This window comes from Aegilops tauschii, chromosome 4, assembly GCF_002575655.3.
Source record: "Aegilops tauschii subsp. strangulata cultivar AL8/78 chromosome 4, Aet v6.0, whole genome shotgun sequence".
Taxonomy (NCBI): domain Eukaryota; kingdom Viridiplantae; phylum Streptophyta; class Magnoliopsida; order Poales; family Poaceae; genus Aegilops; species Aegilops tauschii.
This window is the reverse complement of record NC_053038.3, coordinates 246262210-246334298: the sequence shown is the minus strand read 5'-3', so window position 1 is coordinate 246334298 and position 72089 is coordinate 246262210.

Sequence of the window (72089 nt, the reverse complement as noted above, 5' to 3'; positions counted from 1 at the left end):
AGAGTTGGTCGGCGCAGATCAGCGCGTCCTTCTTGTCGGAGGGAACGGAGATGATGGTCAACGGCCCGGGCATCTTTAGCATGTTGTAGGCGTGGTGTGATGCCGCCATGAACTTCGCTAGTGTCGAGCGGCCGAGGATCCCGTTGTAGGGCAAGGGGATCTCGGCCACGTTGAAGATCATCCTCTCCGTTCTGTAGTTCAACTCTCCTCCAAACGTCACGGGCAGCGTGACCTTCCCCTTCGGCTGGCTCTTCCCCGGATTGACCCCTTGAAACGTGCCCATTTCCTCGAGGTCTCCATCAGGAATTTGCAGCCTTTTGATCAAGATAGGCGAGATCAAGTTCAGGCCAGCCCCGCCGTCAACCAACATCTTGTTCACCTTGAGGTTGTGTATGGTTGGCGAGACCAACAATGGCAAACACCCAACCGCTATTGTGCGGTCAGGGTGGTCCTCGGCGTCAAAGATGAGGGGCGTGCTGGACCACTTCAGCGGCTTCTGAGCGTGGAACGACGGCTCCGCTGCTGTAATCTCACGCACCCACTGTTTAAGCTGGCGGTGAGAAGTATGCAACGAGGCGCCACCATCGACACACATGGCCTCTGTAGCCTTCTGGAACTCTTGCTCACCGGACTCATCGTCCTCGTCATTATCATCATCTTCTTTTTTCTTGTCACGGCCCCGGGCGGGCCTCTCTTGCTGGTTGTCCTTGCCGCGGCGGCCTCCTTGGCCTCCACGCTTCTTTCCGGATCCCTCGGCACCATCCTGGTCCTTCTCCTTGTCCCGCCTCTCGTACTCAGCTTTTTGCTTCTCAGCAAGCAGCTTGACATGTCGGCAGTTCTGGAGGTCGTGGCCCTTGGTGCGGTGGATCCTGCAATATTGCTTGCCGGAGCTTCCTGGATTGTCGGCAGCTGCTAAGGCCCGGCAAGCGGCGCACCTGGCAATCTCCTTGCCGGGGCCGCCTGCCCTGACCTTCTTGGCAGCGCCGGTGTCGTCAGACCCCTCGACGGCAAGTACAGCCTTGCCCTTGTGTTTCCTGTTGTGACGCTGGCCCTTCTTCGTCGGGGTGGCGGCCTCTTCGTCAGTAGTGTCGGTTTCCGCGCCGGCGCGCGATGGTGGTCTGAGCATCTTCGTGAGCTCGTTCTCGAACAACTTGGCGCTGGTCGCGGTGGGTCCGCGGGTCAGACGACGCTATAGAGATGTTATCACAAGCTTCGTCACGACGGGCAGACGCCCGCAGCTCCCCCGGTCCTCCCAGCTCCATCACGTGGTGGCTCGGTGGAGCGCCGACCCAAGGGCCCCGCCAGTCGCAGATCGTCTTTTTTGGTGATGGCGACGAGGCTCCGGATGGTGGCTCTCCACTCGTCGAGCTTCTCCGCAGCAGGAGGGAAGTCGAGGAGCAGCTGCGCACGCACCAAAGCTTCCGCTAGCGTGGGCGGCGGCGACATCTGCGAGGATCGCGGCGCGCTTCGACTTCTAACTATGTTAGAAGGAGCTCCGTTACGACCCAGCGGCTGTGTGCCATTTTCGCCAGCACTTCGGCGGGCATGCTGAACCCCTTCATCTCGTGGATGACGCACAGGGCTCTTCCCACGGCGGTGCCCGGGGTCACCAGCGTGGTGACGCTGCTCGGCGCGCACACCATGGGAAGAGCACGTAGTGGTCGCCGGTGTGGGCGTCTTGGAGGTTGCTGTGCCGCCCTGAGGTGGCACAACAACACCCCTGGAGGGCCCCGCGCTGCCTGCGGGGGGCCCAACTCCGTCTCTGGATCTGGCGATGTGCGGCCGGTCGTCTGGCGCGCGAATGACGCCGCTCGCCAGGCTCTGACTACCAGTGCGATGCTGGTGCTCGCGGACCGCGGCCCGGGTCCTGTCCGCGACCGGTCCACTGCTCGTCCGCACTGGCACGAGCAATTCGGCTCCCAACGAGCCGATCGCCGTGGCTGTCTTCTTCTTAGGAGCCATGGCGACGAAGAACTCCTAGGCTAACTACTAGAACAGATTCCCACAATTGCGCCCCCTACCTGGCGCGCTAAAGATGTCGGGCAAAACGACACCTATGGGATCACAAGAATCCCTACTACGGTTGCCGGGGCGCAGGGTTGCGAGAAGAGCAGGATTAGTAACCGGCACAAGGATCGTTTACCCAGGTTCGGGCCGCGAGGATGCGTAAAACCGTAGTCCTGCTTTGGTGGTGTATTTCAGAGAGTTCTTGAGCTCTCGAACTAGCTGTGGTGAGTGTGTGGTTCCAAAGAGCCGAATCCTTCTCCAGTATGCCATGGGCCTCCTTTTATAGTCGAAAGGGGTTGCCACAGTGGCACACAGGAGGTGGAAACGCGCAGAGTGCTATGAGCTTATCGCTCGTATTACAGGACAAGACGCATTTAATGCATAGCTTAGGTGTCCCCTTGCTTTATTGGGGACGGGGGCGAGGCATGTCCCGTCCGTCGCCGCTCCTCCTTGTTTCGATAGGCGCCCTGGCCAATGACGCATGCGGCGCCACGTAGGCAGGCAGGCAGCTGAGGTGGCACGGTGGTGGAGCCTCCACGAAGATCTGCATGCCGCCACGCAAGCGCTTGTTGAGTTGGCCTGGGAGCTGCATGTTGCCACGCAGGTGCCCCCCCAAGCTGGTTGGGCTGGCAGCTGCATGTGAACGGCGGTGGAAACTCGGTTGGCGCGGGCCTGGCAGTGGCCCTGCTGTCGTCTTTGGCGAGGGCCTTGCCGGGTGGCCCGGCAAGGGTCTTGCCGTGGCGCGCTGTCGTCCCCGGCAAGGATCTTGCCGGGGGTCTCATGGCCTTCCTCGGCAAGGTCTTGCCGAGGATCGTCGTCTTCTAATCCTGACCTGATCTTGGGTGTTCCTTGTCTTCACAAAGATCTGCATGACACCATGGAGGTGCCACCCGCGCCTTGGGCCAACATAATGTTGGAGACCGTGGGCTCAAGGGTGGCTCGCTCTGTTGGTGTGGGGCGAGCTGCCCCGGCAAGGGTCTTGCCGGGGGAACCTGCTTCGTCCCTCTGCTCTTTGTGGTCTTGGCCTTGGCATTGCTCTGGTTATCTTGGGCTTCAGTCTTTCCTTGGCTCACCTCCCCTGTTCGGCTTGGTGTGACCGTGGGCGCGGCTCCGACTTCCCGTGCACAGGTAAAGGGGTACAAAAGTGCGCCCCTCCTTTTGTACACCGACAATGAACCCGGAAAATTGCAAAATTTGAACACGGTGATTTGCAGGGTGTACGTTCATCATAGAAAAACTCATGAACAAAGGACAAGGGAAATTTGGATCCCCCTTCAATCTTGGTGCTTTCCCCCTCGAAACCATGAAACTTCCTTGTTGATGGTTCGATTTATGAAAGGCGTGCATGACGACATAAGGAAAATATTCTCAAATTTGGCACGGTGAGGCCATACCATGGCACCATGCCAGGCATCATGTTTCCCAAGCATGTATTTCAGATTTGTATAGTTGTTAACCTAGTAAATGACGCTTTTATGGTTGACTATTGCCACACATTTCCTTGAAATATCTGGCCATTCCTTGTAAAATGCATGAGAATGTACTAAATAGCACGAGCATGGTTTTCCAGACCGTTCTTGTGCACCTTTTCATGCACCGATTGTTCGAATTTGAATTATGTGCATTAATGCCTAGAAAATGTAAATAATCCCCTAAATATGGTAAATGAGCTCGGAAAAATGTCATATTTGAACACGTTGCATTTGAGGCGGTATGTTGATCGTTGGAAAAAAAACTGAATGACAAACTAGGACGAAAATTTGGATTCCCCTTCAATCTTGGTGATTTCCCTCTCGAAAGCATGGAACTTCCTCGGTGATGGTTCGATCTATGAAGGGTGTGCATGAGGACATAAATGAAACCTTCTCAGCTTTTAACCAGAGCATGGTGAGGCCATACCATGGCACCATGCGAGGCGTCATGTTTTTCAAGAACGTATTTCATTTTTGTATAGTACCCAGTAAACACGTTTTGGTGATTTACTATCGCACATGATTCATCTCCGTCACCTCTGCGAACCGTGTGTGTTCACTCACACATGCCAAAGGAAAAAAGAAAACCGTCGTCCACTTCGTCCCCACCCACTCGCCGTAGAATCCTCCGCAACTCTGCACCTCATCAACCTCTATCGCGGTGGCCACCCTAAGCTCGACGGCTGTTGTCGCCGGGCGGAGGTCGCGCTCCCAATGGCACAGGATTTCGCCCCTACCGCTTTCTGCCGCCTATCTGCACTGACATTTTAGACTCTGGTCGACTGCGGTTTTCTGCGGGATTGGGCCGGGGATTTTTCTCATGGAGAAGGTAATGGACTTAGAGAAATATTCATCCATCTCTTATCGCAGTCCATCTGTAGCTGTTAATCAACCGGCGGAAATTGCGGTGGAATCATTTTTGTTCTAGCTGATTTGTGGGTGTTCACTCATGTGTCCATAGTGTGAGCACAAATCAGGCAACCGTGGTTGCGGCCAGTCGGAAACAAAGTTCTATCTCACCATTCCGGATGACTTCAGGGAGCGCTCGGTATGTTCAATCTCAACCTACCATGGTCGTCATGGCCTAAATTTGTGAACATATACCGTCTATTGCTACATTATCTATATATATGCATCAAATCTTTGTTACATTATCAATTTTTAATTATATATTTTTGTACTTTGCTTTCATCTATATATTGATCTGTTCTATCAGTTACTCCTATATTTGCATCTTGCTCTGTTATTTCAATACATCTAACTTACGATCTTAATTTTCATTTCAAGCAGTACATCAGGAGTAGAAGGAAATCTTGGGCTTTACTTTGTTGATGACTCCCAGGATGACGTATTCACAATGCAGCATGGATTTATGACGACGGTTAGCGTAAAACTTGATAAAGATGGTCACTCCTATTTTAATGCGGACCTTTGGAGAAAAATGTCTAAGTGTTATGAACTGAAGGCTGGCAATAAAATGCTAGTGCGTGCACCACAACCTAGTCTAATTAACATGGATGTTTACTTCCCCAACGTCATCAGCCGATAAAAGTCTAATTGAGGTTAGTGTCCTTTCAAATTTCTCCATGTTGTCATATTACTTAGCAAAATCGGGGTATTTGTTCTGACTAATTGATCACTATTTAAGCAACCAATTGTGATTTCATTTTCTGACTCTGTTCCTAGGGAGTAACAAATTATATTTACCAATTTACACGCACTATATATTCTTCTGCCTTGTTCTGAATAAAAAATACCTTTCCACCTTTTAAGCAGGATATGTTGGATGCATAGTGAACGATCTGTATGTTACTAAGCATACCAAATTTCACTCAAAGGATTGAAGCATGTCATAAACTTTGTTGATAATCTAACAGAGATAGCATAGCCTATGAACGCTAGATTTTGGATGGGATTAATTATACGTATGGTGCACACATTGAACAAGACCAATTGTGTGCACAAAACGCTAGTAAAAAGTCTTATTTTAATGTTGATGCTCGTAAACTATATATATCTTCAACGATATGTTACAATTGGTTTTTATTCTACATTCAACAGAAATTGCCCACTGTAGCAGTTCCTAGATCGATTTCCCGGCGTGGTCGATTTACACTTGTGCCTGCTAATAACGCCAGAGTGACTGCAAGATATTGCATTTCCCGCAGAAATGGAACCATTCAAATTAACAAGTTCTCGCTTGTTGTGGCAATGCATCCGTATTGGAAAATTGGAGACACTGTTCTACTCATGCTCCACCAAGGCACAGGAGGGCTCTTCCTTTCCATTGACGAGATGTCGAGTCGCCGTGATCAAGCTGCTTCCAGCAGATAGTTGTGGTTGTTGGCCCTCGGGCTCTTAAAATGTGCTAGCTGTTACAATGTTAAGTATGTAGATATGGACCGTATGGTTGTTGGCCCATAGCCTCTTAAAATGTGATAGTTGTTACTATGTTAAGTATGTAGATATGGACCATATGGTTGTCAAAACCGTGTTACGAAGATCCTCCTTTTGTAAAAAAGTGTAACCACTATATATATTTTACTCAAATGTTGTTACCCAAGTTCTTAAATTTTCATGGAAAGTATTAGTATCATACACAGTTCATTGAGTTTAAGCATGTGCCCGATGTCCAGAAGGCATTTGCATATTAACTGTCCATATTGCAACTTCACACACATGTTGACATAAGGAAACATATGTGTAACTTACTAATCATCGCACACGAGTACTCGCAGACGCATCATGTGCGATACTCCTAGCCACCGCAAGCAACTAGTTTGCATTTTTCAAAGTTTTTTGTACACACAGAATCGCACACGAACTAACTGTATTAACCGTCTGTGTTGTAATTTCTCATCGCAAACAGTTCATCCGAGTCGGCTGTTTGCCAAGTATCACACACATCTTGTTTACACGAATCATTTGTGTTCTTTTTGCTCATCGCAAACAGTTCATCCATGTGAACTGTATGCCGCATATCACACACATGTTGTTAAGTTGAACCGTTTCTGTTGTGTACCCTAATAAAAAATAGTTCGTCCGAGTGAACCGTATGCCGTATATCACACACACCTTGATCTGGCTAAATGTTTCTGTTGCACTCCCAAATAGTAAACAGTTCATCGGAGTGAACTGTATGTCGTATATCGCACATGCATTGATATGGCTGCCCGTTTCTGTTGTTATGCCTCATCGCAAACAGTTCGAATGGATTAACCGTGTGCCCTGCATCGCACACGCAACTAAACTATTAACCATGTTTGATGGCTCCGCCATTGCAAACATTTTGCACCTTTTTTGATGGGTTTTTTACACCACCGTTTGTGATTAATGCATCGCACACAGTTTCTTCAAAGGGTCTCTGGTCGTAGTGTCGCGTTAGCAGCATTCTGCAGTAGTGCATTGAGCTATTCCTATAAGTGTCACAAACAGCCCTAGAGTTCGTAGTAAAATAACACCATATGACACACATCAATCAACCCTAATGTCACCTAGATACTCCAATGTCACCACAAGTATCCGTGGGTCAATTATATGATATGCATCAAACAACTTCAGATTCATAATAATCAATCCAACACAAAGAACCTCAAAGAGTGCCCCAAGATTCCTACTGGAGAAACAAGGACGAAAACGTGCATCAACTCCTATACATAGATTACCCCAATGTTACCTCGGGAATCCGTGGGTTGAGTGACAAAACATACATCAAGTGAATCAATAAAACACCCCATTGTCACCACGGGTATCCCATGCAAGACATACATCAAGTGTTCTCAAATCCATAATAGTATTCAATCTGATAGTAGTGAAACCTCAAAGGTAAAACTCAATTCATCACAAGAAGGTAGAGGGGGAGAAACACCATATGGTTCAACTATAGTAACAAAGCTCACGGTACCTCAAGATTGTGCCAAATCAAGAACACGAGAGAGAGAGAGATCAAACACATAGCTACTGGTACATACCCTCAGCCCCGAGGGTGAACTACTCCCTCCTCGTCATGGAGACCACCGGGATGATGAAGATGGCCTCCGGTGATGGTTCCCCCCTCTGGCAGGGTGCCAGAATGGGCTCTCGATTGGTTTTTCAGGGCTACCGAGGCTTACAGCGGCGGAACTTCCGATCTAGGTTTCTTTTCGGGGGTTTCTATATTTATAGGAATTTTTGGCATCGGAAACAAATCAGGGGTGTTCCCAAGGAGCCCACAAGCTAGGGGGCGTGCGCTAAGGGGGGCGCCCCATAGGCTTGTGGTGGCCTCGGGACTGTTTTGGCCCAACTCTGATGCTCCGTGGGTCTCTTCTGGTCCATAAAAAATCACCGTAAATTTTTAGCTCGTTTGGGCTCCGTTTGATATTCCTTTTCTGTAAAACTCAAAAACAAGGAAAAAACAAAAACTGGCACCGGGCTCTAGGATAATAGGTTAGTCCTAAAAATAATATAAAATAATATATTAATGCATATAAAACATTCAAAATAGATAATATAATAGCATGGAACAATCAAAAAATTAGATACGTTGGAGACGTATCAAGCATCTCCAAGCTTAATTCATGCTCGTCCTCGAGTAGGTAAATGACAAAAATATAATTTTTTATGTGGAATGCTACCTAACATATTTATCCATGTAATCTTCTTTATTGTGGCAAGAATATTCATATCCATAAGATTCAAAACAAAAGTTTAATATTGACATAAAAATAATACTTCACACATACTAATAAAGTAATCATGTCTTCTCAAAATATCATGGCCAAAGAAAGTTATCCCTACATAATCATATAGTCTGGCTATGCTCCATCTTCATCACACAAAGTATTTCATCATGCACAACCCGGAAAACAAGCCAAGCAATTGTTTCATACTTTTGATGTTCTCAAACCTTTTCAAGTTTCACGCAATACATGAGCGTGAGCCATGGATATAGCACTATAGGTGGAATAGAATATGATGTTGTGAAGAATACAAAAAGAAGAAGAAAGTATCACATCAACTAGGCATACTAACGGGCTATGGAGATGCCCATCAATAGATATCAATGTGAGTGAGTAGGGATTGCCATGCAACGGATGCACTAGAGCTATAAGTGTATGAATGCTCAAAAGAAAACTAAGTGGGTGTGCATCCAACTTGCTTGCTCATGAAGACCTAGGGCAATTTGAGGAAGCCCATCATTGGAATATACAAGCCAAGTTCTATAATGAAAAATTCCCACTAGTATATGAAATTGATAAAATAGGAGACTCTCTATCTTGAGGAACATGGTGCTACTTTGAAGCACAAGTGTGGAAACGCATAGTAGCATTCTCTCATTTTTTTATTTTCTTTTTTCTCCTTTTTTTGTTTGGGCTCTTCGGCCTTTTTTTATTTTGGGCTCTTTGGCCTATTTTTTTTAATTCTGGAGTCTCATCCCAACTTCTGAGGGAATCATAGCTTCCATCATCCTTTCCTCACATGCGACAATGCTCTAATAATGATGATCATCACACTTTTATTTACTTACAACTCAAGATTTACAACTCGATACTAGAACAAAATATGACTCTATATGAGTGCCTCCGGTGGTGTACCGGGATGTGCACTAATTAAGAGTGACATGTATAAAAAATATAATTAGTGGCCTTGCCTACTATGCCAACTACATGATCATGCAAAGCAATATGACAATGTTGGTGTGTGTCATAATAAAACGGTATGGTGGAAGTTGCATGGCAATATATCTCAGAATGGCTATGGAAATGCCATAATAGATAGGTATGGTGGCTGTTTTGAGGAAGGTAATGGTGGGTTTAATGCACCGGCGAAAATTGTGCGGTACTAGAGAGGCTAACAATGGTGGAAGGGTGAGAGTGCGTATAATCCATGGACTCAACATTAGTCATAAAGAACTCACATACTTATTGCAAAAATCTATTAGCCATCGAAACAAAGTACTACATGCATGCTCCTAGGGGGGTAGATTGGTAGGAAAAGACCATCGCTCATCCCGGACCGCCACTCATAAGGAAGACAATCAAAAAATAAATCATGCTCCGACTTCACCACATAACGGTTCACCATACATGCATGCTACAGGAATCACAAAATAAAACACAAGTATTTCTACCAATCCACAATTACTCACTAGCATGACTCTAATATTACAATATTTATATCTCAAAACAATAATAAGGAATCAAACTTCTCATAGTATTCAATGCTCTTTATATGAAAGTTTTTATTATATCCATCTTGGATGCCTATCATATTAGGACTAAATTCATAACCTAAGCAAATTACCATGATGTTTCAATACTCTCAAAATAATATTGTTGGGGAATGTAGTATTTGAAAAAATTCCTATGATCACGCAAGATCTATCTAGGAGAAGCATAGCAACAAGCGAGGAGAGTGTGTCCACGTACCCTCATAGACCGACAGCGGAAGTGTTTACTAACACGGTTGATGCAGTCGAACATCTTCGCGATCCAACCGATCAAGTACCGAACGCAGGGCACCTCCTCGATCTGCACATGTTCAGCTCGGTGATGTCCCTCGAACTCTAGATCTAGCTCAGGCCGAGGGAGAGTTTCGTCAGCATGACGGCGTGGTGACGGTGATGATGAAGTTACCGACGCAGGGCTTCGCCTAAGCACTACAACAATGTGACCGAGGTGCGAAACTATGGAGGGGGGGCACCGCACACGGCTAAGAGATCAACTTGTGTGTCTATGGGGTGCCCCCCTCCCCCGTATATAAAGGAGGGAGGAGGGGAGGGCTGGCCGGCCCCTAGGGTGCGCCCCAAGAGGGGAATTCTACTAGGACTCCAAGTCCTAGTAGGAATCCACCAAGAGGGAGAGAGGGGGAAGGAAGGAAGAGGGGGAAGCGAAGGAAAGGGGGGCGCCGCCCCCTTCCCCTAGTCTAATTCAGACAGAAGGGGGGCGCGGCCAGCCCCTCGTGGCCCTTCCTCTCTTCGCACTAATGCCCATAGAGGCCCATTAGTCCGCCCGGGGGTTCCGGTAACCCCTTCCAGCACTCCTGTTTTATCCGAAACTCTCCGGAACACTTCTGGTCTTCGAACAACATGGTCCAATATATTAATCTTTATGTCTCCACCATTTCGAGACTCCTCGTCATGTCCGCAATCTCATCCGGGACTCCTAACAACCTTCGGTAGATAAAATCACATAAACTCGTATTACCAATCGTCTTCGAACGTGTAACATCCTAATTTTCAATTTGGATGTTAATCATTAGGTCATCATATGCATTCATGCTCTTTGCATTTTTAATTGAATTTTATTTGGACATTTTGATCATAGAAACCATAAGCAACTCAAGGACCCAAGGAGAGAGTTGGAGGTTTCACTAAATTTTCCTATTTTAATTTATTTCAAATATGAAAAGAGGATCAATTTGATTTTAATAATTTCTCTCCAATTATTTCCAACAATAAAAATAAATGAGAGAAGATAAAATGTCTTCTTCAACAAAGGAGAAATATTGGGTAATAAATTTTAAAATCAAATTATTTTTATTGGTATTTTATTTGCTATTTTATTTGAAATAGAGAAAAACATGCATTTTTGAAAATTGTATTTTAGTCCAGAAAAATGTTCATCTTGTCCTAAATGTTAAGTTTGGATGGTGAAAATTGTTTCTGGAAATTTTTTAGAATTTTTTTATAGTTTCTTAGGATTTTTGTTCGTAGTAAATTTATTTTAAAAAATTTCCTAGGCCGGCCCAGTCGAGCGCCGCCGCCTACCTCCAGCTCTGGACCGGAGTCCCGAGTTCACACTTGCCGCCGCCGTGTCCGACAAGGACACGGGAAACCCCGCCCCCTCCCGCAAGCCGCTCCGCCGCCTCTCCCCTCCTTAAATACCCCGCCCCGCTGCCCCTCTCCTCCTCATCATGCCACCGCCGCCTTAGCCACCTCCGCCGCGCCGCCAAGCCGCTACTCGCCGATGGCACCGCCGCCGCGTGTTGCCGCTTCCACCGCCGCATGCCAACAGAGCCGCCGCCGCCTCACCCGACGCCACCGTTGATCCGATCCGCCGCCGGTTTTCGTCGAAAACCGTCGAACTGGTAAAACCCGAACCGTCGCCCTGGTTTTTTTTCGGTTTTCTGTTTCAGATAGGTTTTTCTTTTAGGGTTCGCTAATTAGCGAACGTTCACCCGATCTTCTCCGTGAATGAACGTATTCGTTCGTTATTCTCTGTTCGCAGATGTTCGTCCGATAGATTTTTTCTTTTTCTATTTTATTTTCAACCAGGGACCTATCCGTGAATATTTTTCTTATAGAATTAGTCCCTGAACTTCAAACCCTAGTTACTTTTTGCTCATTTGTCCAAATCCAGGGAAACCAACGCCAAAATCTTCGTATCGATCCCCTCTGTCCAGATAATTGACTTGAACATGGTTTTGACAAGTTAAAATTTTGTTTCAAGCAGATTTGAATTTGAACTTCTTTTGATCGTAGTTTGAATTTCGTAACTCCGATTCGGTTGATTCTTTTTGCAAATCGAAGCTCTTCTCTTGAACTTTCTGTTCAGATCTTTTCTCTTGGTTTTACCTTGCATCTTATGCTTGAGTGCTTATGTATGCTATTGTTTGTTCACAATAGAGTTTTCAGAGTGCGAGGCTACTACGAATCTCTAGGGTTTTCCGACCGTCAGCAAGGCAAGTAACACTTTGATCATATCCCTTTATTACCCAATTTTTATGCATTAGTTTCAACCCTCAAACACTGCATGAGTAGGATTTCATTAACATGTGGGTATTGGGAAGTAGTTGATGAGGTAGCACCTATTGTCTTATATCAAACCATGGGTATGTTACTACGTTATGCTTATACTACTATGCTATGCTCGTAGACGTGGTTTGGTTTGAGAGAATTCATTAAAGATGTGAGAGTTATTGTTAACTAAGGTTTAACTTAAGGTGGGTACTTTAATACACATCTGGGTGGATTGGTTTGTGGACACCTGGGGAATCCAGTGTTGTCCAAGGAGATCCCGGGGTATCCGCGTGATCATCCTATGGTTCGCCACCCACGCTCAAAGGGATCATAATGTTATTCACGCTAGAAACTTCCGTGTGGGTCCACAAGCCATTATGGGCTCTGGCATAGTTGAGTATGTTGTGTGACCTCTTTCAGTTGTAGACTAGCAGATGCAGGAGATGTAGGTGGTACTGTCTACCCGTCGTAAAGAGCTAACGCTTCTGAAAGACTGTCTCTCGGTCATCCGTTTCTCAAACATCATGTAGTGGGAGAAATTTAATGGAGGAGATCGAGTCTTGTGGGGAAAAGTGCGCAAACCTTTGCAGAGTGTACAAACTAATCATGATTAGCCGTGTCCCCGGTTATGGACATCTTGAGTATCTGGTGCTTGAATTATTATGTTGATCTCATCACTCTACTTAAATAGATTTGTCGGGTTATTAAACTTTTAATCAGGATTGAGTTGGGGTTACTTCTCAATGTTTTTTCAACCAACTTTGTAGTTAAATAAAATATATTCCTTTGTTGTTGGGAAAAACTAGCTTTATGCAAATGATAACCATAGAGCCTCCACCAGCCATATATGCATGTAGTGATAGCTGTTATTTGTTCATTTCTCTATAGTGTTATCTTGCCAGCATATTCCATGTGCTGACCTACACAGGCTGCAACGTATTATGTTGCAGAGTTTTTAGACGAAGAGTAAGGTGCGCTAGGTCGTTGTCATGCACTCAGTTTTGCCATGGAGTTGGATGGACTCTTCTACCTTTGAAGCTTCCGATGTTATCTTATTTAGATGGCCTTCAGCCATATTATTGTAATAAGTTCTCTTTTGAGACATTCGATGTAATAAGTGTGTGGTTGAACTATGTTATAAATCCTCGAGTACTGTGTGTGTTCGCAATACCGGTCCAGGGATGACACTTAAGCACAGAGACTTGACTGTCTGAGGTCGGGTCGCTACAAGATGGTATCAGAGCACACGCTGACTATAGGACGTGACCACTAGGATAAGCCACAGGATACTCCTCTCTACTCATGTCTGACTCTTCCCCACTTTGTACTCTACAGATGGCCGACCCAAGGAACAAGTTCACTCAACCGGATGATGAAACTCCTTTTGGACGACACTTGAAGGAAGTCACTAGGTACCTGAGCATCGGAATACCAAGCTTCACCGGGACCTACACCGCCACTTTACCAGAAGAGGAATGCTGGATGATTCGAATTCATGTTCCAGGAAGGACATTCACACCAGTTACTGAGCCCATAGAGTTTTCCTTTGATGCACCAACCTGGAGTCTAGGAAAGAGCATGGCCGCCAACATCGCCATTGGACGCATCGGCGAGGTATACAACAAGGATCTTAAGGACACCATCTACGAGATATGTGGACGCCGAGACAAGCAATGGGAGATGATTTGCACCAAGAGGGATAAATTCATTGCAACCTACATCCAGGAGTTAAACCAGCACATTTGTCGTCAGGAGAACCAGATGTGCGCTAGCATGATAGACATGAAGAAGGTGATGACCCGGAACATGGAGCTAGAAGAGGAACTCAAGTCTACACGCGATGGATATGAAGAAGAAATTGCAGTACTACTGGAGAAGAATGAAGACCTGAGGAAGAAGCTAGGAATATTCATGGGAGATCCCAAACCTGAAGAGGACAATCATCCTGGAGACTACATCATAATCGACTACACCGACTCCGACCCCGATAGTGATGATGATTATGAAGACGAAGCTAGAGCAAATATCATGGAGTCTTCCACCGATCAAAATTTCTAGTCGACCACCATATTATCATTAGTATTCCCCCATGTATATACTTATAGTCCGAGCTTTTTGTAATGATAGTCTAGATTGATTGTATGATCTTGTTTGAATTGAGTGGTGTGAAATAAATGTGATTGTCTCATGTGCATATGGGTAGTGATTTCTCTTTAGACCTCACTCTATTCTGTTCTCACCCCTCTAAAACCTATCAGATTCCTCTGAGACATGACCCCGGATTTGTCTTCCCACCGGAGCTCACTCAGTTTCCACCAACAGAATGCCTTGATGAAGTTGCTAGTCCAGAACCAAGGCAACAACAACAACAACAACCCACCGCCACCACCTAAAGTGGACAACTTAGCCCGTTTTCTGAGGTTGAATCCGCCGGTGTTTTCTAGTAGCACCGAGCCGATTGTTGCTGATGACTGGCTCCGCAAGATTGGAAGGGAGCTGACCACCGCAGGTTGCACAGATGCTGAGAAGGTGTGTTTTGCCGCACACCAACTGGATGGACACGCAGCCTCATGGTGGGAGAACTACACTGCCACTTTCCCCGTGGCCAATGTCACTTGGGATCAATTTCAGCAAGCATTCCGCACTGCACATGTCTCGACTAGAACTATGAGTATGAAGAAGCGTGAGTTTCGTAACTTACACCAGGGAATTGTACTGTGGCGTGATACGTGGATGAGTTTAGTAACTTAGCTCGCTACGCCCCAGATGATGTAGCCCCAGATGCCGCGAAGCAGGAGAAGTTTATGGAAGAGCTGAATGACGAGCTGAGTATGCAGTTGATGGTGGAAACATTCACTAACTATCAGGAGTTGGTAGACAGGGCTCTTATGATAGAAGGAAAGCAGCAACAGATAGAGAGCCGCAAAAGGAAGTATGGACAGGGGAAGTACAATTCTAGAGCTCAGGAGAAGCCTCGCTTTACCCCAAACTCGGGAGGACATACCCATCATAACCATGGAGGCCAGACTCACAATGGAGGAAGTTCACATAACCATAGTGGCCCTAAAAATGGAAGTGGGAATGGAGGAAACGACAACCAGAACCGTTCCAACCCAGCAACACCTGCCAAGAAGGATCTGTGTCACCTTACCTGTTACAAGTGCGGGAAGACTGGACACTACGCCAATGATTGTTCTGAATTAAAGAATGGCAATGGAAATGGAAGCTCTGGAAAGAAGCTCAATCCATTCACCAGAGGACACGTGAACCACATCAACATGGAGGAAGTTGAAGAGCAGCCTGACACAGTGATGGGTAAGTTTTTGATTAAGTCATTTACCGCTCTCGTTCTTTTTGACACTGGTGCATCGCATTCATACATATCAAGGGGATTTGTGGACAAGTTTAAGTTGCCAACCTTAGCCCTTAGGTCACGCATGTTAGTAAGCTCGCCAGGAGCAGAGTATATGGCCAGCCGATGGTGTGATCAGTTACCTTTAACCATTGGTAGCCACGTTTTCCCCTCAGACCTAATAATTTTGGAGTCACAAGGATTGGATATAATACTAGGTATGGATTGGTTATCGAGGTATGGAGGAAACATCGACTGTGCTAGTAAGTCGATACTACTCACCACCCTTGAGGGAAAAAGGATGAAGTATGTATCTAGGCATGCGTCAAGGAGGACCCAAGTAAATTCCCTCTCAGGAGTTGTTCAGGAAGAAGTGCCAGTAGTGAAGGATTACCCTGATGTTTGTCTAGAGGAATTACCAGGCATGCCACCAGATCGAGATATAGAATTTTTTATCGAGCTATTGCTCGGCACCGGACCAATATCCAAGAGACCATATCGGATGCCCGCAAATGATCTGGAGGAAATTAAGAAGCAAATTAAGGAGTTATCGGAGAAAGGTTATATTCGACCAAGTTCATCACTGTGGGGAGCCCCAGTGCTCTTACTTGAGAAGAAGGATGGATCCTTGAGAATGGTTGTTGATTATCGTGCACTAAATGAGGTGACGATCAAGAACAAGTACCCACTACCGATGATCAATGATTTGTTTGACCAGCTGCAAGGAGCTAAAGTATTCTCCAAGATCGATCTTCGATCAGGATACCACCAGCTGAAGATCCGAGAACATGATATACCCAAGACAACTTTTACCACAAGGTATGGGCTATATGAGTATACAGTCATGTCTTTTGGATTGACTAACGCCCTGCCTATTTTATGAGTATGATGAATAAGGTGTTCATGGAGTTCTTGGATAAGTTTGTTGTGGTGTTCATTGATGATATATTGGTGTACTCGAAGAATGAAGAGGAACATAAGGAACATTTGCGCCTAGTTCTCGCGAAGCTCAGAGAACATCAGCTATATGCCAAATTCAGCAAATGCGAGTTTTGGTTGAAAGAAGTTGGATTTCTTGGACATGTTATATCAGGAGAAGGTATAGCAGTAGACCCTACCAAGGTTCAGTCTGTCACTGAGTGGTTGCCACCCACCTCAGTTGGAGAGTTTCGTTGTTTTCTTGGACTCGCAGGATACTATAGGAGATTCATTGAGAATTTTTCTAAGATTGTGAAGCCCATGACAGAGTTATTAAAGAAGGACACCAAGTTTAAATGGACCGAGGAATGTGAGGCCAGTTTTCAGGAGTTGAAGAAATGTTTAGTTACAGCCCCAGTGCTAATTCTGCCGGATATACGCAAGGATTTCCAAGTGTATTGCGACGCTTCTCGCCAGGGACATGGAGGTGTACTTATGCAAGACGGAAGTGTTGTTTCATATGCCTCACGTCAGCTTCGACCCCATGAGTTGAATTATGCCACGCATGATTTGGAGTTAGCAGCCGTAGTGCACGCGCTCAAGCCCTGGAGACATTTTCTTATTGGAAACCATTGTGATGTATACATGGATCACAAGAGTTTGAAGTATATCTTCATGCAGGAGTTGAATATCAGGAAAAGGAGATGGTTGGAGATCATAAAGGATTATGATATGAAGTTGCATTATCATCCGGTAAAGGCAAATGTTGTAGCAGACGCTTTGAGCCACAAGAGTTATGTCAATACTCTCGTAGCCGGAGGGTTACCACAAGAGTTGGTCGACGATCTCGAGGAACTTCATTTGGAGATAGTTCTGAGAAGTTTTGTTGCAGCTTTGGAAGTTCAGTCCACGTTATTGGGAAAGATTCGAGAAGCCCAGAAGATTGATAAGGAGATTGTGGAAATAAAGGAAAGGATGAGTAAAGGAAAATCCAAGGGTTTTTGTGAGGATGAACACGAAACTTTATGGTTTGATGATCGTATTTATGTGCCTAATGATGCGGAGATCAGGAAGTTAATACTTCAGGAGGCTCACGACTCGCCATACTCGATTCACCCCAGAAACACCAAGATGTATTTGGATTTGAAGGAACATTTCTGGTGGACCGGTATGAAGAAGGATATTGCTGAGTATGTGGCAGTATGTGATGTATGTCAGAGAGTTAAGGCAGAACACCAGAAGCCAGCAGGATTATTACAGCCTATGCCGATACCCGAATGGAAGTGGGATAAACTTGGCATGGATTTCATCACCGGATTACCCAGGACCCGATCAGGTTATGATTCCATCTGGGTAGTAGTTGATCACTTGACCAAAGTGGCACACTTTATCCCCATGAAAACCACTTATACGAGCGCGAAGTTGGCCAAGATATATATGACCAGGATCGTATGTCTGCATGGAGTTACGAGGACCATCGTATCAGATAGAGGAACACAGTTTACTTCGAAGTTTTGGAATGAGTTACACCACACTTTGGGTACCAGGCTAGAGTTCGGTACAGCCTTTCATCCGCAGACAGATGGACAGACCGAGAGAGTCAATCAGATTCTGGAGGACATGTTGAGAGCTTGTGCGCTAGATTATGGGTCTAGTTGGGACAATAATTTTCCTTACACAGAGTTCTCATACAACAACAGCTACCAAGCTAGTTTGAAGATGGCCGCTTTTGAAGCCTTGTATGGAAGAAGGTGCAGGACACGACTACAAGTAACTCTTGTGAGGTGGCGCACACGAGTCCACATATTCACCATATCAATACACCACTATGGAAGTTGGAGACCATCAGTTGTTCGGACCAGATTTAATCAAAGACTCTGAAGAGAAGTTTAAGTTGATTCGTGATAGAATGAAGGTAGCTTAGTTCAGGCAGAAAAGTTATGCTGATACATAATGCAAAGAGGTAGTCTTTGGCATCGGTGACAGAGCATATCTTCGTGTGTCACCACTGCGAGGAGTTACACGATTTGGAGTCAAAGGAAAGTTAGCCCCAAGATTTGTAGGACCATATCGAGTTTTGGAATGTATGGGAGAAGTGGCCTACAAGTTGGAGTTACCCGAAGGATTGTCAGGAGTTCATGATGTGTTTCACGTTTCCCAGTTGAAAAAGTGCCATGCAGAGATGGCCGATATTCCTCTAAGAGATGCAGTGCCCCTGGAAGCAATTCAATTGTAAAGTGACCCAACCTATGAGGAGAAACCCGTCAAGATTCTCGAGCTTGCTAGCCGGGTTACACGCAGCAAGGTTATCAAGTTTTGCAAAGTTCAGTGGAGCCACCATACCGAGGAAGAAGCCACCTAGGAGCGAGAGGAAGACCTACGGAAAGACCACCCACACCTATTTTCTAGCCAACCCGAATCTCGAGGGCGAGATTCATCTTAAGGGGGGTATGTTTGTAACATCCCAATTTTCAATTTGGATGTTAATCATTAGGTCATCATATGCATTCATGCTCTTTGCATTTTTAATTGAATTCTATTTGGACATTTTGATCCTAGAAACCTTAAGCAACTCAAGGACCCAAGGAGAGAGTTGGAGGTTTCACTAAATTTTCCTATTTGAATTTATTTCATATTTAAAAAGAGGATCAATTTGATTTTAATAATTTATCTCCAATTATTTCCAAGTATAAAAATAAATGAGAGAAGATAAAATGACTTCTTCAACAGAGGAGAAATATTGGAGAAGAAATTTTAAAATCAAATTATTTTTATTGGTATTTTATTTGCTATTTTATTTGAATTAGAGAAAAACATGCATTTTTGAAAATTGCATTTTAGTCCAGAAAAATGTTCATCTTGTCCTCAATATTAGGTTTGGACGGTGAAAATTGTTTCTGGAATTTTTTTAGAATTGTTTTATATTTTATTAGGATTTTTTTCGCGGTGAAATTTATTTAAAAAAAATTCCTTGGCCGGCCCACCCGACCGCCGCCGCCTTCCTCCGGCTCGGAACCGGAATCCCGAGTTCGCCCGCGCTGCCGCCGTGTCCGACAAGGACACGGGGAACCCCGCCCCCTCCCGCAAGCCGCCCCGCCGCCCCTCCCCTCCTTAAATACCACGCCCCGCCGCCCCTCTCCTCCTCATCAAGCCGCGCCGCCTTAGCCACCGCCGCCAAGCCGCTGCCGCCGCCGCCCGCGCACGCCGCCATCGCCGCCTATTGCCGATGCCGCGGCCGCGCGCCGCCGGAGCCGCCGCCGCCTCACCAGACGCCACCGTCGATCCGATCCGCCGCCGGTTTTCGTCGAAAACCGTCGAACCGGTAAAAACCGAACCGTCGCCTCAGTATTTTTTCGGTTCTCCATTTTAGACCGGTTTTTCTTTTAGGGTTCGCTAATTAGCAAACGTTCACCCGATCTTCTCCGTTAACAAACGTATTCGTTCGTTAGTCTTTGTTGGCGGACATTCGTCCGATAGATTTTTTTCTTTTTCTATTTTATTTTCGGCCAGGGACCTATCCGTGAATATTTTTCTTACAAAATTAGTCCCTGAACTTCAAACCCTCACTACTTTTTGCTCGTTTGTCCAAATCCAGTGAAACCAACGTCAAAATCTTCGCCTCAATCCCCTCTGTCCAGATAATCAACATGAACATGGTTTTGACAATTTGAAATTTGGTTTCAAGCAGATTTGAATTTGAACTTCTTTTGATCATAGTTTGAGTTTCGTAACTCCGATTCGATTGATTCTTTTTGCAAATCGAAGCTCTTCTCTTGATCTTTCTGTTCAGATCTTTTCCCTTGGTTTTACATTGCATCTTATGCTTTAGTGCTTACGTATGCTATTGTTTGTTCATGATACAGTTTCCGGAGTGCGAGGCTTGCTACTACGAATCTCTAGGGTTTACCGACCGTCAGCAAGGCAAGTAACACTTTGATCATATCCCTTTATTACCTTGTTTTTATGCATTAGTTTCAACCCTCAAACATTGCATGAGTACGATTTGATTAACATGTGGGTATTGGGAAGTAGTTGATGAGGTAGCACCTATTGTCTTATATCAAACCATCGGTATGTTACTACGTTATGCTTATACTGCTATGCTATGCTCGTAGAAATGGTTTGGTTTGAGAGAATTCATGAAAGATGTGAGAGTTATTGTTAACTAAGGTTTAACTTAAGGTGGCTAATTTAATACACATCTGGGTGGATTGGATTGTGGACACCTGGGGAATCCAGTGTTGTCCAAGGAGATCCCGGGGTATCTATGTGATCATCCTATGGTTCGCCAACCAGGCTCAAAGGGATCATAATGTTATTCATGATAGAAACTTTCGTGTGCAGCCACAAGCCATTATGGGCTCTGGCATAGTTGAGTATGTTGTGTGGCCTCTTTCAGTGGTAGACGAGCAGATTTAGGGGATGTAGGTTGTACTGTCTACCCGTTGTAAAGAGCTAACGCTTCAGAAAGATTGTGTCTCGGTCATCCGTTTCTCAAACATCATGCAGTGCGAGAAATTTAACGGAGGGGATCGAGTCTTATGGGGAAAAGTGTGCAAACCTTTGCAGAGTGTACAAACTAATCATGATTAGCCGTGTCCCCGATTATGGACATCTTGAGTATCTGGTGCTTGAATTATTATGTTGATCTCATCACTCTATTTAAATAAATTTGTCGGGTTATTAAAATTTTAATCGGGACTGAGTTGGGGTTACCTTCTCAATGTTTTTTTCAACCAACTTTGTAGTTAAATATATTTAATATATTCCTTTGTTGTAGGGAAAAATTATCTTTATGCAAATGATAACCATAGATCGTCCACCAGCCATATATGCATTTTGTGATAGCTGTTATTTGTTCATTGCTCTATACTGTTATCTTGCCAGCATATTCCATGTGTTGACCTACACAGGCTGAAACGTATTATGTTGCAGAGTTTTCAGACGAAGAGTAAGGTGCGCTAGGTCATTATCATGCACTCAGTTTTGCTGTGGAGTTGGATGGACTCTTCTACCTTGGTAGCTTCCGCTCTTATCTTATTTAGATGGCCTTCAGCCATATTATTATAATAAGTTCTCTTTTGAGACATTCGATGTAATAAGTGTGTGATTGAACTCTGTTTTAAATCCTCGAGTACTGTGTGTGTCAGCAATACCGATCCAGGGATGACACTTAAGCACAGAGACATGACCGCGGTCGGGTCGCTACAGAAAGTTAAGCGCGCGGACCCTACGGGTTCGAAAACTGTGTAGACATGACTGAGACACCTCTCCAGTCAATAACCAATAGCGGAACCTAGATGCTCATATTGGTTCCTACATATTCTACGAAGATCTTTATCAGTCAAACCGCACAACAACATACATTGTTCCCTTTGTCATCGGTATGTTACTTGCCCCAGATTCGATCGTCGGTATCATCATACCTAGTTCAATCTCGTTACCGGCAAGTCTCTTTACTCGTTCTGTAATGCAACATTCCGCAACTAACTCATTAGTCATATTGATTGCAAGGCTTATAGTGATGTGCATTACCGAGAGGGCCCAGAGATACCTCTCCGACAATTGGAGTGACAAATACTAATATCGATCTATGCCAACTCAACAAACACCATCGGAGACACCTGTAGAGCATCTTTATAATCACCGAGTTATGTTGTGACGTTTGATAGCACACTAAGTGTTCCTCCGGTATTTGGGAGTTGCATAATCTCATAGTCATATGAACATGTATAAGTCATGAACAAAGCAATAGCAATAAACTAAATGATCATAATGCTAAGCTAACGGATGGGTCTTGTCCATCACATCATTCTCTAATGATGTGATCCCATTCATCAAACGACAACACATGTCTATGGCTAGGAAACTTAACCATCTTTGATTAACGAGCTAGTCTAGTAGAGGCATACTAGGGACACTCTGTTTGTCTATGTATTCACACATGTACAAAGTTTCCGGTTAATACAATTCTAGCATGAATAATAAACATTTATCATGATATGGAAATATAAATAACAACTTTATTATTGCCTATAGGGCATATTACCTTCAAATATAAGTGAAGCATGAGAGTTCGCCAATTTTTTCAAAATAAAATCACCGCCACGCTCTAAAAAGATATAAGTGAAGCACTAAAGCAACTACCCAGCTCAAAAGATATAAGTGAAGCACATAGGGTATTCTAATAAATTAACGATTAATGTGTGTCCCTCTCAAAAGGTGTGTACAACAAGGAAGATTGTGGCAAACTAAAAAGCAAAGACTCATATCATACAAGACGCTCCAAGAAAAACACATATGATGTGGTGAATAAAATATAGCCTCAAGTAAATTTACCGATGGATTGAAGACAAAAGAGGGGATGGCATCAGGGGCATCCCCAAGCTTAGATGCTTGGTTGTCCTTGAATATTATCTTGGGTTGCCTTGGGCATCCCCAAGCTTAGGATCTTGCCACTCCTTATTCCATAGTCCATCAAATCTTTACCCAAAACTTGAAAACTTCACAACACAAAACTCAACAGAAAACTCATGAGATCGGTTAGTATAGTAAAATAAATCACCACTTAGGTACTGTTGTGAACTCATTCTATATTTATATTGGTGTTATATATATATTGTATTACAACTTATCCATGGTTCATACCCTGTGATACTACCCATAGATTCATCAAAATAAGCAAACAACACAATGAAAACAGAATCTGTCAAAAACGGAATAGTCTGTAATAATCTGGAAAGTTTGTATACTTATGTAACTCCAAAAATTCTGAAAAAATAGGAAATTATAGGCAATTTTTATATCATTATTTTGTCAAAAATTCAGACCAAAACCACACTTCTGTGATTTTTTTAAATTTTTGGCAATGAGCGCAAAAGTTTCTATTTTTCAGCAAGATCAAATCAACTATCACCATAGACCATCCCAAAGGCTTTACTTGGCACTTTATTGAAACAAAAGCTATAAAACATGATTGCTAGAGTAGCTTAATCATTTGAACACACAAAAACAGTAGGGGTAAATATTGGGTTGTGTCCCAACAAGCGCTTTTCTTTAATGCCTTTTTAGCTAGGCATGATGATTTCAATGATGCTCTCATAAAAGATAAGAATTGAAACATAATGGGAGCATCATGAAGCATATGACTAGCACATTTAAGCCTAAGCCACTTCCTCTGCATAGGGATTCTGTGGAAAAAAAATTATGGTAACAAGTATCAACTAGCATAGGAAGGCAAAACAAGTGCAACTTCAAAAATTTCAACACATAGAGAGGAAACTTGATATTATTGCAATATGAAAAAGCATATGTTCCTCTCTCATAATAATTTTTAGTAGCATCATGAATTAATTTAAAAATATAACCATCACATAAAGCATTATTTTCATGATGCACAAGCATAGAAATTTTATTACTCTCCACATAAGCAAATTTGTTCTCATGAATAGTAGTGGGAGATTCAATGAAATAACTATCATGTCAGGCATAATCCAATTGAAAATTAAAATCATGATGAAAAGTTTCATGGTTATCATTATTCTTTATATCATACATGTCATCACAATAATCATCATAGATATCAACTTTGTTCTCATAACCAATTGGATCCTCTTCCAAAATAGTGGATTCATCACTAAATAAAGTCATGACCTCTCCAAATCCACTTTCATAATTATCACAATAAGATTCAACACCCTCCAAAATAGTGGGATCATTAGTTCCTAGAGTTGACACTCTTCCAAACCCGCTTTCATCAACATAATCATCATAAATAGGAGGCATGCAATCATCATAGTAAATTTTATCATCAAAAGTTGGGGGACTAAAAATATCATCCTCATCAAACATAACATCCCCAAGCTTGTGGCTTTGCATATCATTAGCATCATGGATATTCAAGTAATTCATACTAACAACATTGCAATCATGCTCATCATACAAAGATTTAGTGCCAAACATTTTACTGACTTCTTCTTCTAACACTTGAGCACAATTTTCCTTTCCATCATTTTCACGAAAGACATTAAAAAGATGAAGCATATGAGGCAGCCTCAATTCCTTTTTTTGTAGTTTCCTTTTATAGACTAAACTAGTGATGAAACAAGAAACTAAGAGATTCAATTGCAAGATCTAAAGATATACCTTCAAGCACTCACCTCCTCGGCATCGGCGCCAGAAAAGAGCTTGATGTCTACTATGCAACCTTCTTCTTGTATACTTGTGTGGGGCCTCCAAACACAGAGTTTTGTAGGACTGTAGCAAATTTCTCTCAAGTGGATGACCTAAGGTTTATCAATCCGTGGGAGGCGTAGGATGAAGATGGTCTCTGTCAAACAACCCTGCAACCAAATAACAAAGAGTCTCTTGTGTCTCCAACACACCCAATACAATGGTAAATTGTATAGGTGCACTAGTTTGGCGAAGAGATGGTGCTACAAGTGTAATATGGATGGTAGATATAGGTTTTTGTAATCTAAAAATATAAAAACAGCAAGGTAACTAGTAACAAAACTGATCGAAAAAGGTACTGCAATGCTTGGAAACAAGGCCTAGGGTTCATAATTTCACTAGTGCAAGTTCCCTCAATAATGATAACATAATTAAATCATATGGTAATCCCTCAACGTGCAACAAAGAGTCACTCCAAAGTTCCTATCGCGGAGAACATAAGATGAAATTGCTTGTAGGGTACAAAACCACCTCAAAGTCATTCTTTCCGATCAATCCATTGAGCTATTCCTATAAGTGTCACAAACAGCCCTAGAGTTTGTAGTAAAATAACACCATATGAGACACATCAATCAACCCTAATGTCACCTAGATACTCCAATGTCACCACAAGTATCCGTGGGTCAATTATATGATATGCATTGAACAACTTCAGATTCATAATATTCAATCCAACACAAAGAACCTCAAAGAGTGCCCCAAGATTCCTACTCGAGAAACAAGGACGAAAACATGCATCAACTCCTATGCATAGATTACCCCAATGTCACCTTGGGAATCCACGAGTTGAGTGCCAAAACATACATCAAGTGAATCAATAGAACACCCCATTGTCACCACGGGTATCCCACACAAGACCTACATCAAGTGTTCTCAAATCCATAATAGTATTCGATCCGATAATAGTGAAACCTCAAAGGTAAAACTCAATTCATCACAAGAAGGTAGAGGGGGAGAACTCCATATGATTCAACTATAGTAACAAAGCTCGCGGTACATCAAGATTGTGCCAAATCAAGAACATGAGAGAGAAAGAGATAGAGAGAGAGAGATCAAACACGTAGCTAATGGTACATACCCTCAGCCCCAAGGGTGAACTACTCCCTCCTCATCATGGAGACCGCCGAGATGATGAAGATGGCCTCCGATGATGGTTTCCCCCTCCGGCAGGGTGTCAGAACGGGCTCCCGATTGGTTTTTGGCTACAGAGGCTTACGGCGGTGGAACTTCCGATCTAGGTTTCTTTTCGGGGGTTTCTATATTTATAGGAATTTTTGGCGCTGGAAACAACTCAGGAGGTTCCCGAGGAGCCCACAAGCCAGGGGCGCCTTCTAGGCTTGTGGTGGCCTCGGGACTCTTCTGGCCCAACTCCGGTGCTCTTTGGGTCTCTTCTGGTCCATAAAAAATCACCGTAAATTTTTAGCTCGTTTGGACTCCGTTTGATATTCCATTTCTATGAAACTCAAAAACAAGGAAAAAAACAAAAATTGGCACTGGCCCCTAGGTTCATAGGTTAGTCCTAAAAATAATATAAAATAGCATATTAATGCATATAAAACATCCAAAACAGATAATATAATAGCATGGAACAATCAAAAATTATAGATACGTTGGAGACGTATCACACACCCACTTAGTTTTCATGTTGGCTTTCACACACTTACCGCTCTTAGTGCATCTGTTGCATGGTAGTCCCTACTCCTCACATTGACATCAATTGATGGGCGTCTCCATAGCCCGTTGATTAGCTGCGTTGATGTGAGACTATCTTCCTTTTTGACTTCCCCTTAATGATATCTACCACCCCATTCTATTCCACCAATAGTGCTATATCCATGGCTCATGCACATGTATTGTGTGAGGTTGAAAAAGCTAAAGCACGTTAAAAATTCTGAACCAATTGCTCGGCTTGTCATCGGGGTAGTTCATGATTAATATGTTGTGTTAGGAAGACCAAGCATGACAAGTGATGTGGAGCATCCTATAGTCATCCCCATGGATCAACATACGTCTCCCCAAGTGTCTAGTGGACCAATGACACAAGCTCGTGCAAGAGCTCTCGGAACCGAGGTGACATCTCTCCTTTGTGATATTCCATATGACCCATACGACATATGGTTACTACCTAAGTCCAGAATGCTATGTGTGATCAAGCATCAAGACGACCCTCTCGGAGATGCTCGTGAAGAGGGACATGTTCCCAAGTGCACGGATGAAGAGGACCAACGGAAGGAACCGGAGAAGTCTCTAGCTAGGACCCAGATATCAGGCCCTAACACCCGGACTTCTAGCCCCTCCAGTGTGCAGCCCAGCCGCAGGCCAGTAGCTGAGGCTACAGGGCCCGGACATCCGGCCCATCCATCATAGAACCCAACCGAGCCGCCCGAAGACCACCCCCAGACACCCCCCCCCCCCCCCGCAAAGGCCGGGACATTCATCCCGACGCCCGGACATCCGACTCCCTCTGTCTGCGCATAGTAACGGGCCGAAGCCCTTGTACCCTTTCACCCCCTAGACTATATATACTCCTTCTCCCCCAATGTTCTAGGGTTAGCATTGTGATAGCTCATTTTGGAGATAGAGCCTTGCTCATCCACTTGTACCCCTACTCCATTGGAGATCAAGGCCTCCTAGTAGAAGATCCCCCAAGTGGATTCAAGACCCCCCCTTGTGGGAAGATCCCCTAGTGGTTCAAGACCTCTTTCCTCGCAGATTGGGATGAACTAGCTACCATGTATCCTCTTTTGTTGGATTTTGACCCTTGTTACCTCTTCGTGTATGTGGATCTACCACATGTGTGATTGGATCGAGTCTATTTGACTGTTTCCTCTCATTTTCCCTCTTGTGTTCTTCGCATTCTTCATAGGATCCACTCCAATCGTGAAAGATCAGCCTCACCCGGTATCATCTTGGTATCATGAGCCAAGGTTGATCACGAATTTGGAGCCCCTACCCCACTTCCTAGCCTAATTTTGCTTTGTTTTGTCCCAATATCGAAAATTCCCACAAAAATAGCCATACCAATTTTTTTTGTGATTTATTGGTGAGATGATGTTTTGTTGCATTTGATCCATGGATTTGATGTGTTACTCATAGATCTAGCTTCCCCATACTTTTCCCCAATTCCATCCACGAAATTCCACTAATTTTGCCCCGAAATTTTGTTTTTATCCACTAGTTCATCGAGTTCGTCCAGGATTTGGTGCCTCGGACATCCGGCGCCTAGCACACAAAAACACCTCCACCATTTCTCTTATCACCATTGTCCCCAAATCTTGACCGGTATCCACCAGTCCTTCCGCATACCACCACCACTTTCTGCAACCACCACCTCTTATCCGCTACCATCTCCAACAGTTTTGACACACTTGTTTTGAGAATTTGAGTTGCGGTTTCCATTTCCTAACGTGTTTTGGCTAATTAGGGACAGTTCAACACTGACATCACCGATGTTCATCTTCGCCATGGAATCCACATGGACAAAGACCACGACACCATTTTAACACCGTCAACCGTAAGCAAGGACGGTAACCTTGACGACACTCTACTATATTCTCCCTTGCCATTGCATTGTTAACCCCGAGCCAATTTTTGCGTCACTTTCCTATCTCGACTAGTCATGTGAGTATTGTCGGGCAATGTTACTTGTGCAGATTAGTGATCATCGTTACCATTGCATACATACCTCATCTTGCTAAGATCTTATCATCACTAGTGTCATACTTCGCTCCCGCATACACAATTGCTATCTTGGTTCGAGTATTTTGAAAGAAGTGGCCGAAGAAAGAAATCAAACAAGACAAAGCGAAAAGGCTTTTAAGGATAAGATATCAAAGAGCTTGTAAGCAAGAGCCATAGCATCATACCCCATTGCATATAAAATTGCCACACTCGATCATCTTGGATCGTCGTGAGAAAACTCATCGGAACATCATACGTAATAGCATACTTGGGATAGGAAGTCGTTGCATTTTTTCTTTGTAGGTTGTGCACAAGTATTGTATCCGCCTATTAAGCAATCGTGCTAGCATCTCTCTAGTGTTGTACAACAAGATCATTTTCTGTGGATTCCACATTTTGAGCTCGGTCCTTTGTTGCACGACCCCATCTATATATCCGTTTGTGTGTTTTCTTGTGTCCTTATATAGCTATTGGTCTACTTGTTGCACTTGCATATTTTTGAATCTTTTGCGACATTATCTGAATCTTGCTAACAATTGCATAAATTTTGTGCCACCATCCTCACCAAGCTACTCCAAAAGGTTTCATTGTGTAGGTGTGAGAATTGAAAAGATCTGGTACCAATTGTGAGATTTCCATAATACATTATTGAGTGATCGTTGATCCATATTCAACCTCGGATAAGGTACATTAGGTCTAGTTCTTTCCTTTCTTCCACTCACATATTTGCTTGCGATGATGGATAGGCCAAGTACTCCTACGAACCCACTCTTCCTTGAGCAAGATGAGGACCCGAACAACTAAGTCACCAAGAATCACCTATTCGGCGCACAAAGAGCTTTGCATCAAGAGAATGAAGCATTGAGTGACCGCATCAACCTACTCGCTACCTACTAGCGACAATCCAAGCTACGTACAAGAGACTACTTGGATAACAAGCTTTCCGCACAAATGGAAGAGATCGACGCAAGGATGTCTACTCAAATGGACAAAATTCGCACTTTGTTGGTCAACTGTTCTTCTGCGACATCATCATACTCAAGACGGCGCCACTCAAGCCGACATTCTTCGCAATCTTCTTCAGACGACAGTCTTCCATCAGCCCGTTCGCATCGTTGCCAAGACCATGAAGATCATCAAGCTCCACAAGACCCATTTCATGGCAATGGTTTACAAGACCGTCTCCAGGAACATGAGCGACATCGTCGACAACCTAGTGATAATTGACGTGGGTAGACTACATCGGTATTAGCTCAAAGAGGAAGGGATGATGTGGCACAGCTACGGTAAGTCATTCCCTCAGTTGTGAACCCAAGGTATCTTCCAGTAGGAGAACCAAGAAACACTATGTTTTTTTGACTGGATAGGCAACACTATGTTTTTTGACTGGATAAGCAACACTATGTAAACGGTACCTGCACACAAAGAAAAAATACATGCAACCCAACGCGTAAGAGGGGTTGTCAATCCCTCCTCGGGAAAAATATGGATTGGTTTGTATGAGTTTTGGTAAATAGATCTCGCAAAAATACAAAACAAAATAACTAAAGAAAAAGTGTAGCAAGGTATTTTCGGGTTTTTGGAATAATATATCTGAAAACAAATGCGGCAAAAACTAGATCAGAAGGCAAATATGATAAAAGATAGACCCAGGGGTCATAGATTTCACTAGTGGCTTCTCTCGAGAAATAGCACACGGTGGGTAAACGAATTGCTTTTGGGCAATTGATAGAAGAACAGATAATTATGACGATAACCAAGGAAATTATCAATATATGGGAATCACATCCAAGATTAGTAGACCGACTCCTTCCTGTATCTACGACTATTACTCCACACGTCGACCACTATCCAGCATGCATCTGGTGTATTAAGTTCGTGTAGAAACAGAGCAATGTAGTAAGAACGATAACATGATGTAGACAAGATCTATTCATGTAGGAATAGACCCCATCTTATTATCCTTAATAGCAACGATACATGCGTGCCTCGCTGCCACTTCTGTCACTGGGAGAGGACACCGCAAGATCCAACCCATCACAAAGCACCTCTTCCCATTGCAAGAAAAAACAATCTAGCTAGCCTAACTAAGCAAAAGGTTAGGAGAAGAAATACGAGGCTATAAATAATCATGCATATAAGAGATCAAAGAAGACTCAAATAATATTCATGGATAAAAATCTGACCATAAACTTGAACATCATCGAATGCCAACAAACACACCGCAAAAAGTCACTACATCAAATAGATCTCTAAGAGACCATTGTATCGAGAATCAAAAAGACAGAAGAAGCCATCTAGCTACTGCCTACAAACCCGTAGGTCTATGGTGAACTACTCACGCATCATCGGAGGAGCACCAATGAGGATGATGAACCCCTCCATGATCGTGTGCCCCTCTGGAAGAGTGTCGGAATAGGGCTCTAGATTGGATCTCATGGTTCTGGAACTTGCGGGGGCTGGAATTGTGTTTCGTCGACTCCCCTGGGGTTTCTGCAATATTTGGATATTTATAGAGCTGAGAGGCGATGGAGGAGACCCTCGTGTGCCCCACAACCCATCATGGCACGTCAGGGGCCTCTGGCACGCCCTGGTGTCTTGTGAGCCCCACGGGCCTCCCCCAGGTGCTTCCTTGGCTCCCAAGTTGTCTTCTGGTCCAAAAAAATCTCCAAAAATTTTCGCTGCGTTCGGACTCCCTTTGGTAGGGTTATTCTGCGAAGTAAAAAACAAGCAAAAAACAACAAGTGGCAGTGGGCACTATGTCAATAGGTTAGTCCCAAAAAAAGATGCTATAAAATGATGGTAAAACATCCAAGATTGATAATATAACGGCATGGAACAATAAAAAATTATAGATAAGTTGGAGACAAATCAGCGTCCCCAGGCTTAATTTCTGCTCGTCCTCGAGTAGGTAAATGACAAAAACAAACTTTTTCTAACGCCCCTGATTCAATCATACACGCAAACGTCTACGATCAAGATCAGGGACTCATGGGAAGATATCACAACACAACTCTAAACACAAATAAAAGTCATACAAGCATCATATGACAAGCCAGGGGCCTCGAGAGATTGAATACAAGTGCTCGGACATAAACGAGTCAGCGGAAGCAACAATATATGAGTACAGACATTAAGTTAAACAAGGTGCCATAAGATGGCTAGCCCAAACTGGGATACAGATCAAAGAGGTGCGGGCCTCCTGCCTCGGATCCTCCTAAACTACTCCTGGTCGTCGACAGCCTGCACGTAGTAGTAGGCACCCTCGGTGTAGTAGGGGTCATCGTCGACGGTGGCATCTGGCTCCTGGGTTCCAACATCTGGTTGCGAAATCTGAGAAGAAAAGTAAAGGGGCAAAAGAGGGAGCAAAGCAACCGTGATTACTCATCCAAAGTACTCGCAAGCAAGGATCTACACTACATATGCATCAGTATCAATGAAATGGATAGTATATGTGGACTGAACTGCAGAATGCCAGAATAAGAGGTGGATAGCTAGTCCTATCAAAGACTACGCTTCTGGCAGCCTCCATCTTGAAGCATGTAGAAGAGAGTAGCAAGTAGTAACAAGTGTCAACGCATATCATAATCCTACCCGGTGATCCTCCCCTCGTCGCCCCATGGGAAAGCGATCACCGGGTTGTATCTGGAACTTGTAAGAGGTGTGTTTTATTAAGTATCCGGTTCTAGTTGTCATAAGGTTGAGGTACAACTCCTGGTCGTCCTATTACCGAGGGACACTGCTATTTGAATAGATAAACTTCCCTGCAGGGGTGCACCACATTACCCAACAAGCTCGATCCCTCTGGTCAGACACACTTTCCTGGCTCATGCCCGGCCTCGGAAGATCAACACATCGCAGCCCTACCTAGGCACAACATAGAGGTCAGCACACCGGTCTAAATCCTAAGTGCACAATGGTCTGGGCCCATCGCCTGTTGCACACCTGCACGTTGCGAACGCGGCTGGTGAGCAGACCTAGCAACCTCCATTACAAAGGAAGTTGCGTTCCGCGGTCCAACCGGACGCGTGCCGCTAAGTCATTGACGTCAAGAAGGCTTCTGCTAATACCACGAAGTCGAGTGTCCATAACCGTTCCTGCATAGTTGGTTAGTGCGTATAGGCTCGTAGCCAGACTCGGATCAAATACCAAGATCTCGTTAAGCGTGTTATTTTGAAGTAACCGTGGACACTGACAAGGGACCAGGCCGACCTGTCTCCTAGGTGGTCGCAACCTGCCCAGTCGCTTCGCCACAAAATAACAATCAGGGGGCTGCTGGGAACATAGGCCCACCACTACCTGGGTGGAACCACCTGCCCCTTCAGCCCCCATCTCCGAACAATAACATAGGTAATGTAAAAGTATATAGTATATTTACCCGTGATCACCTCCCTAAGTGATCACGGCCCAGTAGTATAGCACGACAGACAGACAAGAGTGTAAGGCCACTGATGTTAAACTAGCATCCTATACTAAGCATTTAGGATTGCAAGTAAAGGTAACAACAGAAGTAACAAGGACAGGCTATGCAGCAGAATAGGTTCATCCAAAAGCAGTAACAGCTACATTACTCTAATGCAAGCAGTAGAGGGAAGAGTAGGCGATATCGGGATGAATAGGGGTGGCTTGCCTGGAGGCTCGGCAGAGAAGGACGGGTTGTCAACTCCGTAGTTGATCGAGGCAGCAGCGGCGTCAGTCTCATAGTCTATTGGAGAGAAGAGGGGGAAGAAACAATGAATACAATGCAAACAAATGCATTAAGATGCATGACATGACATTTAGCGGTGCTAGGGTGAGCTAACGCAGTACTAGGTGCTACTGGCGAAGGGGGGAAACATCCGGGAAAGTATTCCCGATGTTTGACGTCTTCAGGCAAATGAAATGAAGGTGGATTTTTGCATGTTCTCTATTCTAGGGACGTGTGGCAGATGAACGGACTGTGTATTCGGATTCGTCTCGTCGTTCTGGGCAACTTTCATGTACAAAGTATTTTTATCCGAGTTACGGATTATTTTATATTAATTTTCAAAGTTTAATTTCATTATTGGAATTATCAGATTAATTTAATTCAAAAATATGTTTACTACATCGGCATGACGTCAGTATGATGTCACCAGTCAACATTTACCATTGACTGGGTCAACTGACGCGTAGGTCCCGGTTGTCATCGACACATATTAATTAAATAGAGTTAATTAGTTTAACTAAGTCATTAGATTAATTAAACAAACTTATTTAAGTTAATTAATTAATTTATTATAGTTATTACTATTTTTTAAATCATCAATGTTTTAACTATTTTTGTTCTGGGGATGGGGCCCCCTTGTTAGTGGCCCAGCTGTCATCGGCCCATGTGGCCATAGCGGGCGTGGGCGCAACGGGTGCCAAGCACCCGCTCGTTCGGGCACATGCCTAGACGTCCAGAGGGGCGACAGCGACGGCAGGGCGCCGGAGTGGCGCGGCGAGGGGGCGGCCGAGTCCGTGGTGGGCGGTGCCGGACGGGCGGCCAGGGGAGGTCGAAGGCGGGCAACACGTGCAGCGGGCGTGCGAGGCAGAGGCAATGCCGCGAAGGATGCGCGGTGCGGGGCGCGGCGAGCGGCGCGGCTATCGCGTAGGCGAGCCGTTCAGAACAGGGGGGCCTGATGTTTGCTAGAACTACATCGTTATTTCCCCAAAGAGGAAGGGATGATGCAGCACAACAACGGTAGGTATTTCTCTCAGTGATGAGACTAAGGTTATCGAACCAGTAGGAGAACCAAGAAACACTACGTAAACAGCACCTGCACACAAATAACAAACACTCGCAACCCGATGTGTTAAAGGGGTTGTCAATCCCTTTCGGGCAACAGTGCCAGAAATTGGCAAAAAGACGTGATAAAAATATGATAGATGGAATAAATAGATCTCAAATAAAATAAAGTGCAGCAAGGTATTTTTGAATTTTGGTTTAATTGATCTGAAAATAAAAGTAGATCGCAACGGCAAATATAATAAAGAAAAGACCCGGGGGCCGTAGATTTCACTAGTGGCTTCTCTCGAGAAAAATAGCAAATGGTGGGTGAACAAATTACTATTGGGCAATTGATATAACTTCAAATAATCATGACGATATCCAGGCAACGATCATTATATAGGCATCACGTCCAAGATTGGTAGACCGACTCCTGCCTGCATCTAGTACTATTACTCCACACATCGACCACTATCCAGCATGCATCTAGTGTATTAAGTTTATGGAGAAACGGAGTAATGCAATAAGAACGATGACATGATGTAACAAGATCTATTTATGTAGAAATAGACCCCATCTTGTTATCCTTAATACCGACGATAAATATGTGTCGGTTCCCCTTCTGTCACTGGGATCAAGCACCGTAAGATGGAACCCATTACAAAGCACCACTTTCCATTGCAAGATAAATAGATCAAGTTGGCCAAACAAAACCCAAATATCGAAGAAGAAATACGAGGCTATAAGCAATCATGCATATAAGAGATCAAAGAAGACTCAAATAACTTTCATGGATAAAAAAGATAGATTTGATCATAAACTCAAAGTTCATCGGATCCCAACAAACACATCGCAAAAAGAGTTACATCATATGGATCTCCAAGGGACCATTGTATTGACAATCAAAAGAGAGAGAGGAAGCCATCTAGCTACTTACTACGGAGCCGTAGGTCTACAAAGAACCACTCACACATCATCGGAGAGGCATCAAAGGACATGATGAACCCCTCCGTGATAGTATCTAGATTAGATCTGGTGTTTCTGGAACTTGCGGCGGCTGGAATTGATTTTCGTCGACTCCCCTAGGGTTTCTAGAATATTGGGGTATTTATAGAGCAAAGAGGCGATGCGGGAGGCCACCGAGGTGGGCACAACCCACCTAGGCGCGACTGGGCCTCGAGGCGCACCCTAGTGGGTTGTGCCCCCCTCGGGGCACTCCCAGGAGCACTCCCAGGTGCTTCTCCGGCCCACTGGATGTCTTTTGGTCCATAAATATTCCACAAAAAGTTTCGCTGCATTTGGACTCCGTTTCGTATTGATTTCCTGTGATGTAAAAAACATGCAGAAAACAGCAACAGGCACTGGGCACTATGTCAATAGGTTAGTACCAAAAAACGATATAAAATGACTATAAAGTGATTGCAAAAATCCAAGAACGACAATATAACAGCATGGAACAATCAAAAATTATAGATACGTTGGAGACGTATCAAGGCCGCGGCTGGGCCAGCCAGCACACGTTGAATGCGCGGAGTCGGCCGGTGGAAGCGAGGCAGGGCGGGTCCACGGTGGAGCAGAGCCGCGGAAACGGGAGTAGGCGGGGCATGGCTCGAATGGCAGGGCGGCGCGGTTCGCACGCAGGCACGGTCTGGCGCAAGGGCAGACGAGGCCGGAGCCGTGGCGGGCGTTCGACGGAGCCGATCTGCGGGCGAGCGGCCGTGAGCGAACGGGGCCGTGGGTGTGCACAAGGGCGCGGTGGGTGCATGCTCACCACGAGCGTGGGCGTGGCCGATCCAGCGACGGGAGAGAGAGGGAGAAGAGGAGGTGCTCACTTCCGGAGCAGGGGATCGGGGCGGCGAGGCTCGTTGGCGCCTTTGGGGAGGAGGATGAGGAGGCAACGGCGACTGCAGGGGGGCGACGGGGTGGCTCCGGCGAGGTCTGCAGAGCTTCGGGCGGCAGCGACGGGGCGCCGGGTTCGAACCCGTCCCTGATCCAGATGGGATCGAGAGGGGGGCTGACGAGGGGGGAGTGGGGGAAGTGGGTGCGATGGGGGGTTAGGGTTTCCAGTCTCTGGAGGTTATGGGGAGTGAGGTGGGTCGGCCGGTGGGCTGAATGCCCACTTGGGCCGAACGACCCATGGGGGAGGTGTGTTTGGTTTCTTCTTCTTTTTTGTTTTATTTTATTTTTACTTTTTCTTTTTATCTAGTTTTCCTATACTATTTTATTTTACTTTAGTGTTATGAAATACAAAAGTTAAACCTAAAATTATATTATCAACTATATCTCTGTCATAAATAATTTGGCACTTTAAATAAGTATTTTGTATTTTTTATAACTTAAAGAGCATTTAATTATTTGTTGTACCTATGTGTTAATTAATTTAGTGCGTCTAAATATTTTATAAAAAGATGATTTCTCCACCACAATTACCTATGATTTATTTTCCACATTTCGAAGACTTATGTTTTAATGTTTGAAATCTTTTACCATTTGAATTGATTTTGAATTTTGAATTCGAACGGGATTTGAATCAGAGTGAATTTAGTAACAGTAATAGCGGTGACATGGCATCATAAGTAGAGGGTTACTGTAGCTTAATTATCCGGGCGTCACAATTCTCCTCCACTACAAGAAATCTCGTCCCGAAATTCTAACGAATCTTATCGGTCTTGGTTACTCTTCTCGAAGAGGTCGATCCGTTACATTGACGTCTTCATTCCTCTATTTTAGGTCATCATGATGAAGTCGTCATCCTTCCTTCAGGAACTCCATCATACTTACGAAAGGGTAGGAGGTAAAACTACAAGGACAGATGTCTGCAAGGACGGATATTCAGGATTTAGCTCAGGGATTTTGGCCCAAGGTATCTCTCGAGTTGAAACTTAGGGAAACATCGAGAGCAAAGTAAGAAGGTACAATATGGAGTTTCAACCGGCCAGACAGTCGTTCGATGCGTGAAACAAAGTGTGATAGGAGTCTAGAGCAACGAGAATAAGTATTGCGTCTGATACCAGAATGGATCACTAGGAAGGTGGCCCGTGAATTACCTACAAATCCAAAGGCGAGGATTAACTTTTGAAACAGGGGTGTGTATAGGAGAGTCAAGTTTCGATCATGTGGAACTGTGGGTTATGGGCCCACCATGCGGGTTAAAAGTAGGAAGGGCGCCAACATCTTGCACGGTCATTATAGGAAGACATGTCAGAGGGTAGCCTGTCGGCAACAACGTCAATACCAAGGGCGAGGGACGAAGAGAACCATTTTCCTGGTCACTGAATGAGGCAAAGTTCTCGTCCATTGGTGGTTACCGAAATGTCATCAACAATAATAACAGGGTCTTACTCACAAAGTGGTACAACGAGGTGCTTACATAAGAAGGGAAATATTACTGCTTATATCATATAGATCACAAGGAGGTTAAACAAAGCAATGGAAAGGAAAATGTGGTTATCAGATTTATACAGAACAATGGAAAGGAAAATATGTATACACGAGTATTAGGTGTATCTCCTTCCCAAGGGCAAGCAGAGCGGGATAACCATGACAGGACTACAAGTACATAACCATCTAGGGAAAAGGGCGAGGAAACTCATGATGCTACCCATACAATGGTGTTTGGATAATTGATCAAGAATCATTTAGTATCGCGCTTCCAATGTTCTTACTGAAAATCAGAGTACCACCGACATGCTTCGAGATAGCATTGACATGGTCTTCAAGCAAAGGTCAGACTTTTGATACACAAAGGACCCATTAGGAACACTCATATAATAAGTCTTACAATTTCCTCATGGAAGAATGGATAACTTTGCTAAAAAGGAAACTATAACAATAGGTCCTCCAGCCAGGTGTGCTAGGCAAGGCATCACCTTATCGGGTCTAAGACCAGTGTCATAACTCTTGGGAATATGTTCCAAACATCATATGACCGAGATTCTGATCTGATTGGTGTCAGGATACCTCAGACCCAGGATGCCTGAGAAGGAAGGGGTGCAACACAATTTGACTAGATGGCATTGCAAGATTCTCGAGAAATGAACTATGGAAGCAAGTTCCGAATCATGAGTTCATTATTTAACCAAGGAGAGGATGAGGAGGTGGCTGATGAACTCAAAGACAATTCATCGAGATTTCCAAAAGATGGATTTCCACAATTATGTGAAAAAGGAGATAACATTTGTCAGATCAAATGACATAATGAGGTGTGCTCGAGGAAAACATACTCAATCAAACATTGGTTGAAAGGTGCACCCGTAATATGGGCTTACGTAGCAAGATCAATGTTAGAATGGTGATTGGATAACCAATGGTCTAAGAATGAAATGTCGACCATTAACTTCAAAGCAATAGGGTTGCTAGAAGTACAGAATCCAAGCAGCACCGTTCACTTGTTGGTATCTCGGTTAGAATTGACACGAGGACCAAGAAAGAATGGTGATGGCAAGAAGCATCATTATATCAAGAGTTCTTAAGAGGTGGTGAAACTCTCACAACATCCCTGACAAAATACAGTAATACTTCAAGGTAGATCTTAATACAAGCTGGATAGCAAGTTGCATCCATAACATGAACAAGTTTGTGATGAAAGGAATGTAAGGATTTTGTCGATGGTAACTCAAATTACCAAGGGACAAGGACGGCACTTATCATCAAGAATTCGATCGATAACCTGGAAGGAATCAAAATGTTGATGATCCGGACAAATTTTGTCGAGAGGCTCCACGAAGAAGCAATCGAACAGTGACTGCATCAAGCAAAAGGGCTGGTGCAGCGAAAGAGTATTGGATCCACAAATACGACATCACTCAAAATCAAGCTTGCTGTTCAAGGTGAAATGATAAGACAAGGAAGATCGACATAAGCTTAGCTCATCGTCGAAAGTTGTTCTCCAGGAATAAGGACCGGGTAGCACAGTTAAAATCAGCACGATAATGATATAGCCGATTGGGCTAGGAATGACGTGATCGAGTACTAACTCGTATGTAAAGAATATTACTAAGAGTTTTTTAATCACGATGCGGACTCGATTCAGTTATCGGTGACCTTGAGTGTCTAACAACTCAGAACCCGGGAAAAATTGGAATCAGTGAGAATGTAATACTTGGGGAAGACTTGTAATAAGAAACATCATTCTGTGATATTATCTAGATACCAGGGGGTAATACTCGAAAGTATGAGAGAATAAAGGTTGGACAGGCGTATTGATCTGCAGAAGACAAGTACTTTAACTTGCCTGAGAAAGGGAATCAAGGAATATTAATATGGCTGGAAGTACGATTCCAAAAACCAGATCCCAAATATAAGATGAAATTATACCAAGGGAATAATTACTTTAATAGAATCTTCCATGATAAGATCTACATCGTGGCCATGGGCATGAACACAAAGTTCAAGGTCGACTCCCACGTCTCCAATGCATGACCATTCATTCACTGCTCTAATGAAAAAATGATTTCAGTGTGAAAACCTACGTGATTAATTACAGAGGAGTATGACCCGTGAAAACTTTCGGGTTCACATAGATTAAAGAACGCATAGGTTCAACCCATCGGGGCATCTTAGAAACATATACCACAAGCTTCGAGATTAATTATCACTGGCTCAAAAGCAGAGCATGGTTGGCTGAATCAGAGAATAGGATTTACCAATGGCATTATGCATTAGGGAAAGAACTTCTCGAGGTTTTTGTATACGAAGGACACTATCGGATGATAATTCAACAAAGGGTTTGACGGTACATAACAGAGCTGGTGTGAGCATCGGCACACAACCATAGGAAGAAACAATGCAAAGGCATTGGATTATAGAAACAACCGACTAATTCAAAGCTCAAAGGCAAAGGAATTAAGATTTCTAAATCAAGGGATTAGGAGCAAGGGCTCTGATTAAGGATGGATAAGTCGAGTAGGCTTAGGGGAATAATCGATGGCAATTTGATTGGTCGAGATCCAGCTCATGTTTAAAATGACGTCTGAGCCTGAAGGATGAACTCTAGGATCTGATTGAGGATTGCGAGCATTCGCAACATTTTGAATCAACGGACTCAAAATGATAATGACAAAGGATGCCAATTAGATTACCAGACTTATGGGATTAATCATAATGCAAGCATGCGAGAATTTCAAGAGCAATAGGTTGTTGAGGATTTTCGGAAGATCGGATGGTATTCCGAAGACTTTTGTGAAATACATGAATCAACTGGGGGTGAACGGATAGTTGATAAGTGTGAGGTATTATCCGTAGGGTCATTTCTGCGGCAAGGAACTACAAGGCAGTGGCACAATGGATTTTTTAAAGTTGGAGAACAATTCGATGTATCTTGTAATAACAAGAGCAACTGGGAGTAATTGTAAGAACAACAAGTGTATCTCGTTATCCATATGGATATTGGTAGTAGGGAATTGAAAAGGCAGAGGGCACAAGGGTCTCAGGAATCATAAAAGAATATCTTCAAAATCTTCTGGTGAAGCAGTCGATCATCTGGAATGAAGGGGCTGTCCGGCAGAAAGTGGTTACGAGAACCTAGAGTTAGAATTAGCAAAATCATTTAACCCGAATAGAAGAGAGATCAGAGTCCCAGAGTATAGACGAGGAGTAAAAGATCCTAATACCACCCAATGGCGACATGGGCCCGTAAGCCGCACAGCCATGTTAGTAAAAGTTTTTCAACGACTAGACTCAACTTCGGCAAGGAGTTGGAAAGGGGGATTCCTACAGGCAATTGGCTCTGATACTAACTTGTGACGCCACCGATTCAATTATACACTAATCATACATGCAAACGTGTATGATCAAGATTAGGGACTCACGGGAAGATATCACAACACAAATCTAAACACAAATAAAAGTCATACAAGCATCATATTACAAGCCAGGGGCCTCGAGGGCTCGAATACAAGTGCTCAGACATAAATGAGTCAGCGGAAGCAACAATATCTGAGTACAGACATTAAGTTAAACAAGGTGCCATAAGATGGCTAGCACAAACTGGGATACAGATCGAAGAGGCGCGGGCCTCCTGCCTGGGATCCTCCTAAACTACTCCTAGTCGTCGGCGGCCCGCATGTAGTAGTTGGCACCCTCGGTGTAGTAGGGGTCCTCATCGACGGTCGCATCTAGCTCCTGGACTCGAACATCTGGTTGTGACATTTGAGAAGAAAAGGAAAGGGGCAAAAGATGGAGAAAAGCAACCGTGAGTACTCATCCAAAGTACTCGCAAGCAAGGATCTACACTACATATGCATCGGTGTCAATGAAATGGATAGTACATATGGACTGAACTGCATAATGCCAGAATAAGAGGGGGATAGCTAGTCATATCGAAGACTATGCTTCTGGCAGCCTCCATCTTGAAGCATGTAGAAGAGAGTAGCAAGTAGTAACAAGTGTCAACGCATAGCATAATCCTACCCGGCGATCCTCCCCTCATCGCCCTGTGGGAAAGCGATCACCGGGTAGTATCTGGAACTTGTAAGAGGTGTGTTTTATTAAGTATCCGGTTCTAGTTGTCATGAGGTCGAGGTACAACTCCAGGTCGTCCTTTTACTGAGGGACACGGCTATTTGAATAGATAAACTTCCCTGCATGGGTGCACCACATTACCCAAAATGCTCGATCGCTCTGGCCGGACACACTTTCCTGGGTCATGCCCGGCCTCGGAATATCAACACGTCGCAGAGAAGGACGGGTCGTCAACTCCGTAGTCGATCGGGGCAGCAGCAGTGTCAGTCTCGTAGTCTACCAGAGAGAAGAATTGGAAGAAACAATGAATACAATGCAAACAGATGAATTAAGATGCATGAAATGACATTTAGCGGAGCTAGGGTGACCTAATGCAGTACTAGGTGCTACTGGTGAAGGGGGGAAACATCCGGGAAAGTATTCCCGGTGTTTGACATTTTCGAGCAGATGAAACAAAGGTGGATTGTTGCATGTTCACTATGCTAGGGACGTGTGGTAGACAAACGGACTGCGTATTCAGATTCGTCTCGTTGTTCTGAGCAACTTTCATGTACAAAGTATTTCCATCCGAGTTATGAATTATTTTACGTTAATTTTCAAAAAAAATATTCATTTTTGGAATTATCAGATTAATTTAATTCAAAAATATTTTTACTGCATCAGCATGACGTCAGTATGACGTCAACGGTCAACATTGACCGTTGATTGGGTCAACTAATGCATGGGTCCTAGTTGTCATCGACACAAATTAATTAAACAAAGTTAATTTGTTTAACTAAGTGATTAGGTTAATTAAAACGAATTAATTAAGTTTATTAATTAATTATAATTATTACTATTTTTTAAATTCATCAATTTTTTAACTATTTTTGTTCTTGGCTGGGGCTCCCTTGTGAGTGGCCCAAAGGGGTGAGGCCCCTCTGTCATCGGCCCATGTGGCCATAGCGGGCGCCCAGACCGCCAGAGGGGCGACAACAACGGCAGGGCGCCAGAGCGGCGCGGTGACGGGCGGCCGGGGCCGTGGTGGGCGCGGCCGGCGGGCACGGCCGGACGGGCAGCCAGGGGAGGTCGAAGGCAGGCGTGCGAGGCAGAGGCAAGGCCGAAGGGGATGGACGGTGCGGAGCGTGGCGAGCGGTGCGGCTGTGGCGTAGGCGGGCCTGTAAGAGCAGGGGGGCCATGGCTGGGCGAGCCAGCACGCGTTGAAGGTGCGAATGTGGCCGGCGGAAGCGAGGCGGGGCGGGTGCGCGGCGGAGCAGAGCCGCGGAGCGGGAGCAGGACGACGCGGTTCACGCGCGAGTGCGATGTGGCGCAGGGGCAGAGGTGGCCAGAGGCGCGGCGGGCGTTCGACGGAGCCGATCTGCTGGCGACCGGCGGTGAGCGAACGGGGCCGTGGGCGTGCATGGGGGTGCGGTGAGCGGGTGCTCGCCGCGAGAGTGGGCATGGCCGATCCGGCGACGAGAGAGAGAGGGGGAAGAGGAGGTGCTCACTTCCGGAGCAGGGGATCGAGGCGGTGAGGCTCGTTGGCGCCTTTGGGGAGGAGGACGAGGAGGCAACGGCGAGGCCAGGGGGCGACAGGGCGGCTCCAGCGAGGTCCGTGGAGCTCCGGGCGGCAGCGACGGGGCGCTGGCTTCGAACCCCTCCCCGATCCAGATGGGATCAAGAGGGAGGTTGACGAGGGGGAGAGTGGGGAAAGTGGGTGCGATGGGGGGTTAGGGTTTCCTGTCGGTGGTGGTTATGGGGAGCGAGCTGGGCCGGCCGGTGGCCTGAATGCCCAGTTGGGCCGAACGGCCCATGGGGGAGGTGTGTTTAATATCTTATTTTTTTTACCTTTTCTTTTTATATAGTTTTCCTTTATTGTTTTATTTTACTTTAGTGTTATGAAATACAAAAGTTAAACCTAAAATAATATTTTAACTATATCTCTATCATAAATAAAGTGGCACTTTAAATAAGTAATTTGTATTTGTTTATAACTTAAAGAGCATTTAATTATTTTTTCATCAATGTGTTAATTAATTTAGTGCATCTAAATATTTTATAAAAAGATGATTTCTCCACCACAATTACCTATGATTTATTTGCCACATTTCGAACACTTTTGTTTTAATGTTTGAAATCTTTCACCATTTGACTTGATTTTGAATTTTGAATTTGAATGGGATTTGAATCAGAGTGAATTTAGTAACGGTAACAGTGGCGATGTGGCATCATTAGTAGAGGGTTACTATAGCTTAATTATCCGGGTGTCACACTTTTTGAAGTGGAATGTTGCCTAACACGTTCATCACATATTCTTTTCTTTTGTAGCATGGACATTTGGAATTTTATATGGTTCAAAGCAATAGTCTAGTTTTGACATGAAGACTTCAATACACATATCAACAAGCAACCATGTCTTTCAAATTATCAACACTAAAGAAAGTTATCCCTAGCCCATCATGCTCAATCATTGATCCATTCACAAAACACACTCGAGTATTAGCTGCATCCAATGCTCAATTATGATCATTGTGCTCCCCAGTTGGTGCTTTATAAGAGAAGAGGGAGACTCAAATAAAAATAAAAATTGCATAAAGTAAATAGATAGGCCCTTCACAGAGGGAAGCTGTGACACCCCAAAATTTTGGCCTCGTTTTATTTATTAAAATGTTGCCAGGAAATAAAACTTTTCCAAATTGTCAAGTTTTACCTTTTGTGATTTTGGATTTTTGCCTCTAGTGGGAGAAACCTTCAAAGGTATTGTTGGATTTGTTTACTCTCTTTTATAAAACCATTATTTATCAGTGGATTCAAATGTTGCAAGATTTATTTATTCAAAAAGCTTCATCTCTTTAAAATAATTCCTTTTGCATTTGGGGCCTATTTGCACTACAACCACTTGACAAATGCTTTTAAAAATTCCACCAAAATTTGGGATGTCATGTGATGTTTCCACATCACTTTTATGCAAAGATACCTTCTGGCCATTGGAGATTTTGAGCTCTACACCAATTTTTCCAATCTGGTCCAGTAGGCACTTTTGCACTGCAACCCATTTAAATATTTCTTCAAAAATTCTTCCAAGTATTTGGAGATGACAGTGGATGCATACAACTCATCTTCAAGCAAAAACCCAATGATGTTCTTTGGAAAATTTGAGTGGATCAACCTCTTTTGCTTTCTGGTCCAAATTGGTGATTTGTACTGCAACCATATTTTTCCTTGCTCTAGTGACCCTGAGCTTTCTCCTACTTGTAGCCCTCCCTACCAAACTCTTAAGTCCAAGAGATTGGGCTCATTGGAGGTTTTGAAGTGCATGCCCTAAACCCTTCTGTTTTCTGTCCAGAACTGGAGTTTTGCAAAGCTTGCACTATCAACTTACTGTTTTTGCCAAACTGACCCTACCACCATCTCCTGTGTCTAAGGAGGCACTGATCTGGAGTTTTTGGCCACTCCAAGAGTTGCCTATGTGCATCTGGCATTCTGTCGAACACCTGGTGTGCACAGCCACTTTTGGCAAGCTCTCTGGTTTGCACTATGGACTTGAACCCCTGACCTACCCACCTTGTCCACTGAGTGCCTTGCTACCCCTACCTCCGTCCTGTGTAGTGCCAGCTCCACCCTCGAGCTCTAGAGCGTGCTGGCATTGTGTCGAACAGGTGCCGTGCGTGCTCTGGGTGCGCCCAGAGCGCACGTTTTGCACGCGCGCGCACTACGCCGACACGCCGCACGCGACGCGACCCGACCCTGGCTCCCTCTGCATCGCTGAGCCACGCACTAGTCGCCCCCCTGCTCCACGATCTCTCTGGCGCCCTGCTGCGCCGCTGGCCGCGCCCTGGCGGCACGCCGGCATCGGCAGTGGCCTCTGCCATGTTCGGCGCCGCCCAAGCCACCAGCGCACGACAGCTGCCCCGGAGCACAGGCCGTGCTTATCCTCCCGCTCGTCGGAACGCGTTCGTCGCCGCCACGATGCCCTGCAACTACAACAAAGCGGTCGCCGGCGATCTTATCTGCTGCCACCGCGGAGCCAGCCTCGTCATGCTATATAAATGGTCCCCGAGCCCCTCCGAGCACTCACGCGACTTCAGACACTCCTCGTAGAGCTTCCCGCGTAGTGAATCGAACAGTAGTGGCCGTCTCCCTCAACTCCGGCCAGCCCGGCCGCCGCCAAGCTCCGGTGCGATTCGTCGCAACCGGCCACCCTCTCGCCCAACCTGCACCACCAGTCGCTCCCTCTGGTCCTTGCGGAGCTGCCCAGCTACTCATCTTCGATCAGAGACCACCGGAGCACAAAAAAGCACTTCACCACCGCAGTTTTCCTCCACCGCGGAGCTCGCCGCCGGCGACTCCTTCCACCTCCGCCGACCCATCAACCACCCCGAGGACCGCCTCGGTCTTGCCGTTCCATTCCCGCCCGCAGATGCCCTGGAGGAGCCGCCGTCCGTCGCCGGCGATCGCCGAAGCCCCGCTCCCGTCGGGCAGAAGAGAAGAGAAGGAGGGAAGGAACGGTCGAACCTGACCAGTGGGCCCTCTGGACCCACTGTCAGTGACCCACGCAGCGCCCTCTCTCTGTTTAAGTGGAGGCGCAAAACCCCCGAGTGCGTTTCCTCTGCTGCGAAAGCGTATTTCTGCTGAAACGTTTTCCTTTTTTTTCTGGTTTTATTTAAAAACAGAGTTGACCAAACTTTGACTGGCTATAACTTTTAAAATAAAACTCCAAATGAGTTGATTCTTTTTCCTACCTCTCTAAAATTTCATCTAGTTTATTTTAAGATTTATTTCAAAAATATTTGAGACAGGTTTTGGTACTGTGTTTGAAATATTTGTATTTGTGTATTTTGCAAAATAGGATTTTTGGAGAAAAAGGAAAGCTTCCAATAAAGTGCATCCTTTGCATACTCTTGAAGGCAAGCATTTCTGAACTCTGGCATAATATTTGTTGTGGTGTTTTGATGCGATCACATCACCTTTTGACTTGGAGTAGATGTGACAGTTTATGTATCGATGTAGTCTCGTGCATGAGTGCACTTTGGAGATTGTTTGTGGCCAGCAATGGATACCCTAAGGATTTGTATCGCCCTCGTGAGCTTCTCTTGCACACCGGTAGGAAGCGGGAAAGTAGTGGTCTTGGGTAGACACGAGCTTGTCCCTAATCCCTCGTTGAGACGAGTATGCCCGGCATAGCATGGTGAGGCTCGAGGAGTGGTGATTTATTTCACTAGTGGTAATATTGTTGGTGGATACTTGGATCACCTGAGTCGGTTGTAGACCGAGTCTTGTTCAGTAGCTTCCTTTGTCGGTACCACCACTTGTCCCTGCAGGGGGCAGGGTATGGTTCAGTAGGTTGTCAACCCCTTTCCAAAGCACACACCGTACAGAGAGGCCGTGATGAAGGTCCCGTGGCCACGGATTAAAGCCTGTCATTCGGTCCGGGGGCATGGGTGTGTCGGTTGTAGCCGAAGGGGATAGCTTCCCCAGTTTGCGCGCGGTATAAATTTTGTGATCCCATGCTACGTCGAGGTTGTAGCCTCCCCACTTAGAGTTTTGCTTGGCAGGTGTCGTGGGTGATTCCAGACACTGGTGAGTTAAGCTGGTGTGTGCAGGTCAGGCGTGTTTTCAATCAAAAGACCGTAGACGAAATTAGTCCCGAGGGACTGAGTAATCCCGTTACTCGTGGAAAATGGTACTCCCTCTGCAGAGGATATATCCTGTCAGATAGTCCTGTTCTTAAGTAAAGGCCACAACCCGAGTTGAGTCTCTGTAACGGCATTCGGATGGAGAACGATTTAATTAGAGCTTAGTAACGGAATTCGGATGGAGATACGGCTTGACTAAATTATCGGTTTTCGGATGGAGAAACGATTGTACTAAATTTTGTTTATGATTATGGCACCCTTGGATTATGATCTTTATTGTTTTGGACTAACCATTTATATTACGTATATTATTGAGTATCCCTGGGATGGTTCTACCTCCTGGATATTCACTGTGATTATTCTTTTATAAGCCCTTTATGTGGTGTCGCTCAGACGCCCGACTGCGGCATTATTATTTCTGCGTTTTCCGATCGAGGAGTCATTCAGACACTCGTTTGGCACCAGTATTATTATTTCTGCATTTTCCGCTCGAGGAGTCATTCAGACACTCGTTTGGCACCAGTATTACTATTCTGCATTTTTCCGCTCGAGGAGTCATTCAGACACTCGTTTGGCACCCAGTATTTTATTTTGGTATATTTTTATCCATATGTGTGTATCATGATTTTTTTTGTATATTTCGTGACGAATGTATGATCATCCATTAAACCTGGAGTATGTTTGATATATTATACCCGTGTTCTTAATGTTTGCGAGTACATTCAAACGTACTCACTGGCTTGTCCCTGGCTATTGTCTTGGCCAGATTCCTTGCTTGGAGTTAAGCATCGCGGTGACAATCTCGGAACCTACGCTGTTGACGTTTGCAGCCTCGCGAAGATAGGAGTTATCCTGGTCAGCTGTTCTTGTGGGAAATGGAGCCCCATAGACGCAGATGTTTCCAACCGCTTCCGCCCTCAACCATTAGAAACCAAGTGTTGTACTCCCAGGCCTAAATGGTCTTGTACTACATATTTTTGTTCCTTGCTTGGAATTCTTGTATCAAGTTGGTACCTCATCAGCTAACAGTAATCCTGGGGCTGGTGAGCACACAGGCCGTTTTTCTGGGAATTTATATCCCAAAAATCCGGTCGTGACAGAAGCAGAGATTTGTAGAGGTGTTAGAGCTCAAAGCTTAAATTGAGAGATAAAAAATTTTGAGAGGCGTACTTTTCCCGTCAACGAGAACGACCGAGTAATTCCCAACACTTTCCATGCTAGATATATCATAGGCGGTTCCCAAACATAAAATAAAGTTTATTCCTTTTTCCACCATACTTTCACACTCCACGGCTAGCCATATCCACGGATATCGTCTATACCAACACTTTCCAATGAATTTATTATTTGACAACATAAAGTAATTTCTTTTTCATTTTGGGACCAGGCATCCCTATTACCGCCGCACTCTCGTGAAATGACAAGTGAATAAACAGTCATCTTGAGAATAACACATCTAGCATGGAAAATATTGGCCACCCCCTTCTGCTTCATGAGCGGTACGAGCACACAAAAAGGAAATTCATTTTGAAAAGTTAGAGATGGCACATACAAATTTACTTAGAACGGCACGGAAATACTGCATATAGGTAGGTATGGTGGACTCATATGGCAAAACTGGGTTTAAGGATTTTGGATGCACAAGTAGTATTTCTACTTAGTACAAGTGAAGGCTAGCAAATAGATTGAGAAGCAACCAACCAAGAAACGAAAATTCACATAAACGAGCATTTAGCATAACGAACACCGAATAATGCACCACAAGTCAGATGTAATTTCATTGCATAACTATTGACTTTCGTGCTTCCATAGGAAATCACAAACCTTAACACCAATATTCTTACTAAAGCATAATTACTCACCGACATGGCTCACATATTACTATCATCATATCTCAAAACTATTACACAGAATCAAGTTTATTTTGTCTAATGATCTTCATGAAAGTTTTTATTGTATCCCTCTTGAATATCTATCACTTTGGGACTAATTTCATATGTTGCAATTGCTTTTGACAAGCTCAAATAAATTTAAGTGAAGAACATGAGCATAAAAAATTTCATCTCTCAAAATAATCTAAGTGAAGCATGAGAGAATTTCTCCAAAAAATTTACTAACTCTCAAATAAATCTAAGTGAAGCATGAGAGTATTTCTTCAAAAATTTACTAACTCTCAAATAAATCTAGGTGAAGCATGAGAGTATTTATTCAAAACTATTAAAGCACACCGTGCTCAAAAAGATATAAGTGAAGCACTAGAGCAATTCGATAGCTCAAAAAAATTAGTGAAGCACATAGAGCAATTCTAACAAATCATAGCATAATTTTTGCTCTCTCAAATAGATGTGTCCAGCAAGGATAGACGAGACAAACTAAAAAGCAAAACAAGCAAAGACTCATATAATACAAGACGCTCCAAGCAAAACTCATGATACCGATGATTGTTAGAAGAAAGAGGGGATGCCTTCTGGGGCATCCCCAAGCTTAGTTGTTTGGTTCTCCTTGAATATTAACTTGGGATCCCGTGGGCATACCCAAGCTTAGGCTCTATTCACTCCTTATTCCTTCATCCATCATGATCTCACCCAAAACTTGAAACTTCAATCACACAAAACTTAACAAAACCTTTGTGAGATCCGTTAGTATAATAAAACCAATCTTTGCTTTAAGTACTGTTAAAAACCCATTCATATTTTGTTTTTTGCATTATACATACTGTATTCTAACTTTACCATGGCTCATACCCTCCAATACAAACTACAGATTCATCGAAACAAGCACACAATGCAAAGAAAACAGAATCGGTCAAAAACAGAACAGTCTATAAAGATGCAAATTTTACTCAGACTTCTGTAACTCCAAATATTCTGAAAAATTAGGACAACAGAGGAAATTGTATATCAATCTTGTGTAAAAAATTCAGAAGTTCTCGTCGCTTCCGTGAATTTAAACAATTCTGTTACTGGATGCAAAAGTTTCTGTTTTCAACAGGATCAAATCAACTATCACTCGAAGCTATCGCAAAGATTTTCCTTGGCACAAACATTAACTAAAACATAAAAAACAATCATAACAGTAGCATTATTGTGCAAACACTCAATAACAGAAACAAAAGGGCAAAAATAAATTTTATTCATTTGGTTGTCTCCCAATAAGCACTATTGTTTCACGCCCCTAGCTAGGCATAATATTTCAATGATGCTCACATAAAAGATAAAAATTGAAGTACAAAGAGAGCATCATAAAACATGTGACAAACAAATTTAAGTCTAACATGCTTCCTATGCATAGGCATTTTATAAGCAAACAAATTATCAGGGCAAGCAAAAACTAGCACATGCAAAGGAAAGGAATAAAACATTGACAATCTGAACATGACGAGAGGAACTTTAAAATCATGAGACTTTCTACAATCATATTTTCCTCTTTCATAATAATTACATGTGGGATCATAATCAAATTAAACAATATAAATATCACATAAAATATTTTCTACATGATCCACATGCATGCAAGTTGACACTATTCCAAAATAGTGGAATCATTTTTACCTAAAGTTGACGCTCTTCGAAACCCACTCTTAATATTATCACAAGGATATTCATCATGAGGTTTAAATAAATTTTCAAGATCATAAGAAGAATCACCCCAATCATGATCATTACAATGAGTAGTGGACGTAACAAGATCAACATCCCCAAGCTTGAGGTTCTGCATATCATTAACACAATTGACATTAGTAGAATTTATAATAAAATCATTGCAAGCATGCTTTTCATTCAAGGAGCTATCATGAATAACTTCATAAATTTTTCCATTTAACACTTCATCACAATTTCATATTCATAACTTTCAAGCAAAACTTCATAGAGATAACCTAGTGCACTCAAATCACTAGAAATTGGTTCATCATAATTGGATCTTTTGAAAAGATTAGCAAGTGGATGATGATCCATATCAATAGATTTTTAGCAAGAGAAGATGCAAAAATATAGAAGGCACATGGCAACACAAGCAAAGAAAAGATCGAACGAGAAAAAGGCAAACAAAAAACAAGGCAAATAAATAGGAAAATATTTTCGTGCTTTCGCAAAAACGTTTTAGAAGTGGGGGAGATGAAAATGATAGGCCAATGGAAAATAATGTAAATTGCAAGGAGATGAGATTTGTGATTAAGAACCTGATAGATGTTTATGATGTCTCCCCAGCAACGGCGCCAAAAATTCCTTTGACGTGGCTAGACTGCGTCGGTATTTCCCAAAAGAGGAAGGGATGATGCAGCACAGCTACGGTAAGTATTTCCCTCAGTTGCAAAACCAAGGTATCAATCCAGTAGGAGAACCAAGCAACACTATGTAAACGGTACCTTCACACACAAAGAACAAATACTTGCAACCCGACACATAAGAGGGGTTGTCAATCCCTCCTCGGGAAAATGATAGATTGGTTTGTATGAGTTTGGGTAAATAGATCTCGCAAAAACACAAAATAAAATAAGTAAAGAAAAAGAGCAGCAAGGTATTTTTCGGTTTTTGTGATAATAGATCTAAGAACAAATGCGGCAAAAATATATCGGAACACAAATATGATAAAAGATAGACCCGGGGGATGTAGATTTCAGTAGTGGCTTCTCTCGAGAAATAGCACACGGTGGGTAAAACAACTTACTGCTGGGCAATTGATAGAAGAAAAAATAATTATGACGATATCCAAGGCAATGATCAATATATAGGCATCACGTCCAAGATTAGTAGACCGGCTCCTGCCTGCATCTACTATTATTACTCCATGCATCAAACGCTATCCAGCCTGCAACTAGTGTATTAAGTTCATGCAGAAATGGTGTAACGCACTAAGAACGATGACATGATGTAGACAAGATCTATTCATGTAGGAATGGACCCCATTTTGTTATCCTTAATAGCAACAATACATGCGTGCCTCGTTGCCCCTTCTGTCACTGGGAGAGGACACCGTAAGATCGATCCCATCACAAAGCACCTCTTCCCATTGCAAGAAAAATCAATCTAGTTGGCCTAACTAAACCAAAGATTTGGAGAAGAAATACGAGGCTATAGATAATCATGCATATAAGAGATCAAAGAATACTCAAATAATATTCAGGGATAAAAATCTGATCATAAACTCGAACTTCATCGTATCCCAACAAACACACTGCAAAAAGTCATTACACCAAATAGATCTCCAAGAGACCATTGTATTGAGAATCAAAAACAGAGAAGCCATCTAGCTACTGCCTATGGACCCGTAGGTCTATGGTGAACTACTTACGCATCATCGGAGGAGCACCAATGAGGATGATGAACCCCTTCATGATCATGTTCCCCTCCGGCAGAGTGCCAGATTAGGGCTCTAGACTGGATCTCATGGTTTTGGAACTTGCGGCGGCTGGAATTGTGTTTCATCGGCTCCCCTAGGGTTTCTGGAATATTTGGGTATTTATAGAGCTGAGAGGCGGTGGAGGAGACCCCCGTGGACCCCACAACCCATCAGGGCGCGCCAGGGGTCTTTGGTGTGCCTTGGTGTCTTGTGGGCCCCACGGGCCTCCCCCAGGTGCTTCCTTGGCTCCCAAATTGTCTTCTGGTCCAAAAAGTCTCCAAAAAGTTTTGTTGCATTTGGACTCCGTTTGGTAGGGATATTCTGCAAAGTAAAAAAACAAGCAAAAAACAGCAACTAGCACTGGGCACTATGTCAATAGGTTAGTCCCAAAAAATGATATAAAGTTGCTATAAAATGATGGTAAAACATCCAAGATTGATAATATAACAGCATGGAACGATAAAAAATTATGGATACGTTGGACACGAATCAGTGATCCTACGGTCCAAGAACTCCAATATGCCAAGATCACCAAGTACACTGAGATGGCGATGCCCTACAACTAGAAGGACAATGTCATGAGGAACAAGCCCTTGAAGCCCAACGTACTCTAAATGAAGCGACCCAAGCCCTCAATGACCGACACCATCGTGTACGCGAGTAATAAGACGCTATCCGACGATGGCGACAAGAAGTAGCCGCACGCCTTGAAGAGCAATAAGAATTTGGGAACCGCGTAAGAATACCACGCCTTCAACATCAAGTTCATTAAGAGGAGCACGAGGAGAAAGCGGCTCAAAATCCTCCACCACAGCAAGAGCGTGACCACCATCTACGAGAACATAATGAAGAGCAACGCTACGGCAAGCTAAATTTCACCATGCCTAAGTTCTCCAGAAGCAACGATCTCGAAGACTACCTTTCATGGGCATTGAAGGTCGACAATATCTTTCACTGACGCTGCTACTTCTGTAGCTTGCGTTGGTTTTTTCCTTGAAGAGGAAAGGGTGATGCAGCAAAGTAGAGATAAGTATTTCCCTTAGTTAGAGAACCAAGGTATCAATCCAGTAGTAGACAATGCAAAAATCACCATGCACAAACAATCAAACAACTTGCACCCAACGCGATAAAGGGGTTGTCAATCCCTTCACGGTTACTTTCAAAAGTGAGATCTGATAGAGATAGATGAAACTAAACAAAAGATAAAGTAAATATTTTTGGGTTTTTGTTTTATAGATCGGAAGTAAAAGATTGCAAAATAGTAGATCGGAAACTTATATGATGGAAAATAGTAGTTCGAAAACTTATATGATGGAAAATAGACCCGGGGGCCATAGGTTTCACTAGAGGCTTCCCTAAAGATAGCAAATAATACGGTGGGTGATCAAATTACTGTCGAGCAATTGATAGAAAAGTGCAAAGTTATGACGATATCTAAGGCAATGATTATGAAATATAGGCATCACGTTCGTGTCAAGTAGACCGACTCCTGCCTGCATCTAGAGTATTAAGTTCATGAAGAACAGAGTAACGCATTAAGTAAGATGACATGATGTAGAGGAATAAACTCAAGCAATATGATGTAAACCCCATCTTTTTATCCTCGATGCTAACAATATAATACGTGCCTTGCAGCCCCTACTGTCACTGGGAAAGGACACCGCAAGATTGAACCCAAAGCTAAGCACTTCTCCCATTGCAAGAAAGACCAATCTAGTTGGCCAAACCAAACTGGTAGTTCAAAGAGAATTACAAAGATATCAAATCATGCATAAAAGAATTCAGAGAAGATTCAAATAATATTCATAGATAAGCTGATCATAAATCCACCATTCATCGGATCTCAACAAACACACCACAAAAGAAGATTACATTGAACAGATCTCCAAGAACATAGAGGAGAACATGGTATTCAGAATCAAAGAGAGAGAAGAAGCCATCTAGCTACTAGCTATGGACCTGTAGGTCTGAGGTAAACTACTCACGCTTCATCGGAAGGGCAATAGCGTTGATGTAGAAGCCCTCTGTGATCGAATCCCCCTTCAGCAGGATGCCGGAAAAGGCCCCAAGATGGGATCTCATGGGCACAGAAGGTTGCGGCGGTGGAAAAGTGTTTTCGTGGATGCGTCTAGTCGTTTGGGAATATATGTGAATATATAGGACGAAGAATTAGGTCAGGGGAGTCACGAGGGGCCCACAAGGTAGGGGGCGCGCCCTCCCCCCTTGTGGCCGCCTCGTGGCTCTTCCGACTTGATCTCCAAGTCTCCTGGGTGTCTTCTGGTCCAAGAAAAATCATCCGAAGGTTTTCTTCCGTTTGGACTCCGTTTGGTATTCCTTTTTTACGAAACTCAAAAACAAGGAAAAACAGAAAGTGGCACTGGGCTCTAGGTTAATAGGTTAGTCCCAAAAATAATATAAAATAACATATAAAACATCCAAAACAGATAATATAAAAGCATGGAACAATCAAAAATTATAAATACGTTGGAGACGTATCAGACACAACTATGAAGAAGAAAACAAGATTGCCATGGCATTGCTAGAGTTCCAAGACCATGTCCTCATTTGGTGGGATCAAGTCATTGAGTGACGACAAGCAAAAGGTGACCCACCCGTCACAACATGGAACCAAATGAAGGATGTCATGCGAGCGCACTTTGTACAAACATATTATAGTCGAGATCTTTTCAAGAAGTTGCAATGAAATGGAGATTGCCATGATTCGAGCCAATGTCACAAAAGATGAGGAGCAAACCATGGCATGATTCTTGAATGGAATCAACCATCCTATAGAGAAGATTGCAGATTTCCAACCATATTCGAACCTCCTCGAGCTAGTGCACCAAGCTAACAAGGCGGAGGGACAAGTGCAAGATGATTACAAATACGCCAAGTACTTTTCCAAGACCTACAGTTCATACAATGAAGCTTCAACGACTATGACACCTTCTACCTCGACGAAACCTACACCAATCAACAACGATAAGTCAAGTTAGAAGAAAACTTCGACATCCTCAAGTCCTCCTCCTACTACAAGCAGCTTCGAGCCGGGAGCTTCATCATCTACAACTGTAACACCCAAAAAATTTAATCATATTCTCATTAAGTAAAATTTGGTCAGAAATAAAAAATTTGAGCTATATGAGCTCAGTTATTAATTTCAGAGCTTTTCTATTTTCTGTTTTACAAAATTCTTCCCTCCATAGGAGATTATTTTTGTGAAATGTTGTGGTCCTTGGTTGTTTTGTAAATCATTTCATTTATATCATAAACAATAGTAGGAACCATTTTCATAATAAATTTTTCCACAAAGTAATACTTTTAGAAGCATTTTCAATACTTAAAATGCTTATGTTGCACTACAAGTATTTTAAATAATTGTTTTAAAATCCCACAAAAGTTATGAGAGGTGAGGTGATGCCTATATGTAACTTTTGAGAAAAAAAATCTAATTATGTCTTTTGAAATTTTGAGTGAAACATCCTCTTTCAATTTCTGTCCCATTCTTGAGTTATAACTGCAATCCTCTTTTTCCTATCTTCACTAATTCTTAAACTTTGCCATCTTGTAGTCCTTCCAATCAAAACCTTAAGTCTAGGAGATCAGCTCCATTTGCATATTTTAAGTCCACCAAACATTCCTCTCAAGTTTCTGTCTAGAACTAAAGTTTTGTAAAACTTGCACTAGCAAGTTTCTCATCTTGCCAAACTAACTCCACCACCATCTCTATCATCTACAGAGACCTCATCCTGCCAAGTTTCATCATGAACAAAATTCTCTGGCTAGCCCTAGCATTCTGTCGAGCACCTCATGTGCATGACAGAATTCTGCAAGTTCATAAACTTGCATTGGGCACCAGCTCATCTGATCAAACCACCATGTCGAATAGCTCTATCATACCCTAATTCAACTCTCTGGAAAGTTTCATTAGCATCAGAGGCTCCTAGATCACCATGGCATTTCGTCGAGCACTTTGTGCACGTGCTCTGGGCACGGCCAGAGCGTGCGTTTTGCACGCGTCGGCACCGAGCTCCAGCCGTGTCCCTGCTGTCTCCCCCTCTCATCATGATCCTCCTCTGGATCAACCCGACCACCAAAAACCTCGCCGACACCCTCGCTTGGCCCCTAGCGCCGTCCACCACCGTCTACGGCGACCAAGACGACGGCCCGACGAGTCCCACACGGCCACGTCTCTGCCCGACCTGTGTGGCGCGTCCCGAGCAGCCCAGCTCCTCCCAAGAGTAACTGCGGGCGGCCACCACCCTCACCGTCTACCCTGACGACCTCAACGGCCTCACATGTCGTCGTAATGATCGCCGCCGCCGTGCTTACCCTCTGCAAACCACGGAGCCGACCCTCTCGCGCTATAAAAGCTCACCCCGATCTCGCTAGTGTCCTCACCACACTCCCCTTCCCCTGTCTGATCTTCCCATAGCAGCAACACGACCGAAGATGGTCGTCTTCTTCCTCTCCGGCAACTCCAGCCACCGCCATCTCCCGGACGATTCCGACGCTACGAGAGCTTCCCCTCCTCCACTCTCCTCACCATCCACCCCCTCCTCTCCCCACGACTCCATCCCAACCTTCAATTCGCCCCGGGAGCCTCCGTAGGCGAAACCCCCTTTTGCCCAACGCCGCCGTCCACCGGAGAGCTCGCCGTCGGTGACTCTGTCCACCATGGCGACCACGAAGGGTACCCACCGGTCCACCTCGATCAACTGAACACGTCCAGGTGCTCAGCTCCCCGCCGTTCGCCGGCGACGACCGCCGGAACAGCGCCTCTATTCTGCCATGGGAGGGAGGGTGCGGTTGGACTAGTCTAACCTGACCGTTGGGCCAGGCGGGCCCACTGTCAATGACCCAGTGCCGCGCCAGCTCGTCTTAAGTGGAGACGGGTTCTGTTGAAGTTGCTTTCTCGTGGGAAAAGCGTATTGCGGCGAGTACGCGTTCGACGTCGTAGCCCTCCTGCGCGGTCGAGCGATTGGGCTTGGCCCAGTAGCGCCAGGTGGCTATACCGCGCCCGGGGCGTGTTTCTGCTCAGCCCATCACAGTAATATCTATTTCCTTTTTCTTTTCCAGCAGATTTCAAATAATTCCACAGCAGCCATTTCACATCCAAATCTGATGATTGAAATTTCTACCTACTCCTAAATTCATGCTTTATTTATCCAGATAGGATGACTTTTTCCTTGGCCTTGTTTTTGCTGCATCTAATATATAGTCTATTTCCTTGATTACTCCAGCTTAGTAAATCCATAGGAAAATCATATGAACTCCAGATGACTTGATTCTTTCTCTGTTGTTTCTCAAATTTCATCTAATTTATTTTAGTTTTTATTTCAAAAATTTCCAAACAACTTTTGTCTACTGTTTTGGAATTATGTGGTCATTATAGTATTTTGAAAATAGGAAATGGAGGGGAGATATAATTTTCAAAGTTTTAGAGTGCACCCAATCTTTCTGCATGCTCAAGGCAAGCATTTTGAACACATGATATGGTGACTGCATAATTATTTGTGGGATGTGTATTTGAATTATGAATATGTTGAATTCCTATAGAGTTTGCATATTGTTGGTCATACATGCATGATCCCCTTGATGGTATTCTATTTTCACTTAAACATGAAGTATAAGTGAGTACGGTTGTTTTCATGTGTCATATGTGCCTGTGTTGGTCCGGGCTAATTTGCAGGAAGAATCAGTGACGAGAAAAGTGACCGTGAGACTGAAATCTCGTGGTGACGAGAATGATCAGTGAGGGTATGTTGGGACATACCAGGTGGTGACCTTGTTGGGTACTACCAAGGAATTATAATGTGCTAACCACTGCAGGCAAACTTAAACCTCCTGAGTTGACCGTAGATCGAGTCTTGTTCCGGTACCCCCCCATACTGGTTTCCTGCTACCACTTGTCCCTGACACAGGCTGGGTATGGTTCAGTAAGTTGTTAACCCCTTTCCCTGCACACACCGTACAGAGAGGCCACGATGAGGGTTTCCAGGTACCGGCTGCAATGCCAGTCATCGGACCAGGGGGCATGGGTGAATCCGGCTGGGCCGAGAGGGGGGCACCCGTTGTAATCCGCGCGTGTTAATAGTGATCCCATGCTACTCGAGACGATGGTCTCCCCGCCTTAGAGTTTCTCTTGAACGATGCTTTGGGTGATTCCTGGCATCCAGAAAGTTAATCTGGTATGTGTTGGTCAGGTGTGTTTTCAACCCAAAGGCCGTGACGGGAATTAGTCAGCGTCTCAGTGCTGGCTAAAGAAATCCTTTACTTGTGGGTAATGAGTACATCCTCTGTAGAGTTGTATCTATTCGAATAGCCGTGTCCATGGTTAAGGACTACAGTCTGGGTTGGTCAAGTGTCGGTCTTAGTGTCAGTCTCCAGAGGAAATAAATAAATTGATCAAGGTTCCTTTTGCAGGATAATGATTGTCACTATCGGTGCTATTATGAATATTATTTTTGATACGGATATTATTGTGGACTAACCTTTTCCTCTTATGTTTAACCTTGAGCACCTCTTGGGATGGCTAGACTACCCGGGATACTCAAGTTTATTTTCGTTTCTGAGTATTAATTGGGATGGCTAGTCCACCTGAATACTCCTGTTATTTTCTTATAAGCCCTTTATGAGGCGTCACTCAGACACCCGACTTTGGCATTTATTTTCTAGACCTCTCGAGGCGTCACTTTTAGACACCCATTTGGCATTTATTTTCAAGACCTCCCATGGCGTCGGTTGAGTTCTCGGGCGGTCCTATCTCGCCCGATTCTCTTTTAGACACCCGTTTGGCATTTCTCTTGGAATTCTTCGGGCGGTCCAACGCCCGATGTTCCGTTTCATTCCTTTGATTTACTAATCACATGATTTATTTTCTGTATGAATATTTGTCATGCCATGCTTTAATAGTCAGTCAGCACATGCACGTAATTTAATTCATCATGAGCATATGCATCAGGTATATCTTTTGTTCTTGATGTTTGCGAGTACATTCAAGCGTACTCACTAGCTTGTCCCTGGCCATTGTCTTGGCCAGATCATGACTCAGAGAGGAGCACTGTGACGACACCCCAACCTAGGATTCGGAGATAGTAGCCACACGAGATAGGAGTTATCCGGGTCAGCTGTTCCTGTGGGAATGGAGTTCCATCAATCTTGGAGATCCACGAGTCGCTTCCATCATCTGCCATTGGAAATCATTGTTGCACCCAATGGACCTATAAGGTCTTGTACTCAAATCCTTGTAATTGCTTGGAATTCTGTATCAAGTAAATATCCACCAGCAACAGTAATCCTGGGGCTAGTGGTGACATAAGGGTCGTTTGCTGGTAATTTATGTCCCAGAAATCCGGCCCCTACATGAGACCATCAAGACGAGTTCCATCAAATGCTTCACATGTCAAGGCCGAGGCCACAAGACATTTGAGTGCCCCACCAGGCGCACCATGATCGCCAACGAGGACGACACCTATGACTCGATGAGTAAGGAAGAAATGGAAGCACTTGAGCATGTGGCCATGCACTGGCGCGTGAATGAAGATGAAGATGACTAGGTCTTTTGTGACAATGATTCGAGCCCCACTCTTGTTGTCTACAAGGTCTTGACACTTCAACACCAACAGGACGAAGACCAACGTTGCCACATCTTCCACACCAAAGCAGGCGTCAATGGACGTTTCATGCAGGTCATCATCGACGGAGGAAGTTGCCACAATTTGGAAATTGAATAGCTATGTTCCAAGATACAATTAGTCAAGATGAAGCATCCTCATCCCTACAAGGTCCAATGGCTTAGCGACTCTGGTACCATCCAAGTTGAGCACACTGTTCAAGTCTCCTTCAAGATTGGAGCATACGAAGACACATTGGAGTGTGATGTGGTTCCCATGTCCGTTTGCCACCTTCTACTAGGATGTCCTTGGCAATTCGACCACCGCGTAATCCACAATGGGCGAACCAATCACTATAGCTTCAAGATGAAAGGAAAGGAGTATGTGCTACGACCCATGTCGCCAAGTGATAAGTGCATTTCCTATTCATATTTTGGCACACAAACACACCATTTATTGTGATCCGACAATCCATTCTTGCTATTAACTATGATATGTTTGAATCAAAATCATATAAAAGATCATTTACTCGTCATTTGATTATTTTGCAGAAAAGGGCGCAAAGGCACTATAAACTTCAAGATTCGGACAAATTGGCTACTGAGAAGAGAGAAGGGAAGGAAAGATGTGAAGAAAGGGACTTGAGCGAGAAGAATTGAAGTAATCAAGGGGCCAAGCTATAGATGGCAGGACCAACTTGGGAAGAAAGAAGAGAAATAGCAGGGCCAAATCGTAAAGTGGCAGAATAGAGGAGGGGATGAAAATCCCTAGCGCAGACTCAATTCCCCTTGGGCCTGGCCACATCTCCCTCGGTCTCTCCTTCACCCCTCTCCCTCCAGCTCCGGCCGCCACCATAGCCAGGCCAGCGTGGTCGTGTGCCTCCCATCCATCAACGCTGCAAGTCACCACCATCCCCATCCATCTCCACCAGCGCCATCCACTCCATCCACCAGCCATAGTGCCACCACTCCACCACCGTACCTTGCGCGCCTGATCAGACGGGAGAATGTTCCCCCGTGCGATTTCCCCTACCTCGCTGCTGCTTCATTTTTCCCTTGCCTCGCCACTCCTCCTCTCAACCTCTCTCTTCTGCTCGTGCCCGCAACCTCTAGCCACTTGTAGGATCAAAAGTATGTCTAGAGGGGGGGGTGATTAGACTACTTGACCAAATAAAAATCTAGCCTTTTTCCAATTTTTGTTCTTGGCAGATTTTAGCAACTTAGCACAAGTCAAGCAATCAACCTACTCATGCAATTCTAAGAGTATAGCAGCAGAATGTAAAACAATTGCATATGAAGGTAAAGGGAGGAGTTTGAGGGAGCAAACGCAATGTTGACACGGAGATTTTTTTATCCGTGTTTCCGATAGGTGGTGCTATCGTACATCCACGTTGATGGAGACTTCAAGCCACGAAGGGTAGCGGTTGCGTGAGTCCACAAGAGGGCTCCACCCATGAAGGGTCCACGAAGAAGCAACCTTGTCTATCCCACCATGGCCGTCACCCACGAAGGACTTGCCTCACTCGGGTAGATCTTCACGAAGTAGGCGATCTCCTTGCCCTTACAAACTCCTTGGTTCAACTCCACAATCTTGACTGAGGCTCCCAAGTGACACCTAACCAATCTAGGAGACACCACTCTCCAAGAGGTAATAGAGGGTGTGTTGATGATGAACTCCTTGCTCTTGTGCTTCAAATGATAGTCTCCCCAACATTCAACTCTCTCTCACAGGATTGGATTTGGTGGAAAGAAGATTTGAGTGGAAAGCAACTTGGGGAAGGCTAGAGATCAAGATTTATGTGGTTGGAATGGAATATATTGACCTCAACACAAGTGTAGGTGGTTCTCTCTCAGAAAATGTATGTTGGAAGTGTAGGCATGTTCTGATGGCTCTCTCCACGAATGAAGAGTGGGTGGAGGGGTATATATAGCCTCCACAGAAAATTTAACTATTACACACAATTTACCAAACTCGGTGGGACCAAATCATAAGACTCGGTCCGACCGATTTAGTTCAAAATGTGAACGTTAGGATTTTTGGTGGGACCGACACGTCAACTCGGTGGGTCTGATTTCGTTAGGGTTAGGGCATAACGTAATCTCGGTGAGACCGATTACACAAACTTGGTGAGACCGATTTTGGTAATAGACTAACCAGAGAGTTGGTCAGGCAAACTTGGTGGGACCGATTCGCTCATCTCGGTTGGATCGAAACATTACGAAAGGGAAACAGAGAGTTTGCATTGCAATCTCGGTGGGACCGATCTCTCATCTCGGTTTGACCGAAACGTTACGATGGGAAACAGAGAGATTACAATTCCATCTCGGTGAGACCGAGATCCCTATCGGTGAGACCGAAAAGAATAGGGTTTGTGGCAGTGGCTATGTCAAGTGAACTCGGTGGCGCCGGATAGAAAGTTTCGGTAGGGCCGAGTTTGACTTTTGGTTTGAGACATATGTGGATATGAGATAGTAGTTGAGGGTTTTTGGAGCATATTACTAAGCATTTTGAGCAAGAGACTCATTAAGCAACACCTCACCCCCCTCTTGATAGTATTGGCTTTTCCTATGGACTCAATGTGATCTTGGATCACTAAAATATCTTGGATCACTAAAATGAAAAATGTAGAGTCTTGTGCTTTGAGCTTGAGCCAATCCTTTTGTCCTTAGCATTTTTAGGGGTCCACTTTCTAATCCTTGCCATGCCAATCATTGAGCTTTCCTGAAATATTTATCTTGAAATAGCATTAGCTCAATGAGCTATATGTTGTCGAGAATTACCAAAACCACCTAGGGATAGTTGCACTTTCAATCTCCCCCTTTTTGGTAATTGATGACAACATATAGATCAAAGCTTCGACAAATAATAATAAGATTTAAAAACATCGTCGCTTTGAGAAGTATGTGATAAGCAAGAGCTCCCCCTAAATTTGTGCATTATTTAAAATTTGCTTTTGAATGCAAATGCAGAATCGATTTGGATCATGGGTTAATCTTCCATGTCACATACATCTTGGTGGAGCGCTCAAAATGATATAAATTAAAATCATGCACTCATCACCAAGCAAGTGAATGATCATATAAGGATATAAGAGATAATATCATCCAACAAGCATTAATGGTAGCATATGATCAAACACATGATCAAACAAGTATCTCACAAGAACATAAAGTATCTCACAAAAGCACACAATCAAGAAGTTCAACCAAAAACAAGAGAGATAAAAAGCAACACTCTCTCTCGAAGCCTATGATCTATACATTTTTCTCCCCCTTTGGCAACAAGTTACCAAAAAGTTCAAAAATGCATAGTGCTAAACGACTCTCAGGCTTGATCTTCGGGAGGTGGTGTAGAGAGAACTCCAAGGACGAAGGCATCAGTTGAAGTAGCTGGAGCTGGAGCTGGTGGAGTGGCTGCTGGAGGGGGCACCGCAGCTGTAGCTGCTGGTGCTGACGCTGTAGCTCGAGAATCTCTCACTGGCACTGCAGCAGATCTCTGTCCTCTAGGCACCCGCTCAAATGCATTAGTGGTTACCTTGCCCTTCTTCTCTTCTTCTTCCTCCTATAGCTGCTCAACTGCGGTTTGGATCACAGTTACTTTGACATCAAGATCATAGAATTTATGCTCAATGATCCTCTCCAAGCTCTCCTAGTTTTGAGTCAGGGTGGCCAAGCCCTTCTTAATCCTCAAGGTGGATTGGATCAGGTATGCTAGCTGATCTTGCTTGCTCTTCAGGAAAACTTGAGATGCCTCTTCAACACTTGGCATCTTGGCAGCTTTCTCAGCTTTAGCTTTGGCTTTCTTCTCCTGTGCTTGAACTGATGATGGTTCATTCTCATCCATCACAACTGTATTGTCTTCAAATTCAGGGTATATGGCCAGGTGCTCCTTATCTAATAGATATTTGCCTGTGCCCATCTTGGAGTTGATGAGCTCCTGAATTTGTGGGGCATACCCATAGCTTCTCTTCTGATCAGCTGTTGTCCTTTTGATTGTCTATACAATCAGACTCATGACTTTGAACTTTTGAGGCACATCAAACAAATGTAGCAAATTGATAGCATGTCCTCTGATCATCTTGTGATCACCTGACTTGGGTAGCAATGTGTGCCTTAGGATCCAGTTGATAGTAGGCAGACCAGACAATAAGAAGTGGATAGATCCAAGCTTATGAGTCTCTAAAGCATCATATGGGATCTCTCTGTACATGTGTGCCATAGTGTTGTGGTCTTTCTTCTTCTCAGCATAAACATCAAAGTCATCCTCATGCTCTTTTGGGGCATTGATCAACTAAGCCCATTCTTCAACAGAGGATTGGTACCTTGTACCTTCAGACATCCAAACTATCCTTCCATCTGGATAGAAGTGGGCAGTGGAGTAAAACTGCATGATCAGCTCATCATTCCACTTGGTGAGCTTCTGGGCAACAAATGTATCAACTCCACATGCTTTGAAGCTGTCATATACTCCTGGATAGTGATCTTCATTTTCCTTGATGTACTCCCAGTCAACCCATCTCATGTCACACACTATGGGCTTCTTGTCAAGCAGGACAGTCTCATAAAAGTCTTGTTGTTCCTTAGTGTGAAACCTGTAGTCCACAACAGTTCTCCTCCTGACAGCATATGGATCAGACTGTCTCCACAATCTCAGTCCTGAATCCTTCCTGATTTTCATATTCTCCGCAACAGGATGTGCATCATTGTGGTCAGGGATCTTGGGTTTGAGCTTCCTTAGCACTTGGGCTTCATCATCTTCTTCATCAACAGTCTCAGGCACTGGGGCCTTGTTCTTTTCTGCAGCTGGAATGTTTCTAGTGCTTCTCTTTGGAGCAGACTTCTGAGCTTGAGCTTTGGGAGCAGGCTTGGGCTTAGATGGAGGAGCCCCTGACTTTATAGCATCTCCCATAAGCTTCTGAGCTTTGGGTGCTGGTGCAACATCCTCCTCTTCTTCATCATCATCTCTCATCATGGAGGGCTTCCCAATAACTCTGGCAATGGTCTTCTTGACCCTTTCTTTCCTCTTCTTGCCGTCACCTCCTTCTTTGGGTTCAAGAGTGAACTCCATTGTTCCTTGAGTGGAGGCTCTGGCTTTTGACATTGGAACTCTTCTTGCTGGAGCCTTTGTCTTCATTCCTGGCTTACATGCAGCAGCTGTGCCATACTCCTTTTTCAGCACCTTTTTCATTGAAGTGGCTTCATCCTCAACAGCCACATAATCCTCATCTTCAGAATCTGAGGTTTTCTTCTTCCTTGTCCTAGTAGCTGCCTTTGGCAAGTTACTAGGTGTGCTCCTGCTGCCCTCATCATAGCTGCTGGAGGGACTAGTGCCCTCACTCATCTGAACCTGCTCTTCAGACTTGTTCTGACTGTCACTTTGATCAGACATCTTCAGGCAAACTGTCAGCAGACCCTGTGAATAGGTTGTAGATGCAGTAGAGTAGATGAGCATCACAAAGTACAGAGGTTTTGCAAAACAATTGAGTCAAAAAGCTTAGTTTTAGTTCTCTACAGAATTGATCTCGGAGCTACCGAATTGACAAACTCGGTGATACCGAAGCAACACTTGGAACCTAAACTAGTGAACTTGGTTGGGCCGAGTCACAGTTTGGTGGCACCGAGATTGCTAGGGTTTCACAGAATCTTGAACTCGGTCACACCGATTTGCACGTTTCGGTCGGACCGAAAAGCGCATGTGCAATGGCCAAGGCCGAATCGGTGAGACCGATTTCTATAGTTCGGTCAGTCCGAGATGAGTTCTGCAGAGAGCTAACCCTAAATTTTTTGAACCAATCTAGACCTAAGGAAGTTTAAGCTGGATGGATCAATCTCAATCGTGGCAAGAAACATGGAATTAACCTTGTGCTAGGAAACGGAGTAAAAAAGACAGCACAAGGGGTCGAACAGTTACCCTAGAGCGGCGAGTGTTCACTATGGCGGCAACGGCGGAGCAGATTGCCGTTGATGGCGGCGGAGACCAGCGGCGGGAGGTCGCTGGCGGCAAGAGGATGATCCGGAGACCCGAAGAGGCAGAGCAGGTTACGCGCGGGTGAAGGATTTTGGAAAATTTTCCGAAAATTGACCCGTCAGTATATATAACCTGACCCTGTCGGTGTGACCGATTGGAACAACTCGGTGGCACCGAGATGCAAAACTGCAGGCAGTTACTGCAACTCGGTGTGACCGAAAGGTTCTAATCGGTTGCACCGAGATTGAAAACCTAGATCAACTAAGTGATCTCGGTAGGACCGAAAAGGATGAATCAGTCAGACCGAAATGCACAAAGAGGTTTTGGATGTTTAAGTCTATGACGAATCGGGGACTCCGAGTGCTCCTCACACAGAGTGGTTCGAATCTGACTTGATCAAACTTTGTGATGTATCATGAATAGAGTTTGAGACGAGGAAAGCATAGATAGCTAGAAGGAGTTCTTAGGCATTCTTGTCCATCCATTTGCAAAAAGAGAAAAAGCCAAACAATCAAAGCAACAAATGGATGTCCTCGAATGAGAAAAATATGCATCCAACATGCTCACACAATAAAATGGCAAATGAAATATGTGACAAAGCATGCACACTCTAGCATCTATCAAGCAATTGGCGATGACTAGGTCATCTATATATGAGTATATTGACTTAGGAGTCAAATTAGAGCATTTGATCATAGGTCATACTCATCGTTTAAGCACAAGTGGGGTTACCACTTTTACATAAATCATTGGTGTGCTCACACCATTAGAGTTGGTTTAGCTCTATTCTTAGAGTAAAGCTCCCCCTAGATGTGATATCCCCCCTAAGAGGGATGAACTAACCTTGGGTTTTGTCGATGATGACTTCATGTAGGTAATGAAGATGTGGCTGCTCAATGTTGATGTAGATCATTCGGAGCATTCCATTGGAGTGAGTTGCACTTTCAATACCTACACGGGTTAGTCCCACAAGGAACAAACAAGGATATCCATAGACATAGAGTGATGTATACACAAGATGATGTCCATGAAAGCATTAGGTTACCTTGTCCCTTGTCTTACCAACAAGAGGGTTTGTGACTACATGAACTAGTGCAAGATGTGGAATTTGTTTGCACTTGTCCTTGCCAAAATGATAAGAGTGATGTATGTTGGCGGAGTCACCCTCAAGAACTCTCTAGTTCTTCTTCTTCGGGATCCACACCATCTTGATGGGAATCCTTGGAGTTGTAGTCGTACTTGATGAAGTAGAACTTGATGTAGTCTTGGGAACCCACTTGACCAAGGCCTTAGGTGCTTCTTCAAATGCATCAATCTCCTCTTGAAGCTTGTCCTTGCCTTTTTGCTTGTGGTCTTGTGGTGGAAGATCATCTTGAGCTTGTGTTCCTTGGAAAGAACTAGGATCATACTTCTCTTGTTGACGAACAAACTTCGTCTTGGGGTATTGATCTTCTTCCCACTCAACTCCATTGGCATTGAACTTTCGTTCAAAACCAACACCTTGATTCTTCCGGTGTCTTCCTTGCTTGCGCACAATTTCCTCAAATTGCTTACTTCCGGCAAGGCTTTTGTAAACACCTTTCTCTATAATTCCCTTCAATAAGCTATTTTCTTGCTCAAGTGTAACTTGGCTAAGAGAATCATTAGTGGAATCAAGAGAGCTACTAGAAGCAACAACATTGGATTTAGCATGATTGTTGTTACTACTAGATGAAGAATCTTTCTTTGTTCTTGTTGCTAGATTTAACTTGTGGCATGTAAGTAGACAAGAGTAAACGCTTGGCAATGTAAGAAGAACTTTTCTTGCGAAGATCATCACTGATTGCCTTTAAAAACTCTTGCTCTTGCTCAAGGTTAAGCTTTTCAAAGCGTAGCTTCTCATGAGTATTTAAAAGTTCTCGATGATCTTACAAGGTAGTTTCATGAGCTAACTTAAGAGTGTTTAGTTCTTTAGTTAGATGCTCAATCTCCTTCTTATCATCGTCATTCGTTTTATCTTGATTAGCATGATTAATAGCAAGTTCATCATAGTTTTCATAACTAGAGTTGTCAACAAGTAAATCATCATCTCCTAGCTAATCATCTTCATCACTATTGAAATCAACATACTCGGGATGTGTTACCTTTGGACCTTTAGCCATGAAACATCTTCCAATTACTTCATTCGGTGAGTCAAATATGTCGTAGGAGTTGGTTGTCACAAGTGCTAGTCTGGCAACACCTTCATCTTGAGTATATTCAGAGTCGGAGTGATAACTTCTTTCGGAGTGATGATCGGAGTCGGAACCGGATACCCATTCACCAACATGAGCTTGATGTCTTCCTTTTGTGTAGCTCCTTGATGACTTATCCTTCCTTTCTGAATCCTTGCTTCTCCGAGAGGGCCTTCATTCATAACGATCATCCCTACTCCTTCTTTCTCTTGGTGGTGATTCTTCTCTTCTACTCCTTCTTTTGGGAGAATCTTCTCTTCTTCTGTAGGGATATGTACACTCATTGCAGTAGTGTCCGGGTCTTCCACAATTGTAGCAATTTCTTTCGCGACTTGAAGATCTCTTGTCATTGTAGGATCTTGACTTGGAGCTTCTTTCCTTGCTCCTTCTCTTGTAGAATTTGTTGAAGTTCTTCACCATTAGACTCAATTCTTCATTGAAGGTTTGCTTCTCACTTGATGATGTGGGAGCTTCACATGAGGCTTTGTAAGCACCACTTGACTTGTTGTGAAGCTCTTCCTTATCCTTGAGTGACATCTCATGAGCAACAATTATTCCAATGACTTATGCTGGCTTAAGATCTTTGTAATTGGGCATCATTTGGATCAATGTGCATACGGTATCATATTTTCCATCCAAGGCTCTTAGGATCTTCTTGATGATGAATCTATCGGTCATCTCTTCACTTCCTAAGCTGGCAATCTCATTTGTGATGAGAGCAAGCCTAGAGTACATTTCAGCAACGCCTTCACCATCCTTCATTTTGAACTTGTCAAGTTGACTTTGAAGCACATCCAATTTGGATTCCTTGACGGAGTCGGTACGTTCGTGCATATCAATCAAAGTATCCCAAATTTCCTTTGCATATCAATCAAATCTCCTTCTTATCATTGTCATTCGTTTTATCTTCATTAGCATGATTAATAGCAAGTTCATCATAGTCTTCATCACTAGAGTTGTCAACAAGTAAATCATCATCACCTAGCAAATCACTCGGGATGTGTTACCTTTGGACCTTTGGCCATGAAGCATCTTCCAATTCCTTCATTTGGTGAGTCAAATATGTCGTAGGAGTTGGTTGACACAAGTGCTAGACCGGCAGCACCTTCATCTTGAGTATATTCGGAGTCGGAGTGATAACTTCTTTCGGAGTGATTGTCGGAGTCGGAGCCAATTACCCATTCACCAACATGAGCTTGATGTCTTCTTTTTGTGTAGCTCCTTGATGACTTTTCTTTCCTTTCCGAATCCTTGCTTCTCCGAGAGGGTTTTCAATCATAACGATCATCTCTACTCCTCCTTTCTCTTGGTGGTGATTCTTCTCTTCTACTTATTCTTTTGGGAGAATCCTCTCTTCTTTTGTAGGGGGCCGTACACTCATTGGAGTAGTGTCCGGGTCTTCCAGAATTGTAGCAATTTCGCTCACGACTAGAAGATCTTTTGTCATTGTAGGACCTTGACTTGGAACTTCTTTCTTTGCTTCTACTCTTGTAGAACTTGTTGAAGTTCTTTACCATTAGGCTCAATTCTTCATTGAAGGTTTGTTTCTCACTTGATGATGTGGGAGCATCACACGAGGCTTTGTAAGCACCACTAGACTTGTTGTGAAGCTCTTCCTTATCCTTGAGTGACATCTAATGAGCAATAATTCTTCCAATGACTTCCGTTGGCTTGAGATCTTTGTAATTGGGCATCATTTGGATCAATGTGCACACGGTATCATATTTTCCATCCAAGGCTCTTAGGATCTTCTTGATGATGAATTTGTCGGTCATCTCTTCACTTCCTAAGCCGGCAATCTCATTTGTGATGAGAGCAAGCCTAGAGTACATTTCGGCGACACCTTCACCATCATTCATTTTGAACTTGTCAAGTTGACTTTGAAGCACATCCAATTTGTATTCCTTGACGGAGTTGGTACCTTCATGCATATCAATCAAAGTATCCCAAATTTCCTTTGCATTCTCAAGACGGCTGATTTTGTTGAATTCTTCGGGGCACAATCCATTGAAGAGAATATCACAAGCTTGAGCATTGTATTGTAGCATCTGCAACTCTTCCGCAGTAGCTTCATGGTTAGGTTCTTTCCCATCAAAGAATTCACCTTGGAAGCCAATACACACAATAGCCCAAACGGCGGGGATATGTCCAAGAATATGCATTTTCATCTTATGCTTCCAACTAGCAAAATTTGTACCATTAAAGTAAGGACCTCTACGGTGGTAATTTCCCTCGCTAGACGCCATACTCTCCTAGGTTGTGAAACCAAGGCTATGACCACCAAAAGCTATGGAAATCAAAGCAAATGGAGACCAAGGCTCTGATACCACTTGTAGGATCGAAAGTATGTCTAGAGGGGGTGATTAGACTACTTGACCAAATAAAAATCTAGCCTTTTCCCAATTTTAGTTCTTGGCAGATTTTAGCAACTTAGCACAAGTCAAGCAATCAACCTACACATGCAGTTCTAAGAGTATAGCAGCGGAATGTAAAACAATTGCATATGAAGGTAAAGGGAGGACTTTGAGGGAGCAAACGCAATGTTGACACCGAGATTTTTTATCCGTGGTTCCGATAGGTGGTGCTATCGTACATCCACGTTGATGGAGACTTCAACCCACGAAGGGTAACAGTTGCACGAGTCCACGGAGGGCTCCACCCACGAAGGGTCCATGAAGAAGCAACCTTGTCTATCCCACCATGGCCGTCACCCATGAAGGACTTGCGTCACTAGGGTAGATCTTCACGAAGTAGGCGATCTCCTTGCCCTTACAAACTCCTTGGTTCAACTCCACAATCTTGTCGGAGGCTCCCAAGTGACACCTGGCCAATCTAGGAGACACCACTCTCCAAGAAGTAACTAATGGTGTGTTGATGATGAACTCCTTGCTCTTGTGCTTCAAATGATAGTCTCCCCAACACTCAACTCTCGCTCATAGGATTAGATTTCGTGGAAAGAAGATTTGAGTGGAAAGCAACTTGGGGAAGGCTAGAGATCAAGATTTATGTGGTTGGAATGGAATATCTTGACCTCAACACAAGTGTAGGTGGTTCTCTCTCAGAAAATATGTATGGGAAGTGTAGGCATGTTCTGATGGCTCTCTCCACGAATGAAGAGTGTGTGGAGGGGTATATATAGCCTCCACAAAAAATCTAACCGTTACACACAAATCACCAAACTCGGTGGGACCGATTCAGAGAACTCGGTCAGACCGATTTGGTTCATAATGTGACCGTTAGGTGTTTCGGTGGGAACGACATGTCAACTCGGTGGGACCGATATCATTAGGGTTAGGGCATAACGTAATCTCGGTGTGACCGATTACACAAACTCGATGGGACCGATTTTGGTAATAGTCAAACAGAGAGTTTGTCAAGCAAAATCGGTGGGACCGATTCGCTCATCTCGGTGGGACCAAAACATTACGAGAAGGAAACAGAGAGTTTGCATTGCAATCTCGGTGGGACCGATCGCTCATCTCGGTTGGACCGAAACTTTACGAAGGGAAACAGAGAGATTACAATCCCATCTCGGTGAGACCGAGATCCCTATCGGTGAGACCGAAAAGGCTAGGGTTTTTGGCAGTGGCTATGTCAGTTGTTCTCGGTGGCGCCGGATAGAAAGAACCGGTGGGGCCGAGTTGGACTTGTGGTTTGGGACATATGTGAATATGAGAAAGTAGTGGAGGGTTTTGGAGCTTATCACTAAGCATTTTGAGCAAGCACCTCATTAACCAACACCTCATCCCTTCTTAATAGTATTGG